At 41.0% G+C, this 72,089-nt stretch overlaps 2 protein-coding genes across 2 annotated transcripts; both read right to left on the minus strand.

Annotated features, from left to right (window-relative positions):
* Positions 1-15,886: 15,886 nt before the first annotated feature.
* Positions 15,887-17,224, minus strand: LOC309830337 (4-hydroxybenzoate polyprenyltransferase, mitochondrial-like; the record flags this gene model as incomplete). The annotated part of the gene is given in 5 exon segments (XM_082666815.1): positions 15,887-15,922; positions 15,926-15,967; positions 15,971-16,582; positions 16,797-17,137; positions 17,140-17,224. Coding segments are annotated over 5 exon segments (1,107 nt in total). The 5' UTR covers positions 17,216-17,224.
* Positions 17,225-28,464: 11,240 nt separating this feature from the next.
* Positions 28,465-42,958, minus strand: SLC38A2 (solute carrier family 38 member 2). The gene is made up of 16 exons (XM_082665448.1): positions 42,688-42,958; positions 41,358-41,555; positions 40,989-41,070; positions 40,728-40,843; positions 37,732-37,805; positions 37,537-37,629; positions 37,325-37,406; positions 35,820-35,902; positions 35,363-35,421; positions 35,104-35,271; positions 34,616-34,695; positions 34,399-34,499; positions 33,706-33,830; positions 32,989-33,133; positions 32,787-32,884; positions 28,465-31,483 (listed from the first exon to the last, which is right to left on the minus strand). Exons 2-16 carry the CDS (start codon positions 41,471-41,473, stop codon positions 31,385-31,387), a joined length of 1,521 nt encoding a protein of 506 aa, XP_082521574.1. The 5' UTR covers positions 41,474-41,555; positions 42,688-42,958; the 3' UTR covers positions 28,465-31,384.
* Positions 42,959-72,089: the final 29,131 nt, after the last annotated feature.

A 72,089-nucleotide genomic window follows, 5' to 3' on the forward strand; every position in this document is an offset into this window, starting at 1 on the left:
TGTGCTGAATTTCCCTGGGAAAGGGACCTGACTTCTGTAACAGAATCTAAGGTCAAGATAAGACGAGAGGAACGTGCAGCTCGTGGTACAGCCAGCACAGGCCAGAGAGTAACCCTAGTGTCCTCTTCACCTTCCTTATCGGCCTGCTTGCCTTCCTTCCATCACTCCCACCCGCCATTGTTCCCCTGGGGCCTCTCCTGTGCCCAGTCCCTGGTTTCAGTGAATTTCAGCAATGAACCTTCGCTTAAGTATGAACTCTAATTAAAGTATTTGCTGATAACTTCAGGTGGGAAACCTCCCAGGGGGGCCTTCTTATTTTTTACAGGAGGAAAAGTCAATGCCTGCTTCGTTGCTTCTGCCTCTCCAGCCCTCCCCGTTTCTCCTTAATTTCTGTCCTGTCGTGGGACGAGCTCGCAGCAAGTGGAGCAGTGGGACATGTAGTTTTATTCTCGGTGCTGTTCCTCTGGAGGTGCCGGGTTACACGTGCAAGGTTTGCCAGGACACAACCCACATCAGCTGTACTGCTCCCTTCCCAGGTGATGGGGCAAAGCAGGGCTGCTATGTTCGTTTAGAAAAAAGTTATCACCAGGTATCTAGTACGTCTCTTTGGCTTTTCTCTTATAAGACACTTTCACATCTTTAACAGGGGAAAGAAGTGAGCCAGAGGACACATTAAAAAGAGGAAGGAGACATAGGTTTAGGTGAGGGGTCTTTATTTTCCTAGATAAATGTTTGCCTTTTGTAGATTATATTTCATTCCCTATCTCTTTATAAGCTAATATTTTTCTGTGGTCCTCAATTAATTGTTCAACTTCTTCCTTAAAAATATCTACTGAACCCTTGCTACTCAAGAACCAACATCACAGGCATCACCTGGGAGCTTGTTAGAAATGCAGGATCTCAGACCTATGGGATCAGAACCTGCATTTTAACCAGATCCTTAAGTGATCCTTATGCCCACTGAAGTCTGAGAAGCACTGTATTAACCCATCACAGCCACCTGCAAACACTCTATGCTTCCTTGTCAGTGGCTGAAAAAATCTTAAAATCGTGTTCCAAAATTGCACCAACATATACTGATCGTTTATCCTTGACTGCGTGCATTGATTTTTCTCTTAAAGTTGTGTATAGTCAGGGACACTCAAGACAGGGGTGATGTAAGTACTCTACCCTCCAAGAAGTAGAGGGGTAGAGTAACTTACTGTACTTCTAGGAGAAGATGGAGATTTAAATCTTTGTCTTAGGGTAAAAATGGTGATGAGGAAAGGAAGAGGCATGAGCAGAATCTAAAGTAACCTCAGGACTGGAGCTGAAAGGGTGGACTTGGAATGGCCATATTGGGTAGCAGTGAGAATAAGTTACCAGGCACTAATCTAATACCCATGGTTGGAAAGCAGAAGCAATGTAGGGGCAGCTAAGAGACTATCTTGTTGACATTTAGCAAAGAAACAACATGTCTATAAAGGATGTTGCAATTTCTTAAAGAAGTTGTAAAAGGTGGACTGGTACTTTTCCAAGCCTCAGTTTTTCCATCTGTCAAATGGAGGGTAATTTCCAGTGTGCTGATTGTTGTAAGGAATAAAAAAAACCACGCAAAGAGCTTAGACCAGGGTCGGCACATAGGAAGCAGTGAACTGGCACAGAGGTAGCTAGAGTTATGCTATCACTACTCTTGAGAGACTGAAAGCAGAGAACATATCTAGGAAGCTCTTCTAGTGGTAATAATAATAGCAACAGCGATTAAGTGCTCACTGTGAGCTGGGCACTTTTCTAAGAGTGCTTTACAGAAAGTAGCACATATGTGCCTCACCACAGTCCTCTGAGATAGGTACTGTTATCCCCATTTGTCAGATTGAAAACTGAAGGACAGAGGGGATCAGCGATTTGCATAATTTCTCCACCACCACGCTATTCCACTACACGTGTTCCAGTGAAGACAAGGAAGAGGGGTATGGAGGGAGAAATAGAAAAGAAAGGGATGAGCAAAAACCCACCAGGGAGGAAGAGTGGCAGTGAGTGAGCAAACAGCCCTGGCTGAAGAGACAAGGGTCCAAAATAACTCTGAACTGCTGAGCAGAGCTGGGAGAAAAATGGTACCCACGCCAGAGATGGAGGTTTGTTTTGGTTTTGGTTTACCATACTCGAAATGTTTAAGGTTTGATCAAAATCTCTGGGATCATTTTGAAGCCATAAATAATTATTTTTGAAAACTAAGATTGCTTTTGCTTTTTTGGACAAAGAATACTCAGAACCAGCCATCCACCTGAAGCCTGTGTGTTCAGTGATTAGTTCTGTACATAGGTGAGCATTTCTCTCAAGTAGCACATATTTAAAGAGCATAAGTGGCTTTTTTTCACACCCCATTTAATTTACACTGGTTTTACCTTCCTGCACAGATGGCCTGCTTTTCCTCTTCCTGTGCTTAATTCTCACTGAAGCCGAAGAGTGTTAAATGCCCATGAGGATTCAGTGGCGTTAAAGGATACAGGAAGAGGAGTCAGATGGCGCCAGTATTACAACAAACCTGCAAGGAATGGTTCCTAAAGTTATGATATTATGCACAAAGCATTAAAAAGGTATTTTGCAGCATCGTTAATAAAATGGGAAGATGCAAGAAATGCTAACTGAAAATAAAGGAGGAAACTAAATAGTATATGCAGTGTAATTCTCAAATGGTGAAAGTAAAATGTATATAAATGTATGTTTATATTTATCACATATTTTTAAAAGGCTGAGTAGTCATTTTATAATCAGAAAAATCCCATGCTTTTAAAAAAGAAAAGCAACATTTAGAGTCTCTGTGTTTCCTGTTAGGTGTTTAAATCTGAATGAAAGCAGCAGTTTCTGCTGAATTTGCCTGGTCTGTTTGGGAGAGCCTTAAGTTCAGGGAAGAAGAGAGGAGCTCATCATCATCACCAGCTGTCAATTGTTGAGCGACACTAAGTAGAATTGCTCTTCCTATTAAGTGGAAAAGTCAGCCCAGAGGGACAGGAAGAGAGGGTGGTGAGAAGGAAGAACCTTCAGAAGAGCCTTCCTCTTCAGCATTTTTCAGTGATGATTACACCAGGGACTCCGCCAGCTGCAGCCTGCAGCTGTGTTTCCAGCTGTGCCTGGATAGGGCTGGAGCATGTGTATGTCAAGTGCCCTAGCGGCCCTTTTCGGGAGCATGCAGACTAGTCAGTACATGCAGTGGAGCTGTGGCTGCACTGAAACTCTAGGAAGGGGTTTTCTGGACAACTTTCAGAAGGCTGAAGTTCTACCTTTCAGATGTCAGAAAGATCAAGTGAGTCCATGTACATAAAAAACTGAAACTTAAAAAGCACTATATTGATTCACTTGTTGAGATGATTTCTGTGCTTAAGCTCTAAAACTTTAAAGCTTAATCACGGTGACTTTCATAAATGCAGCAGACAAAATCTTTTTATTGCTTAGCATATTTTAAAATTCTGAAAACAGCATTACAGTGACCATAAAGAATGCTTTATAGCAAGAAAATTATGATCCATCACTCTCAAGAACCAAATTATTTCCATTTGGGGGGCTTTAAAGTGTTTATGCTTATAGTATAAGAGAGTTACATTACATTACAGAAATTCTGAAGAAAAAATATCATCCCTCTAAAATTCCATGACCCTAAGGCAACTGTCGTCAATTATGTGTAGCCTCTTCCAAGTTTTTTCCTAGAGGCAACATCTTTAAAATTTAAATTGTAGTGGATATAATAAATTTGTAATCTGATTTTCTTTTGCTCTTCTGTTTGACACCATATTAAGTAGGAGTCAGTTTAGGATAATGGTTAAAAAATTTCATGCTCTGGAGTCAGGTAAGAGCTTCTTTAAGGAGTTCTCCTCCTATTAACTGGAAAGGGGAAGTCACTCAGAGAGATCACTGAAAGAGGGCAGGGGAAATGAAAGAAGAATCTTCAAAAGAGACTTCAAAGGGGGGTAATACCCACTTCACAGAATTATTGTGAGACAGATATGAAGTAATATCCTCAACATTGCTAATTTATGGCCTGGGACATAGAAAGCATTCAGTATATGGTAGTTATTGTATCATACATATGTTGTTACATAGACTTTATGCTAATTATTTTAATATCAATATAAGATTCCATAGATAAATGTACTATAATATCTCTATTGTTGACCATTAATTTTCTTATAATTTTTCAGTATTATAAATAATGCAGGACATGGCTTTTCTTACATTTTAGATTATCTCTTGAGACCATACACAATTTAATGGAATTACTATGTCAATGAACATTTTCTTGGTTCTTGATACATTTTGCTATATTGATTTCCAAACATGTTCCAACTTATAATGTCATTATCAATATTTGAAAGCAATATTTTTACTGCACCATTGCCAGGATTAAATATTAAAGTTAATTTGTGTGTGTGTGTGTGTGTGCGTGTGCACACATACATGTGTTTGTGTATGCTCACTAATTTGGTAAGAAGCTAATGATGATGTATGAGGATTTTTGCTAAGCCAGGGCAAAACCTCTGATAAGCTGGCATGTGGAATTAGGAAGCAATGCTCCCTAGAGAGGTACTCTTCATGATATGGACAGACTAAGTTTCTAACTATTGTAGAAAGTTCCAGAAATTTAACTCCCATGGTATATGCAGAACAGATGCCCAACTGTATCTCCTGACTTGCATTTGTCCAAGAACTCAGTGGGAACGAAATAGTGTTCAGCTCATGAATGGGGGTCATCAGGTGTAAGAAGTTTTAATGGTAAAAGAGAGAACCTCCAAAAAAGAAAGGAAGGAAAGAAGGAAGGGAAGGAGGGAGGGAGGGAGGAAGAAAAGAAGGAAGAAAAACTAAACTTCAGGAAGAGACAGTTGAGCCTTTGAGGAAAAAATTCTCTTTGAATAAAAGTATATTCTGACAGAGTAGCTCAACAGCAAGGTCTCACTGCTGAAAAGAGTTGGTGCTTTCTGAGCACTTAGAAAGAGAAGATGATAATAAAAAAAGGAAAAACATATCACATGTCTGCTGTAGCAATCTTTCTCTGAAACAACTGGTCAGGAAAAGTGAATATTTCCAACCAGGTAGAGAGTGAAAAAAGCCCTAGAGTCGGTGGGCCAGACAGTAGCCTGTGGGCAACAGAACATTAGCCATTGGGGGAACAGGGATGGCTGAGACAGGGACAGCAATGCTCTGGGCACCACTTTGATGACATGTGAGGCAGTGGGCCTACCTGTAGCTGCTTGCTGTCCTCTTTCTGAATTTCTGCTTCTGATCTACTATGGTCTTGGAAAGTAGATACCAAATCTTGTCAGACTTAGTGGTAAAATAACAATAAAAAGTCTCTAGGAGGAGGATCCTGGGAAGGTAGTGGAGTAGGAAGCACCAGAAATGTCTTCCCACCTAGAAAAAATTGGACTGGCAGAATCTGTCTGATGTAACCATTTTGGAACTTTGGAATTTGTTGAAGGCTTGAAACTTCCAGAGGAAGGTGTGGATGTTAAATTGCAGTTAATTTTGGTTAATTAACCTCACAGCACAGTAGCAGCTGTGTCCACCCCCCAGACCCTTGGCAGGCAGCCATGCACACATTCCAGGAGAAGGTTGTATGCAGCTTGTAGGAGCCAGAGTGGGCAGTACGGGTCCTGTCTTACAAATACTGGAGATCTGTACTATGATGACTGATTACTGCTTCTGAGCACAGAGGTACAAAGAGGTGGGTGGCCATTGTTGTTGCATCTCTCTCCATTGTTATAAGTTCCTCCCCCTATTGCTGAAGTTACTTACAAGGGATTTAAGTGCCAATGTCTTTTTATCTAATCATTTTTTCTTTTTTCTTCCCTTCTGGTAGCCAGACATTAAAGACTAAGATATTCAAAGGTAACTGCAAAAGTGGGGGACATTGGAAAGTTATTGCACATGCCCAGGGAAAGGCATACACTCAGAAGAGATGTGAGAAGATCTAAGTTTACTCCTCATGCCAATCCTTGGCACAGAGACATCCCACAACAATCAACCAATAAAGAAAAACAAAAACAAAATCCATCAAACTCTAGGGAAAGGGAAGAATCTGATTTCCAGAGTTACTATATTATTAGATTCAAATGTCCAGTTTTCAACAACAAAAACAAAAAATCACAAAGCATACAAAGAAACAGGAAAGTAAGGCCCATTCAAAAGGAAAAAATAAGCAAAGAGAAACTGTTCCTGAGAAAGACCTTATGGCAGACCTATTAGACAAAGTCTTTAAAACAACTGTCTTTGACATAGATTCATCCACCAGAGGGCAGACAGCCGAAGCAAGAAGAACTACAGTCCTGCAGCCTGTGGAACAAAAACCACATCACAGAAAGATAGACAAGATGAAAAGGCAGAGGGCTATGTACCAGAATAAGGAACAAGATAAAACCCCAGAAAAACAACTAAATGAAGTGGAGATAGGCAACCTTCCAGAAAAAGAATTCAGAATAATGATAGTGAAGATGATCCAGGACCTCGGAAAAAGAATGGAGGCAAAGATCGAGAAGATGCAAGAAATGTTTAACAAAGACCTAGAAGAATTAAAGAACAAAGAAACAGAGATGAACAATACAATAACTGAAATGAAAAATACACTAGAAGGAATCAATAGCAGAATAACTGAGGCAGAACAGGTAAGTGACCTGTAAGGCAGAATGGTGGAATTACCTGCTGTGGAACAGAATAAAGAAAAAAGAATGAAATGAAATGAAGACAGCCTAAGAGACCTCTGGGACAATATTAAATGCAACAACATTCACATTATAGGGCTCCCAGAGGGAGAAGAGAGAGAGAAAGGACCCAAGAAAATATTTGAAGAGATTGTAGTCGAAAAATTACCTAACATGGGAAAGGAAATAGTGCCTCAAGTCCAGGAAGCGCAGAGAGTCTCAGGCAGGATAAACCCAAGGAGAAACACACCGAGACACATAGAAATCAAACTGACAAAAATTAAAGACAAAGAAAAAATATTGAAAGCAGCAAGGGAAAAAAGACAAATAATATACAAGGGAACTCCCATAAGATTAATAGCTGATTTCGCAGCAGAAACTCTGCAAGCAACTCTATGCCAATAAAATGGACAACCTGGAAGAAAGGGACAAATTCTTAGAAAGGTATAAACTTCCATGACTGAACCAGGAAGAAATAGAAAATATGAACAGACCAATCACAATTAATGAAATTGAAACTGTGATTAAAAATCTTCCAACAAACAAAAGTCCAGGACCAGATAGCTTCACAGGTGAATTCTATCAAACATTTAGAGAAGAGCAAACACCCATTCTTCTCAAACTCTTCCAAAAAATTGCAGAAGAAGGAACACTCCCAAACTCATTCTATGAGGTCACCATCACCCTAATACCAAAAGCAGACAAACATACTACAAGAAAAGAAAATTACAGACCAATATCACTGATGACTATAGATGCAAAAATCCTCAACAAAATATGAGCAAACAGAATCCAGCAACATATTTAAAGAATGATACACCATGGTCAAGTGGGATTTATCCCAGGGATGCAAGGATTTTTCAATATATGCAAATCAATCAATGTGATACACCATATTAAAAAATTGAAGAGGAAAAACCATATGATCATCTCAATAGATGCAGAAAAAGCTTTTGACAAAATTCAACACCCATTTATGATAAAAGTTCTCCAGAAAGTGGGCATAGAGGAAACCTACCTCAACATAATAAAGGCCATATACAACAAACCCACAGCAAACATCATTCTCAATAGTGAAAAACTGAAAGCATTTCCTCTAAGATCAGGAACGAGACACCACTCTCACCACTATTATTCAACATAGTTATGGAAGTCCTAGCCAAAGCAATCAGAGAAGAAAAAGGAATACAAATTGGAAAAGAAGAAGTAAAACTGTCACTGTTTGCCGATGACATGATACTATACATAGAGAATCCTAAAGATGCCACCAGAAAACTATGAGAGCTAATCAATGAATTTGGTAAGGTTGCAGGATACAAAATTAATGCACAGAAATCTCTGGCATTCCTATACACTAATGATGAAAAATCTGAAAGACAAATTAAGGAAACACTCGCATTTACCACTTCAACAAAAAGAATCAAATACCTAGGAATAAACCTACCTAGGGAGGCAAAAAGCCTGTATGCAGAATACTATAAGATACTGATGGGGCTTCCTTGGTGGTGCAGTGGTTGGGAGTCCGCCTGCCGATGCAGGGGACGTGGGTTCGTGCCCCAGTCCGGGAAGATCCCACATGCCGCGGAGTGGCTGGACCCGTGAGCCATGGCCACTGAGCCTGCGCGTCCAGAGCCTGTGCTCTGCAACGGGAGAGGCCACAACAGTGAGAGGCCCACGTACCGCAAAAAAAATTAAAAATAAAAATAAAAAAGATACTGATGAAAGAAATTACAGATGATACAAATAGATGGAGAGATATACCATGTTCTTGGATTGGAAGAATCAATATTGTGAAAATAACTATACTACCCAAAGCAATCTACAGATTCAATGCAATCCCTATCAAATTACCAATGGCATTTTTTACAGAACTAGAACAAAAAAATCTTAAAATTTGCATGGAGACACAAAAGACCCCAAATAGCCAAAGCAGTCTTGAGGGAAAATAACAGAGCTGGAGGAATCAGACTCCCTGACTTCTGGCTATACTACAAAACTACAGTAATCAAGACAATATGGTACTGGCACAAAAACAGAGATATAGATCAATGCAACAGGAAAGAAAGTCCAGAAATAAACCCATGCACCTATGGTCAACTAATCTATGACAAAGGAAGCAAGGATATACAATGGAGAAAAGACAGTCACTTCAATAAGTGGTGCTGGGAACACTGGACAGCTACATGTAAAAGAATGAAATTAGAACACTCCTTAACACCATACACAAAAATAAACTCAAAATGGATTAGAGACCTAAATGTAAGACCGGAAACTATAAAACTCCTAGAGGAAAACATAGGAAGAACACTCTTTGACATAAATCATGGCAAGATCTTTTTTGATCCACCTCCTAGAGTAATGGAAATAAAAACAAAAATAAACAAATGGGACCTACTGAAACTTAAAAGCTTTTTCAAAGCAAAGGAAACTACAAACAAGATGAAAAGACAACCCTCAGAATGGGAGAAAATATTTGCAAATGAAGAAATAGACAAAGGATTAATCTCCAAAATATATAAACAGCTCATGCAGCTCAATATTAAAAAAACAAACCACCAAATCCAAAAATGAGCAGAAGACCTAAATAGACGTTTCTTCAAAGAAGACATACAGATGACCAAGAAGCACATGAAAAGCTGCTCAACATCACTAATCATTAGAGAAATGCAAATCAAAACTACAAAGAGGTATCACCTCACACCAGTTAGAATGGGCATCATCAGAAAATCTACAAACAACAAATGCTGGAGATGGTGTGGAGAAAAGGGAACCCTCTTGCACTGTTGATGGGAATGTAAATTGATACAGCCACTATGGAGAACAGTAAGGAGGTTCCTTAAAAATCTAAAAATAGAATTACCATATGACCCAGCAATCCCACTACTTGGCATATACCCAGAGAAAACCATAATTCCAAAAGAGACATGCACCCCAGTGTTCATTGCAGCACTATTTACAATAGTCAGGGCATGGAAGCCACCTAAATGCCCATTGACAGACAAATGGATAAAGAAGATGTGGTACATATATACAATGGAATATTACTCGGCCATAAAAAGGAAAGAAATTGGGTCATTTGTAGAGACGTGGATGGACATAGAGACTGTCATACAGAGTGAAGTAAGTCAGAAAGAGAAAAACAAATCTCATATATTAACACATATATGTGGAACCTAGAAAAGTGGTACAGATGAACCAGTTTGCAGGGCAGAAATTGAGACACAGATGTGGAGAACAAACGTATGGACACCAAGGGGGGAAAATGGTGGTGGCGGTGGTGGTGGTGGTGCAGTGGTTAATTGGGAGATTGAGATTGACATATATACACTAATATGTATAAAATGGATAACTAAGAAGAACCTGCTGTATAAAAAAATAAATAAAAAAAAAGAAAAAACAACTGTCTTCAAGATGCTGAAAGAACTAAAGTCCAGAAATGTGGAGAAAGTCAAGAAAACAGATATGAAAAAATGAAAATATTAATAAAGAGATAGAAATCCTAAAAAAAATTCTGAAGCTGGAAAGTACAATAACAGAAATTTAAAATTCACCAGAAGGATTCAAAGGTAGATTTGAGCAGACAGAAGAAAGAATCACTGAACTTGAAGATAGGAAAATGGAAATTTTCAAGTCTGAGGAACAGAAAGAAAAAAGATTGAAGAAAAGTCAACAGAGAGAGCCTAAAGAACTTGTAAGACACTGTCAAGCAGACCAACATACATATTGTGGGAGTCCCAGAGGGAGGAGGAGGAGAGAGGCAGAGAGAATATGTGAAGACATAAAAGCCCAAAACTTCCCATATTTAATGAAGACATGAGTATAAACATAGAAGCTCAATGGCTCCAAGTAGAATAAACTCAAAGAGACTCACACCAAGACACATTATAATCAAACTATCAAAAGACAAAGGGAATCCTGAAAGCAGCTAGAGAGAAGTGACTTTTCACATACAAGGGATTCAATAAAATAATCACCAAGTTTCTCATCAGAAACTTTGGAGGCCAGAAGGCAGAGGGCTGATGTATTCAAAGTGCTAAAAGGAATAAACAAAACAAAACTGTTAACCAATAATCTTATATCCAGCAAAACTTTGTCAAAAGTGAGGGGGAAATTAAATCATTCCCAGATAAGCAAAATCAGAGGGAGTTTGTTATTATTAGACCTGTCCTGCAAGAAATGAATAAGTTAGTTCACAAGTTGAAATGAAAGGACAATAAACAGTAACTGAAAGCCATATGAATAGATAAAGAGCTCAATAAAGATAAATACATGGGCAATTATAAAATCTAGTGTTACTGTAAAAGTGGTTTGTAACTCCACTTTTTGATTTGTACATGATTTAAGAGACATAAAATTTTTTAAAGAATTATTTGTCTAAAAGCTAGTATTGATATTATTTGCAGCTTTGGTTTATAACTTCACATTTTGTTTTCTATATAATTTAAGAGACTAGTTTATGTTTTTGAACATACAATATATTAGGATGTAATTTTATGATAACAACTGAAAAAGAGGGGCAGAGTTTTTGTATGTTATTAAACTGGTATATATCCAAATTAGAGTGTTATAACTTTAGGATGTTGAAAGTAATCCCCATGGTAACCACAAAAGAAAGAACAACCCAATTCAAAAATGGTCAAAGGACTTGAATAGACATTTCTCCAGAGAAGATACACAAATGACCAACAAGCATATGAAAAGATGCTCAACATCACTAATCACTAGGAAACTGCAAATCAAAATCACAATGAGATAAGACCTCACACTCATTAGGATGGCTACTATTAAAATAAAACAGAAAATAACAAGTGTTGGCAAGGATATGAAAAATTGGAAATTTTGTGCACTGTTGGTGAGAACACAAAATGGTACAGCTGCTGTGGAAAATAGTATGGCAGCTCCTCAAAAAATTAAAAATAGAATTTCAGTATGATCCAGCAAACACCATTTCTGAGTATATACACAAAATTGAAAGCAAGATCTTGGAGAGGTATTTCTACACCCATGTTCATAACAGCATTATTCACAATAGCTACAACATGGAAGCAAGACAGGTGTCTGTCCATTGACAGATGAATGGAAAAACAGAATGTGATAATACATACAATGGAATATTATTCAGTCTTAAAAAGGAAGGAAATTCTCCAATATGTCACAACATAGATAAACATTGAAGACATTATGCTAAGTTAAATAAGTCAGTCACAAAAAGACAAATACTCCACTTTGTATGACTCCATAAGTATGACTCCACTTATATGAGGCACATAGAGTTGTCAAATCATAGAAACAGAAAGTAGAGTGGTGGTTGCCTGAGGCTGGGGAATGGAGGGAGTGGGGAGTTATTGTGTAATAGGTATAGAGTGTCAGTATTTAAGATGAAAATAGTTCTGGAGATGGATGGTGGTAATTGTTGTACAGAAATATGAAGGTACTTAGTAACACTAAACTGTACACTTAAATGGTTAAGATGGTAAATTTCATGTATTTCGTTATGTATATTTTAGAAAAATGAAAAAAGGCTCTGAGAGAGAGCCTGAGGGATTATCCTATAAGCAATGTGTATATATTTTAGTGTATGGGGTTTATAAACTCTATTTTGACCACATATTGGTCCTTTTAGTTTCTTTCCCAACCCTTAGTTCTGTTCTATTCAAAGGAGTTTGTCTAATAGCTGAGTTCTAAACAGGTGAGGTCATTTGGTAAATGTTTTTATAGGTTTATTTGCCCTCATCCAGGTTCATTACATATAAAGGCACTATAAAGGAGTGGGTAAAAAAGTAGACTCTGGAGTCAGAAAGACCTGGGTTTGAATTTGAGCTCCAGAAGCAACTACCTATGTGACTCTGGGGACTTTTGCAACCTCTCAGTTTACTCATCTGTGAAATGGAGATAATAAGGTACCATTGGAGTATTTTGTGATAACTAAACAAAATGCATATGAAATGATATGATGATGGTGCCTGGCACCAATAAGAGCCGATGCTTGTTATCATTATACTGAGAAGTCCCAGCAGGAGGTGAGAGCATTCACTCTCTCTCATTCTGCTTGCTATTGAGATGACCATGTCAGCATAACACAGCCAGTTCACTTTGCAATTGGAATTACACACAGATCATTGCTTAATTATCAGATGATATCAATAAAATGAGGATTGGTAATGGATTTTATAAAAGAAAGAATGATTTTTCAATTAAATTTAGAAAAGATGCAAGCAGGGGAAAAAACCTTATTTCCCTTGAGTTTACCCTATAATCACAAACTGGGCCTGAGTAAGCATATTGCTTCTTAGAACAAGGGTAAAATAAAGTCATTCAAGACCTAGTTGTGCAAAATTGGATTTCCCAAAAAGAACTGGAGATCAGATATTCAAAAGAGATACTCTTAAAAACAACATTGAGGGGCTTCCCGGGCTTCCCTTGTGGCGCAGTGGTTAAGAATCCTCTTGCCAATGCAGGGGACACAGGTTCGAGCCCTGGTCCGGGAAGATACCACATGCCGCGGAGCAACTAAGTCTGTGCGCCACAACTACTGAGCCTGTGCTCTAGAGCCCGCGAGCCACAACTACTGAGCCTGTGTGTCCCAACTACTGAAGCCCGCATGCCTAGAGCCCGTGCTCCGCAACAAGAGAAGACACCGCAATGAGAAGCCCGTGCGCCTCAACGAAGAGTAGCCCCTGCTCGCCGCAACTGGAGAAAGCCTGCGCACAGCAACAGAGACCCAGTGCAGCCAAAAATAAACAAATAAAAATAAATTTATTTAAAAAAAACCCAAAACATTGATATTTACATTTGAAACTAATCTTTCTTTCTTTTTCTTTTTCTTTTTTTTTTTGCGGTACGCGGGCCTCTCACTGTTGTGGCCTCTTCCGTTGCGGAGCACAGGCTCCGGACGCGCAGGCTCAGCGGCCATGGCTCACGGGCCCAGCCGCTCCGCGGCATGTGGGATTTTCCCGGACCGGGGCACGACCCCGTGTCCCCTGCATTAGAAGGCAGATTCTCAACCACTGCGCCACCAGGGAAGCCCAAAACTAATCTTTCTTAATTACTTTTTATTTATCTTTTGGATGAAGCCTTTACACACACACACACACACACACACACACACACAAACACATATTCATAGGTTTATGCATATGTGTGTGTGTATATTCTTAGTTTGCCTACTTACATTTTTTTCACATAAAAAAAAAGAAACATGCAATTGGAAGATAGCCGTGGTGAATTTACCCCTTCATTTCGTATCACGAAAAGAGTGTTTTGGGGCCCTGGGTGACCCTCCCTTTTACCTCCCTCAGCTTCTCTCTTCCTCACTTAGGCTTAAAGAAAGAGACAGTGTAAATGAGTATATAGTATCTTTGTCTCAGAAGAAAGCACACAGTAGAAAAAAGCACGTCAATAACCGATACAAATGCGTATTTAAAATGATTGGGATTGAAAACATATGTCCAAAGACTTGTACATGAACATTGATAGCAGCATTATTCATAATAGCCCCGTATTGACCCCAGCCTAAATGTCCATCCCCTGAGGAAAAGATAAACAAAATGTGTTATATCCATACAATAGAATGTATTTATATTTTTATGTAATTAATTATTTATATTTATATATAAAAATATGCAAATTTGTAGTTAGTATATTTAACTCTGTGAATATACTTAAAACCCACTGAGTTGTACCCTTTAAGAGGGTAAATTTTATCGTGTGAATTTAATAGTACGTGAACTATATTTCAATAAAGCTGTTTTTAAAAAAGGAAAAGAAGAGCCGACTAGGTTCTAACGGAACTGTTGTAATTTTCTTTGTTATCACGTCTATAAATAATTTCACCATAGAAGTGTTATAGTATTTTCATAAAGCACCTGAAGGTTATTTACATAAAGCCAACTTTTTCTGAAATCATCTTCACCTTAGAAATAGGAGTTTCCCGGGAGAAGCAGGGAGCATTAACAGCAAATTGGCTCAAACCCTCTTGGAGGATTATGGAAATGTTTGCATTCTCTATTCACACTCACCAGTTGAAAATTCTGAGGCAATGTTTGTTTTCAGAACATTTAAAGCTTCCTGGAGAGATTGAATAATTCTTAAGAGTAATGCCAAAACAGCATTATGCATTTGACATGAAGAATTAAAGAGAATGACTAATGAAGTTCTAGCAAAGCTCCTTCCAAATTCTACCTCTGTTCTCTACCAGGGTATATGAGTCATTTTCCATGCCCAATTCATTTAAACAATGAATTCTTCCAGAAATTGAGAAACTAGCAAGCAATGACAAAGTCCACTCGAAAAACAAATTTGAGTTTTTGATTGTATTTCCATTTGATCCTCTCTAAGGATTAAAATGAACAGTGTCATCAATATGCTACAGGAAGGGGCTCCCCTGGTGCTGGTGGCGCAGTGGTTGAGAGTCCACCTGCCAATGCAGGGGACGCGGGTTCGTGTTCTGGTCTGGGAGGATTCCACATGTCGCGGAGTGGCTGGGCCCGTGAGCCATGGCCGCTGAGCCTGCGCGTCCGGAGCCTGTGCTCTGCAACAGGAGAGGCCACAACAGCGAGAGGCCCGCGTACCACAAAAAAAAAAAAAAAAAAAAAAAAAAATGCTACAGGAAGAAGTTAGATTGAAATAATATTGCAAGTTTTAAGTTATGCAATGTTTTTAATCTTATAAGTGTGGCAACTGATATGTGGGGCTAATTATCATTCTTTTTTTTTTTTAACAGGTAAAAAATTTTATTTACTGATTTAAATTCTCCTAAAATATAAAAAACAGAACGGTTTCCTGAATTACAGCTTTTGGCAGTAAGTAAAGTTCAGTGCAAAGAACAATAAGCCTCAACTTCCTGTAGCAGCCTTTACTTTGCCCTAAAAAGAGAGACCATTTTCCTACAGAGACAGTCATTTAGATGAGACACACATCAAGTTTTTTTCTAAAGTGCCAAAACTCATATAATTCCTGTAACTGCAGATGAGAATTATAACTTAAATACTCCAGGTGATCGCAAATCCTGAAGAGTTCCTGGTTTCTGTGACGGGGAAGAATTTGACTAGTACATAGTTGAACTAAAATCCAGGCAAAAATGCTCTACAACTTCATCTACTGGTTTGTAATTCATTAACATATTGTAAGACTGTTATTCAAATCTAGTTATGTGGTAATAAGACCTGAGAGCATTTTGTAAAAGTTTGTTTTAAAAATCCCCAGTTAAACTTAATTTGCTAATTTTCTATTCTATTATCTATATTTTTCTTTGTTTAATCTGTCTCCTTTTCTTTCCACAAATTCCCAAGGACAATTCCTTAAAAAATTATTAGTGCTATTGTTCGGTTGGAGGTGAATTTATCCCAACAATCCTCAGGTCTGTGGATGTCCAGAGTGTAAATCTGGTGAGCCAGATGGGCTCCTACAACAACCACAGCAGTGTAGTAGGGCACAGTTTGACCGATGTTCACTCCCAGCAGGCTCAGTGGCCCCAGCATCGCCACAGTGAAGCCACTGAGCCACTGCTTGGTATCTTCACGGAACAGCAGTGCCGTGGACTTAAACCCGATCCGAGCATCATCTCTCTTGTCCTGATGAGCATAGATAGTATCGTATATTAGAGTCCACATAATTCCAGAAAAATAAAGAGGAAGGCAAACAGATGGATCACAGGAGCCCTTGACAGCAGACCATCCAAGTAATGCTCCCCAATTAAAAGTCAACCCCAAGGCTAATTGAGGCCAGTATGTAATTCTCTTCATTAGCGGGTAGGTGATGACAAGAAGTAGGGATGCTGGTCCAAGAGCTATACTGTAGTAATTCAGACACAGAAGAACACGCAGTGCCAAGGTCAGCTGTCCCCCAAGAAAAACAAAGGATTGAAAAGTTGAAATGTCTCCAGCAGCTACTGGGCGACTTGCTGTTCTTGTAACCTTGCCCCCATGGCCGCTCCTCTGTGGAGAAAGGAAGCACACTGCACTTTGCAACACCAGCTATTCAACTGATACAGGCGCTTCTCACGCTGGGTTTCAGTGAGGACACTAAATGATCCTGTTGCTTTATGTGGCATTCAAAAGTGATGCCACCATCTTACTCTGCAGAATTGAGAGGAGCCTCTCTGTTCCTTTCTGGGACGAATCTACTTTTTTTTTTATCGTAGTCCTGGTCCCACATGTCATTAATAGTACAGCCTGCTCCAGGCATCAGAACAGCTCCAGTGCCAAAGAGGGATAACATGTACCAATCTGGAAAACAACCTGTTTCAGCTGCCAGACCAATGCTCCAAGTACATGGCAGATACAGTAGCCAGGTTCCTATGGGCTTGTCCAAACGCATGAGGCGCAGGTAGGGCTGCAGAGGGCGGGGCGCCGAGTTCACGATCGCCGCCGCAGGCAGGCTCGGCCGCCGCCCGAGCGGCCCCCGCCCGGCTGAGGGCCGCCAGTCTCCCGCGTGGAGCCCACTGGCAGCGTGCGGTAAGGTGAGGGAGCGCCGCGCGAGCCCCACAGCCACACCTGCGTCCCTGCCCGTAGGCGCCGCACGAGCCCCGCGCCTGCCGCGCCCAGCATGGCGCTCCGGAGAGCGCCGATCATTCTTAATTATAGAAAAATTTCTACACAGAAAAAATCATGGGATTAGATTCAGAGCTTATTTGGATCATACATTTAATTATACTTATTGAGAAAAACAAATTCTAATCCATAAAACAGATTAGAAATAACAACACAAATCTCCTTAGCCTGCCAACGAGGCTTAATAACTGATTATTAACTTATAATATCAGTTATTATCAGAAATTACCTGTAATATTCAGTGAGCTAATTCACTGCTAGCTCTTCTAAGAACATAGGCTCCAGAGTAAAACAAAAATAAATTAAAAGAGAGATAGAGACAGAGTCAATCCTTTGCAATCTCTTTAAAGTCAAATGAAATGATTCCTTCCTGGGTCCAAACAACCTTAGGGCTATGGTGGAAGTGAAGGGAAAGAAGATCCTCATTTCCAGGGACAGCTACCTGTCCTTCCTGATTAGAGATATCTGAACCCAGAACTGCCCCCCAACAAGCCTTTCTGACGTATTTGGGAACTTCGGAAGCCACTTCTGATGGCCCCACTCTTGATATGACCCAATGACTAGGTACCCACGACATCTGGTCATTGTAGACCCCGTAGGGACTATTGCACCCACTTCAGATACCTTGGGACTCACTACATTAGACCTCATTTTTCACCAGTGCCTGTTCCAAACCATTCTAACACCTGTGATTCACCAAAGTGATGCACTACTCTTCTACATAGCAACCCTATTTGCTTTTATTCTCACTCGCTCTACTCTGCTTGTCAAGGCATACTTTTTCTCTCCATAGACTCAGTCTCTCCATTACTCCTTTCGCATGCCAATTTTGGGAAAAAGAATTTCAAATCACTCCAGTAACCCCCTGCCACCCACAGACCGAGGGAGCATATTAACCTGGGCCTAGCAGAGTAGATCAATCTGTTGCCAGACATTCTACAGACAGTTGGGCTAGCCTAAGAACCAAATAACCTGGTGTTTGCAAACAGGATACTACTTCTCCCACGATACATCCACTTCCACATCAATTATCTGTTTGTCCGCCATGATTTCTCTGAACTTCTCAGCATCACAATTTCTCCAGCACCTGGGTAGTTCCAAAGAACAGAAAGCAAAAAAACAACTGACTGAGACTATCAAAATGGGAGACACCATTAGGCTCTGCTCCCAACACATATATCCCCTGCATGTATCCCGAATTGGAAGACCAAAGCATAGAAGTCATCAACTTCATCACCTTCCTAAGTCAACTACACAATTCTCTGTGTAAAGACCCTGACTCTAACCCCTCTCTGATGCATTTACCCCGTGAAGACCTCTATTCCTATCATGTGTGTAAAGACCAAGAGATGTCACTTCATTTTTGTCATTAAAAAGCAAGTTATGATTGTTGAGGAGCTCATTGTGATTAAATATCCAGTAAACCAGTAGAAGGCCTGGGTTTCTGGCTGCTGGTGTTGTAGTATCTCTGACATAGGACTCAGTGCTAACATTGCACAATTTCCCGGGTGCACACGGTAAAGTCTGAAGCTCAGAATGCTTTTAAGCTGCATGTTTTACTGGAGAGGAAGGGTTGGCTGTGCAAGGGGTTAAGTATTTCTGTAAGAACTGTGGGCTGAATCATAAGTCCTTGCTGTTATTGCAGTATACTGAGAATCCCTTTTTTTTTTCTGAAATCATTCTAAAAGAGGCCCTTCACACAGGGAACCTGAAGAATTTCATATGTGAATATTAAAACTTTTACTCTGACAATATCAAGAACTTTGTTTAGTATGTGACAGGCAGCTAAAACTATTATGCCCACTGTGTTCAATGAGGAGCAGAATTTAGTTTAAAGTTATTTTTCTACCTTGAAACACTTTACAAATACAAATGTCTATGAAAAGATGCTTTGTTCGTGACTATGCTTTTTCTCCGAAAACTCAAATGTATGTTCGTATGTATGTGTGAGTGTATACAAATGCACACGTATAATATATGCAAAAGAAAAGAAGACCCTGGCTCTAACCCCTCTCTGATGCATTTACCCCACCAAGACCTCTATTCCTATCGTATCCCAGAGGCTGACTCAATAATCTGGTAAAAGAAACCCAAGCACATTATCAAATGGATATTAGAAGAATGGCAATAATCAAAAACACGGACAAAAAAACATTTTTGAGGATATGGAGAAATTAGAACTGTGCTAGTGGAAATGCAAAATGGTATAGCCACTTTGGAAAACAGTTTAGCAGTTCCTCAAAAGGTAAAAAATAGAATTATGTATAACCTGACAATTTCACTCCTAGGTATACACTACAAAGGACTGAAAACATAGGGCCACAGAAAAACTTGTATACAAATGTTTACAGCAGCATTATTCACAATAGCCAAAAAGTGGGAACAACCCAAATGCCCATCAGCTGGTGAATGGACGAACAAAATGTAGTATAATCCATACAATGGAATATTATTCAGTCATGAAAAGGAATGAAGTACCAAGGTAAACTACAAGATGGATGGACTTTGAAACATTATGCCAAGTGAAAGAAACCAGTCACAAAAGACCATGTATTGTAGGATTCCATTTATATGAAATGTCTAGAATAGGCAAATTCGTAGAGACAGAAGCTATGTTAGTGGTTGCTCAGGGCTGGGGCTGTAGGGGAGGAAGGAATGAGAAGTGACTGATGATGGACTTGCAGTTTGTTGGCTCTTAATAGGCTCTACGTTTCCCTCCTGTTGCCTTTTCAGACAAGTGGTGATAAAGGTTCCCTGCTATTGCTTGTCCCAGATTCTTCATCTTCCCTTATTAATTCTTTTTATCCTGTCCACATCTGTTTCTTGTTGGGACAATGGCTGGTGTCCAACCCCTTTCTCTGTGTATGTCCCTGATTTCTAACTCTGAGGCTTCTTGGTGCAGTTCCCAATATCGACTTCCTTATTCTTTAGGGAGAACCGCACTGATGGATAGAGAGTGGAGAAAAGATTGCATATTTACAACTCTTCCCTTCTCTTTTATTCTACACGTATTACTGAGAGATGTCAACTACCCAGGACACAGTGCAGGGCTTCCCTCTATCTAGGGAATTAGTGTCTTAGAGAGACAGAGATAGAAATGGGCTCAGTGGCAGCCTGGCTGTGCTCCAATGGAATTTTAAGAGATGGCCTGGTACTCAAATTGCCCTGAAGTTTTAGGACTTTAGCTATTGTTATTTCTAAACCTAATGGCTTTTGTGAGTGAGGGCTTGTGTTATATAGACCAATTGGCTTCATTTTTCCAGGAAAGGAGTAACTCATCTTCAGAAAACTAAGACAATTTAGGGCCAAGGCAGAGCCTGACAAGAACCTGTATTTATTTCATTATACAAAATACAGATCTTCCATTGTCAAAAGTTTACAATGAGTTGAATCCCTTGTCTTAGCCCAGTCAACCCCAAACCACCAAAAACAAACCCTTTGTTAGGCAAAATCAAATTTATCGGCCCATTGCTATGAAGGAGATCACCAATTAGAGAAACTGTGGTGCATCTCACCAACCAAAGCGAAAGATGGAACTAGGATAGAGAGAATTCTGGGTCAGGGTAGCGTCTGAGTTAAATTTAAATAAATCACTGTTTTGATAGGCTCCAAGCAAAGTAAGGCAGTGTAAAGTGGTCAACATACACTCAGACTGCAAAGTAGACCCAGGGTCTTGTTTCCCTGGAAAAAAGAAAGCTAAGATAGATGTGGGACACTGTGTGCAGAAACCCCTTATCTGAAACTCTGCATCTGGGCTGCAAATGCAGATGGCTCTCTGCATCAGAGTAACTTAGACACCCCCCCCCCCAACCCGGCCCAGCAAGAGTAGGTTGTTCCTCTCTTACTGATATCTTTTCAAACAACAATTTAAATCAAATTACTTACATTTCTGATAGTCTCCGATTTTAGAGAACCGTTTCTCAGCGAGGAAGAAAGTGGTAGTCACTTAACGAAGGGGATTGTTATGACACTTTCCAGCTGCTGTGTGTCCTTGGGGGAAATATTGTTTCCTGTTAACTTATGCGGCTTGCTTTATCTGTGTCTTTTATTCCAATCTGATGAATGGTAGGACAGATTTTTACTGTCCAAGCTATTTTTACTTTCTCATTGCCTTGGTGAGCTGCACTGAGCACGTAGCATAAGCAAGAACTAAATTTTGTAAATTAAGCTGCTGAGATTCTGGGGGTTTGGTTTGGTTTTTTTTTTTTTACCAGAGCATCACCTAGTCTAGCCTGGATGTCATAGAGAGTTCTGTTTTAATTAAATTCCCATACAATGAGGTACTGGCTTAGGGGCTGCTAGCAGGTGGCAGAAAACTATTATTGGAGGACGAATGGATGTATATCCACATTATGCAGTGGCAAAACATTTGATAAAATTGTCATCTGAGGTAATTTGGTGGGCACATCAAGTCCTTAATAATTTGTAACCTTAGAAGAAGAGATTGGAAAATAGAATGTTTATAGCCTGTGTTGGTTGTTAATGACGATGTTTGGCAAGGTATAAGAAATAGATGAGCTCAGAAAACAATTGGCCAGTTTGCGAGCAGGAAAGGGAATAGAGAGTGTCTACAAATTTGGGAATTAATAGGGTTGCAAAATGCAACCATTTCTGATCCACAAACAGTAAAAAGTAGCATTGAGCAATGCTCTGATAACAAAGTCTGATTAAAATAGCCCTGGAGCAAGGATCAAATCAAGATACAACCATAAGGTATATTGTTAAAATCTGTATGGGTTAAGGTGACACCTGCTATATCTTTTCAGTTGGACAAGATAGGGTGAATGAATTAAGGTGTGTCTTTCCCAACCAAATAGGGTGAATGAATTAAGGTGTGTCTTTCTCACCAAAGATAGGCCCACGGTAATTGCAGTTGAGAAAGAAAGAGACAGAGATAGAGAGAGAGGCAATAAAGCAAAGACATGTAGAAAATTCAAGATGTATGAGTAAAGAGAAATGAAAACTTATGTCCTTTCAAAAACTTGTACATAAATGTTTGTGGCAGCATTATACATAATAGAAAGAACGTGGAAACAATTCAAATGTCTATTGCTTGATGGATAAATAAAATACTGTATATCCATACAGTGAAATACTATTCATCAATAAAAGGAAATTAAGTGCAGATACGTGCTACAATGTGGATGAACCTTGGAAATATTATGCTAAGTAAAAGAAGCCAGGCACAAAGGACCGTATATTATATGATCCAGTTTATACGAAATGTCCAGGATAGGCAAATTCATAGAGACAGAAAGTATATTTTTGCCTCTTGCTGGGAGTAGAGTGAGCTGGGGTGGGAGAAGGTTGGGGAAATCGGGAGTGACTGCTAACGGGTGTGGGGTTTCTTTCTGAGATGATGAAAACGTTTTGTAAGTACTGGCAAAGTTTGCACAACTCTGTGAAGATACGAAAAACCATTGAATCTTATACTTTAAATGGGTGAATTGTATGATATATTAATTTTATCTCAAAATAAGCTCGAATTTAAAAAGGAAGTATATCTCACAAAGAACTGTGGGTATGGCTATTGGCATATGAAATTCACTGGAATCAGACGAGAATAGGACTAAATTTTTCGAGTGAGTTCAAATGCTAAAGGGACCACTAGCCTGGAGAAGAGAAATTGACTGCTCAGGATTTAAAACAACCCTTGGGCCTAACCTTCTCTGAGTAGAAAATGGGCTGGAAAAACTGCCTCACACCTAAGGAAGAGCTATTCACTCATTCCCACTTCTGATAAGGCTAAACAGGATATCATAAAAGGAAGAATCCAGTTCTTAAGGGCAGAACTGGAACTTAATTAAATAACTTATCCTATCCCAGGGTAGGAAGCCCTCCTCAGGTTGGCCCAACAGTATTTTATTTTATTTTATTTTTTTTGCGGTACACGGGCCTCTCACTGCTGTGGCCTCTCCCGTCGCGGAGCACAGGCTCCGGACGCGCAGGCTCAGCGGCCATGGCTCACGGGCCCAGCCGCTCCGCGGCATGTGGAATCTTCCCGGACCGGGGCACGAACTCACGTCCCCTGCATCGGCAGGCGGACTCTCAACCACTGCGCCACCAGGGAAGCCCGGCCCAGCAGTATTTTAGAATTGCTACAGACCTGGACTTCCAGGAGTATTTAGCTCATTTATCCTGCCTCTGACCCTCAGTGCATAGTATATTGAGGGCTGATAACTTATCTTTTTGGTTCATAAGACTTGGAGCAAGAAGAATCACATCCAGACCTAATGTAGACATAACAGGGCATCAGCCCCAATGAAGAAACCACTGTACATTGCCCAGAAGTCCTGGACTTGAAGGTTGCTGCTGTGGATAAGGCTTTTGGCTCATCTCCCTCAGGACCGCCTCTAGTGACTACGCTCAGCACAGTACCTGGCGTGTGCTAAGCACTACCTGATGGGAGTTATGCTAAATTCTATTAAAAGGTTAGCCAAATGAGGCATGGGCAGGTTAAGGAACTTGTTGGAGATCACACAGCTGGTAATGGCAAATCAGATCTTGAACCCAACTTTGCACAGCTACAAGGTCATGCTTTTCCACCTAGACCAGGAGAGCTTTCCATGAGCTGTGGCATAGTGACAACCAGTGTGGAGCAACTCCTGGCATCGTTGATTATTAACTCTTCTTCAATAAGTACCACGGTGAAATCTGTGCTGGCCTTGTAAGTATTATTGCTTGTGTGTAGTGTGTGTGTGTGTGTGTGTGTGTGTGTGTGTGTGTGTGTGTGTGTGTGTGTGTGAAGAAAGAGTCTTGTTTCACTAGCTTCTCCCCCACAAGCAAGAAAGAGCGGTCTCTTGCTTGCTTCATTGCCTCCAATGCAGGTGGTAAGTACTAAATATTTCTTTTTGGAACAGTTTATGAGGGAAGAACATTTTCAAATTTATGAGGCTCTCATGCATTTTGAGAAGAGATTTTCATATTTCACATATTTCCTTCTTTGGATCTTTCTATTTAGGGATCAGTTTAAAAATACAATCCCTCTATCTGGAGCAGAAGTGTTGTGAACCATGAGTTCCACATCTCTTGAGACTTTGAGTCACTTTCAAGGCAAAATACAACGAAAATGAAAGGAAATTTAAAAGAAATATAGCTTGGTTTCGGCTTGGAACACACCCTGATTCCATGATAGGTTACAGTAGATTGGAGACACTGGAAGAAAATGCATCATTTACCAAAACTTAAGGTGTGCCCTTCCCCTCAAGAAAACTAAACTGCTGCTTGCTAGAATTGTATCCTTAAAGTGGCATCTTCAATATATTTGGGTATTTTATTGCTTATTTAGACCAGATACCTCACTCTTAAAAACTATGTCGATGTGTGATTTTGCCACATTTTCAGTAAGCATGTATATAACTTTGGAAGCTTAACGTTATACACTTAGGACCTAGGAATAATTCCCCAAATCTCTGAGAAACAGATGGTTCAGAAGATTGGTTTATGATATCTTGTCCTTTTAAAATTAAAGACCTCCAGAACTAGATGTAACCAAAGGTCAACATTTTTTTTAAGGTTTCTTACCCTACCTATTTAGAGAGACTACAATTTCGGCAACCTGAAAGCAATTCTTGGCGATGGCATCATTCTTGAGTAGGGGACAGGAAATGGATTAGTTGACATTGTGTCTCGTTTCCACTTTGATTTCTTCACCTGCTCCACCTTAGATATACCTGGAAGGACTTGAGGATCCCCTCAGCAACACATTCACAGTCAAGGAGACTGGAACTCTGTGAACTTCGTGTCCATCTTGAGGCTCTTGGATTGTACTGAGACAAAGACGATTGAGTTGTAGACAGGAAGCCAAGGCCACCATCCTGACAATAAGGAGAGAAAGAGGGGACTCAGCAGCTGAGCTTCAGGCTGGCAGGATTCCTCTTATCTTGGGGTCTCATACTCCTGAAAGAATTTACAGTCATGTTTTTCGAACCCCGTTGCATAAAGCCCTAGGTTAAGGCTTCGTCTTGTGGATCACTATGGAGGGATGAAGCAGGTGCAAAGAGGTTGGGAGGCAGAGCACTTAGGCTCCAGACTTCACCTCTGACTGTTTCAACCAGCCCAGCTTTGTTCTTATCTACTTTACAGGTTGGGCTCTATGTCACGTAGTTTTAAAAAATAATCAGATGAAAGAGTTAAACTTACCAGAACTCCATTCAGGGAAAATAATATACGTGGTTAGAAAGAGTACTAAGGTAAGTCATTTAGGAAGGGAGGGAGCAGAAGTGAGATCTTCAAAAGCAGACTGGAAATAAAAAGATATGACCAGTAAACTGCTATCTCAGGAGGGTGGGTCCTGATGACTCCAAACTTTTGTTCCTCTGAGATGAACTGGCAGATTTGAGGACAGAGCTGAACTACTCATGAGAATAGAGGACAGGCTGAGTATTGGTGTGGGAGGAAGGGCAGACAGAGAAAATCTCTAGTTCACAGCACAGCCAGGCCGACTTGGGGGAAAAATATGTCAAATGGGATTTTCTGAAGTTGCACACGGTGGCATGTGCAGTGTCAAAAGTCCCTTTACTGTCTAACCCTCCAACACCCCACACCCCAGGTAATATTTAGTAAAACTTGCTTTGGGGCTTTCATTGTGAATAGGTTCTTCCTGGAGAAGGCAAGAGATGCTGATGAGGTTTGACAACTGATGATGTAGAGAGAAAAGACGCCGTAAGTGTTTCATTTGGTGATTCACCAGAAGGGCTCGATAGCAGTTAATAGTCAATGCTAAGGTTTATTACAATAAAGGATACAGAACAAAAGCAACAGGAAAAAATATGCAACAGGGGGGTCCAGAGAGGTTTGTCACGGGCTTCCAAGACCTTCCTTGTCCGAGGCCACACAAGAATGCTCTTTTCCCAGCACTGAACTATAGGGACGTGTGCGGAATGTCCTTGCCTGGGGAAGCCCTAATGTGCCTCAAGGTCCATGGCTTTTATAGGCCAGGGGGCAGGAGGCGGAGGGGGGCGGTACTCCTGGTCCCATAGGCCTATTCTGCTCTGCAACCAGACTTGGCAACCAAGACTCAGAACCCCAACGATGAAATCAGGTGCACATCAGCAATCTTGGTGTTGGTAAAGCAACCTGAAAAGCCAGTAGAGGATGATACGTTGCTTCAAGTGTATATAACAAAATCGTCAGTCACTCACATAACGAACATTCTGAGGGCAGCATTCCCAGGAGCTGGCCAGCGGTCACTCATGATTCCCTCGAAGACATAAGTAGTGAGCAATCAGGCTTGCTGTGTTAGTGTTTCCCTCACACTGCGTGGGGGGACTACCAAATTTGGCTGGGGTTTGGAAAAGGATGTCACAGCCACAGACTCACTTATATGTGGTAGAGGTTAAAGATGGCTTCTGGTACCTGGAGAGATCATAGGCTAGGCAAGAAAGGCTTCCGGTTGGAGCCCTCTTGTTAAAGACGACTGAACTTCACCTTTGAAGTCTGAGTGTTTGATTTCATGGTACTAGCTGTATTTATTTTGCAAGCATTTAGTACATTTTTGCTGAAATTTTGAGCCTCACCAAAACTATGCTGTGAAGGGCATATTTATTCATGCGACAGTTATATTGGAAAAAGGAAATTCAAAGAAACAGTTTATCAGTATCTCTGGGCTGTTTTATTAGACCAACCATCCCAGTTTGCCTGCAACTGTGGTGTTTCCCAGGATACAGGACTCTTCCTGTGAGAACTGTTTTCCCAAACTTAGGGGTGGGTCTCACAGCCGTGCTGTGCTGTATCACCTGCTCACCTGACTAGAGAGCAGGACCCATCATTAGCCAATGTTTATCTCGAGAGGCTGGCTGAAGAAAGTGCTCGGAATCTAACTGTAGAGCCCCACAGTGAAGTCTCCACACCTGTCACTGAGGTCTCTAGAATAAATCTAGCCTGTTTATCTAACTTCTAATTTTCTGAGGTACCCCAATCTCCTCCTAAGCTCTCTCCCTCAGCCACCATTTTTGCTGAAGCTAATTTAAGTGCATCTTCTTTACTTTGTTACCAGAAACGTAACTAAGCCAATTCTCTAGGTAAGAGCACTTCCAAGTTGAGAATCAGCCCTGGTTCTTCCGAGATGTTCCTCGGCTATTCCTCAGGCTTACTGGAAATATCTGGCTCTCTGGTGGTAGGACTGAATTTTTATCCCAAGGGACCCATCCGCCAAATGTGTATTTTAAATTTCAGATCAATAACTTGGCATCCTGGGTTCACTTCAGTATTTTTTAAAAAATGGCTTAACTGAGAACTGTATGGATTCTGTGAAAACCTGAGTCTGACACATTACCCCAGCGTCTTTCCCATGGGCACGTTAGTTGCACACAGGTGTTCAATTAAAGCTTCTCAGATGAATGACTAAAAACTCTACTAGTCTTTTGTTCTTGAGATTTGTTGCAAACTGCTGTACTTTCTAGTCACAAATAATTCTTTCCCTTTCGAACATTGTTAGTAAATGGATATAAATTTCTTGCATTAAGGTTCCCTTGCCTTTGGAACCACTCCCCAGCACACCTGTTCTAACTTCCTCTCTGTTTCAGCTTTGGATATTTCACTTTTTAAGCCCTAAGTTTTTAAGACTACCAGCAGGCCATACCTGAGAAACCCTGTGTATCTTAGTAACCTTCCTCCCAAGTGTCCATCTCTCAGGTAACCCTCAGCTGGTCTGATTCCTCTCCAGCCATAGCACTTCCTCTCCTTTGCTGGGACTACTCCACAAAGGCTGAACTCACCCGACTTCTTCCCAGGCCTGTTTCTTACTTTATTTGTGCATCAGAAATCACTTGAGTAGCTTTCTGGGAGAAAAGGTGCTCTCCAAACCTATGGAATCAGACTACATACACACATGCTCCCGAAAACTGCCTTTTTTTTTTCTTTGGCCGAGCCCAGCAGCACGCGGGATCTTATTTCCACAACCGAGGATCAAACTCGTGTTCCCTGCAGTGGAAGCATAGAGTCTTAACCACTGGACCGCCAGAGAAGTCCCCAGCAAGCTGCATTTTAAAAAAGCTCCCCAGATGTGATTTTGACGCACTGCTTAGAGCAGGCCCAAGCCTGGGTCTTCCAGATGCTAAGCATTTTTTTCATTCCTCCTCACACTTGGTTATCATCATTAGGAACTTAAAAGCAACTTAAACTTCCTGACCATTCTCTTCATTATAATCACTAACATTATATGGAACCCTACTAAGTGCTAGGTTGCTGTGCTTACAAAATACACCAGACACGACTTATCATTACTTTAAATAAAACACCGCTACTCAGGATTAAGCATGTATTTATTTTAGTTCAGTTAAAACAAACATAGGATGTTTCATTGAAACGGTGTAGCACTCTTTGCCAACAAGTCATACTGGAATTGTTGGCCTCTAACAGTACAGTGGGGATATTTACATTATATACAGAAAGCTTAACACACCCAGGTTCTCAAAGGTCTTAAATCACACTAGATCATATTTGATTTTATTACACTAGATCATTTTGTTAACTACTGCATTTTGAAAATTTAGACCTTATTTAAAATTTAAATAAGAGATCTGAACTTGCACCAAGTTTTCATGAAAAAAATGTGATGTTCAGCCAGTCTGTTTATTGCAAATACAATTTACACAGTATTTTAAATTTTTAGTGTTTACACAATTTGTTTATTGAAATCTCTGTACAGGTACTTTTGGGACCATTCTTATAGATACATAATGTGAATTCATCAAAATGCAGTTAAGAAACTTATAGGAATATATACATTTGAACCCAAGACCCAAACCTGACATTATATACAACCTATTTACAAATACATATGGACAATGTATGTACATAAGATTATCATAAATATTGAAAAATAGGTTAGCTTTAATGGATTAATGCTGTTCTATAAATAACATTACAGTTATAACTGAAACATCCACGGAAGACAGTAATGCAAAATGAGGTGACACGACAGTGGTTTTAATACTGAAGACTGCTCATTACTGGGAATTCACTGTTTAGGAACCTCCAGGTAGACGAGATAGCTCCAAGAAAATCATGCAATGGAATTTACCCGTGGCAGTTGATTCTGAACCTCAAACAGCCAGGAGATTGGAGGAGCCTCCCACATCGATTTGCCGTGAGAAGAATTTCTTTTTTTCATTTCTTCCTGGTTGCCATGGTATTTTCTCCCATAAGAAAGGATGTAAACTATAGAGAACAACTCTTTACTTGGTATTCCCTGGTCAAGTCTTAAGATACACAACGAGCAATTCTTTCCAGGAATCCAACCAGAAGTGCCAATTCTTGGTCTGAGCTAGAGGTGAGGTTCTGGAGTCGAATAGAGTGCCAAGAGCCCAACTGAATGAAAGCAGTGCTGTGGAATCTGTCTTCTCACTGCCTTTCGAGATGGTCCCCACTTTAATTTTCGTAGAAACAAACAAAAACGGACCATTGGTTTCACCCAATGTAGCACTACAAGACGTCTTCCAGTTCCACAAGGGTCTTTGATTACAGACACATCTTGTCTGTAATTTAGTCACATATAATACAAGAATGCGTAACAAAAATCATGTCTGCCACATTTCTGGCCCTTGCCTAAAACTAGAAATGTTTAGTTCAAGAGAACAACCTTATAGCCAGGTGACCAATGAATGATTCCATTATTTGCTTCCCCCAACCACTAATGGAATTATGTATATTAGATTTTAGACATTATGCCTGATGAGCAAAGTACCACATTATTTAATAATATATTCACCATACACCATGACGTACAATAAATGTGCTCTTAAAGCCAAATAATTTTTTCACTTCTAACTGGGATTAAAATAGGAAGGGTGGTCATGCAGTCGGACCAATAGTTACACTCAGGTTGCACTGTTTTCCCTAGCTAACCATTTGTTGGATGTAAACAAGTAATTCTATGTTGTACGAGAATGAGATGACAAGCCAGTGCACATGAGTTTTTTAAAAAGCTTACTGCATGAGAAACCCAGTGGCCTATACGAAGAGAACTTATATTGTACCAAATATTGGTGTAACCTATGGATTAGACCTCTACTGTAGACAAAACATGAACACAACTAAACCATACATTGTCAAGTAATTCACACTTCCAGGAGCAGATGAGCATTTTGAAGAGTTGTACTCTCTGGGTAGAATAGTTTTGGCCTACAGCCATCAAATGCCCATTTTCCACTGCTGGAAGCAATGCCAAAAAAGGGCTGGCCCAAAAAAAAATCCAGAGCTGTTAACACAACTCTGGAGGCAGATGCAACTGAATAAACCCTGTTTTACCCAATTGCACTATTTGGTACCTCAAAATTAGTTATTTTATTTCCCATAGAAATATCTGCATTATCTTCCATTCTAATAGATTGAAGCCATAAATACTTCAGAGTCTAAATGAACCAAATTATTTGGGGACAGAGAAGAAAGGTGATGATGAGAGAGTTCATCTGATTTGGTATAGCCACAATCAACCAATTATCCTTTCATGGTGAAGTCTGAATGGAAATAAAAACTATGCTCCTATTCATGGTACAATGTTTCATTACATCATTTTCTCTAAAAATTATTTTGGGTAAAAAAAGTATTTGGCTTAGTATGCCTAAAAAAAGGCAAATCATTTCATAATACTAGTATTTGTTTTTAAATAACAATGAATTATTTTTTAACAGAATTCACTGACAACTGCTTTTGGATAAAGTTCAAAAAAAGCAATTTTTAAAGAATAGTGCTTCTGAGGTCTTTAAATATTTTTGGTACAAAAAAATAATAGTATTTTTCCCAATGGTTATTTCAATACTTTGCTGTAAATTAAGAAGAATTGTTTCTCACATCGAATGGTTCCATTAGGCACATTCAAGTAAAATCATAAAATATCCAAGTTAAACAATGACACAGCCAAACATGTGGCTTGATTAAAGTTAAGAGTTCGTCCATTCTCTGGAATGGAATAAAATTGTCACTTCCCTTAACCCGAGACTCGTGGTTTTGTTGTCAATATCCATTTCTATCATACAGAATAGTTTCTTTAAAAACAAAACAAAACAAACAAAGAGTTCACTTATTCTGCACTCAGAAGAACCAGCGAGGAATCTGCACTTCAAAAGGAAGTGAAACTGAAAAATTAGGTGAAATTTCATAGTAGCTGAGAGTTGACTCAACACTGGCATCAAATGGACTATCGAGTTTTAGTGGTGCTGCTGGTTAATGGCCACCTCCGGAGGCATTGTGGACCCAATCCAACACAATCAAGGTCATGCTTCCGGTCATCACCACTACGCCACTTAACAGGAAGAACAGAGCCTGCAATGAGCACACAGAGAAAACGGATCAGCAAGCAACAAAACATATGCTAAATATTCCTTTTTTTTTGCGGTACACGGGTGTCTCACTGTTGTGGCCTCTCCCGTTGCAGAGCACAGGCTCCGGACGCGCAGGCTCAGCGGCCATGGCTCACTGGCCCAGCTGCTCCGTTACATGTGGGATCCTCCCGGACCGGGGCACGAACCCGCGTCCCCTGCATCGGCAGGAAGACTCTCAACCATTGCGCCACCAGGGAAGCCCCCTCCTTCTACTTTTAAAAATGGGCTTATAATTACTAAAAGCATGTCCATAATACTTCACAGAGCTACAGTTTTACCTTGCTAAAGATAGTTAAACTGTCTTAAGTGAGTGATCAAGGGGTTATCTATAGAGTACTAAGTAACTGTATCTTTGAAACCTTCTCAAACTTTCCCTTTTCATTCCTTTGTATGAAATGAAAGGGTAAACAATTTTCTTTGCTAAATAAATTATTTCATATAATAGAACTGGACTGGGATTTTTACATTTTTTAGAAGGAAAAAAATTTAACTTACAAAATCAAATCCAAGTCATCTTAAAAATGCAGCCTGGGTCGAAGCTGGAGGTTTTTCTAAGAGACATGAGCAGGTCTACTCCTAATCCTACCCCCTTCAGTTACTGCACTACATATTTTAGGTGAAATAAGATGACAGTTGTTGGTTCACAAACAATTCTAGTAGTTTACTCAGACTACAATAGTAGTGGCGAATAAGGACTGAAAAGCAGTCTTTCTCCTAAATATCCCCACCAGGATCATTTGTGGTTAACATACCATATATTCTTTGTAAAATCAGTCGTTATTATACTTTAAAGTCTAATAGTAGCCCCCTCCCTAACCCCCAAGCTTTGCTTTGAAAATGGTTAGTCTCATTTGACTAAATACCCCATTATTTCTCTTTTATATACTCCAGGCCCATTTAAGTGCTGGTCATACAGTAGTAGGCAGTCCAACAAATACTGGTTAAACAACGTTGAAAGTTGAGTCTGTATTATTTTTACTTTACACTCTATCTGTATCTCTATTCCTAAAATATCTAATAACTTTCTTGCAGTTAACTTAAGCATACATATTAGATGGCAAACCATCTCTCACCTCCTCTCCCAATCTTCCATCTGTGAAGTACACAGTTACAGATATATTTGTTTACTAGAAACTTAAAATGAAACTACAATAAACGACATTTAGGAGACTAAAATTAAAATCAGTTGAGGAACTTCTGGCATTAGATTATTATTATTTCTCCAGTCATAATCTCTCACTCACCCCAATCTTTTGTACAGACTTCATAGGTTCTTTCTTCACTAACTTGATATAAAAGGCAGATGGAAGAATAAAAATTAACATAGCAGCTGCAGATGCACCTGTAAAAGAACATTTACCAGTTCTTAAGAATCACTTGTTATTCATTTTATAAACATTAAAATCCCTGATATTTCAAGCAACTTTGATACTTCCTAAAACTTACCAATGAAACCAAAGATATCCCTAATAGTTGGTACAAAGATGACAAGTAAATTGGTAAATGCCAAGATAGACATTGTAATGATACTATGACGCCACCAACTGAAATCTTTGGTTGCACACAGCAAGTGAGTTATGGAACTCCGGATCTGCAAAAATAAGTGGATAAATAAAAACTGCAGATTTAATTAATGAAAAAAACAAACCCCAAACAACAGGATATATATATCAACTAGCAGCTATTTAAATACTAAAATTGTACCCCTCCTCAATTGCTGTTTTCTAAATATCTGAACACTAGAAAGATCACTGTGTCTTCAATTATGGAAAAAAGTGTCCCAGGATATGTTTTTTTTTTTTTTTTTTTGCGGTACGCGGGCCTCTCGCTGCTGTGGCCTCTCCCGTTACGGAGCACAGGCTCCGGACGCGCAGGCCCAGCGGCCACGGCTCACGGGCCCAGCCGCTCCGCGGCACGCGGGATCCCCCCGGACCGGGGCACGAACCCGCGTCCCCTGCATCGGCAGGCGGACTCCCAACCACTGCGCCACCAGGGAAGCCCCCAGGATATGTTTTAAAGATGTATGAAACATTTAAAAAAAAAAAACCTTCAAAAACCCGCATCAACTCGATACTGCTGTAGCAGTGTTTCCCTTCTCCCAAAACATAGAAATCACACAAATCTTCATGTTTCACAATTCATTCCTACTGAAAGGTTACTTACTGGGAAAATAACTACAGGTACTGTCAGGGTGACAGCCACCAACACAGCCAAACGGACGACGAGAAGCAGAACATCAGCTCCCATGACGGAAGAGTAGGTATGAAGCAATTCTGACTCAACGTGTTCTACAGAGAAAGGCCAAGAAAAGAAAAAGCTTCAAGTGTGCTGTCCTCTTTGGAGATTAGTTAGAAAATCTAACTTAACGGGAAAATCTGCACCAAAGTTATTAGCTACTCACAAAACGACCACAAACTAAGAGGTTAATAAGATTAATTTGGAATTAGGGTTAATGCAATTAAAATAACATTGAAAAAAAGTTTCGAAATACCAAGGAGAGATTTAGCCACATGACCCCCATTAAAAACAACAGGAGCTAAATAGCTAAATCCCATGGTCTGGCTTACAGTGTGTGTGTGTGTGCTGTATTAATCTGAAGGGGGTGGGAGAACCTAAATGCAAGCACATCACGTAAAAAATGCCCTCGAATGGCTAATGGTAGATTTGGGAACGTGGATTCTAGAAGTCACTGACTCAACATACGCTACAGGAAATTCTAAGCTCTAAATGCAATCGTTCATCACAAATATGAAATATACCAAAACAGACCGAGTTTTTAAAGTGACAGAAGTATACATATAAAAGTATCAATTCCATTTCGTTAACTATCCTTTTTGTAAACTAGACATTATTTACCATAAAACGTCAGGTATCCAAAGAGGGCAGCAAGCAGGTACATGAGAAACATAGCAAAAAATGAGATCTTGGACACGTTCATCATTCTTCTACGGCTGCGGCTATACAAATTCAAAGGAAAATACAGATGCATACTTTAGCAGCAGTTATAGCAGTAATTGAAAATTTTTCTAGTTTTTCCAATAAATGTATATAAAAGTAGGTAAAAAGCACTCACCCTTTAAGCTCTTCATAAATGGGAAGAACAGCAGGATGACAGACAAATGAAAAGGTCAGAATTGGCACAGCATAGACAGTCTGCAAAAAACGTAAATACTTTCTTAATATCCTGATATAACAAACTCATGTTATCACAGTTCTGCAGCTTGTATTTATATTTATTAATCTTAGAATCAAAGCCTAAAATGATGTTTTCTGGCACAATTAGCTCCCACTCTTCTAATTTTTTCACTAAGTGTGATCGATATCCTCCATTTCCCAATGTATCAGTTATGAACATCAGATGATCATTTCATCTCTCAATCTATTTTAAGCTACAAACCAACACTTTCTTCTCAGTCCTCAATAATGAGCTAATCATGTTTCCTAAAGGGCAGCTATTACCTGATCTTCCTTTACCTTGGGAGTGTTTTAAAATTTCTAGTGGGTATTTTCCCTGTTTTCTTCCCTAAAATCTTCCTCTGAGGACACAAAGATTATAGTTACCTGTGAGTTGAAGATAAAATAATGTGGTTGGCAAGAATCACCTTCAGTCATATTAAAAGCCACATCAGGTACAAAAGCTGTTGGCTGTGCTAAGGTGCTGTTTACGGTTTCATTAATAAGAAAAGCAACTTCTGCAGGACAAGAAATCTGAAATTTCTTGCAAACCACCTGAAAATACATTATTTTGCATTTGTTAGACTGAATAATGTGACAGGGCTTAGAAAAAGAATCTCTAGCTTTAAAGAAAAATTATACCTACCACAATCAGAAAGAACATCATACACAACAAGGAAAGGCCACTGGTGTACCCCAAATATCCTATAAGGAGAAAAAAAAAATTGGTATTCGTTTACTAAAACAGGTTTAGGGCAAATATAACTCAATTCTGCTTGCAAGACTTCAGTGTGGACACATCAAATTTCTAATGCTTATACAGTAAGATGTAGAATAACTTAAAAATACTTGTTAATAACTAAATCAATAACAACTATCCTTTTTTATTTTTATAAAGCACAAGATGTTGTAAATGTCAACAGAATATTTGGGCCCTTTGGTAACCATCCTGCTAGAATTTTTCAAAGACCTACAAGTTCTGAATGCTGAAATTCACAAAGGTATGTTTTCGGGGCTCTTTAGCTCTTATTAATTTCTATGAAAAGGAAGCCAACCAGCTGGTGAGGCTCATTTCAATTTTCTTTAGAGATGGGTGTGCTCACCTAAATTCCTCAGCAGGGACAAGGGAAGAATGAGCACCAGTGAGACCAACAGAACCAAATAGTCACCGTTCAGATACCACAATCTGAATTAAAGAAAAGAAAAACAAGGTCACAACCAGCCACAAATATACTCAGAATAACATACATTTCTTTTCACAAGACTCGTTTTATACTTTAAAAAAAGACAGGTTTGGAAAGAGTATCGCTTATTCAAAAAGCCCACATAGACAGAATAGATTTCTAACTTTGAGCGCTCAATGAATATTCACTCAGGTTAGAGATGGGATCTCAAACAGTGTAACTTTTGTCCCACTGTTTGCTCTGGGAAGGCTGCCAGCTGATTCATAACATAAAATGCTTCTTAAAGGCTTGATACTATTGTAGGGAACAAAGTGGCATTGTTAAGCCAGTAATCTTATCTTTAAGCATTTTTAGAAAACTGTGTGCCAACTTCATCATAGCTTTAGCTCACTTTTTTTGATGCTGGAAACAAGGAAATTTTATAACAAGTTTCTTTCAGACATTTGTTAGCAAATGTACTTACTAAACATTTCAACAAGGAATTTCTCACGCTTCGATAAAATACATAGGCAAAAACAAAACAACAAAACCCAGTCCCCTAAAACAAGAACTTATTCCAGGTTGCCAAGAGTATGTTGTGACACCTTGACCCACCTTGACTCCAACAGTAAAAAGATCCCTTCTGAACTCAAGAGAAAATGTTATGCATCTCTCCTAAGCATTCTAGCAATGCCTTTTCCTTTTTAGGTAATCAACTACACCATTTAAAATCACTTATTTTCAAATTCTAATTGCCCTGTCAATTGTACTCTGCTCCCTTCAGCAATAAAGACCCCCCCTCCCAGAAAACTAATATTTAAAGATCAGCTTACTAAACTAAATTTCAAATGCCACAGAGATAACCAAACCTCTCTATTTTGAGATAATGAGCTGCATGTAAGCTGTGAAGTACATTATCCCTCCTCATGTGTACTTTAGATAAAAACCTGTTAGTCCACTCGGATGAATAACTTCGCTAGAAGGACAAGGTTTGTACAGCATAGCCATACATTTTCTGGTATGCTGCACTTTAAATATATGAAATTTCAAATTCACAAAAATCAGACAGGAATTGATTTTTAATGTAATTCAAAATGTTAATCCTAACTTAGGTTGGGGTATGAGTTATTCAACTATAATTTCTTGGGACAGTAAATATAAAGAGAAAAGGGAAGTAGTTCCAGAAAACCTGTTTTCACACGCAGGTTAGAAATTTGTTATTCAGAGTTATAGAACTAGTATAACTTGTCCTATAACTACTGTCTTTGGCCTTTCATTCTCAAAGTTTCAAATCAGTTTCCGGCAGAACTTCTTGGTCAGTTTCAACAGGAGCATTTACAAAAAATAATTTACTGATAATCATTTTGTATCCAACTTTGATAAAAATGTATCTAACCATTTTAGACTGTAATTGTTTCTTAGGAGTAACCTTACTTAGCACCTACCCAGTTGTATCTTCAATGTTCATTAATGCCTGGATCACCAAAGGTAACTCATATTTCACTATGAAGAGGTAGCTTGACATAGCTGGAGGAAAACAAAATTATACCATTACAAGTGCAAAATGTGGCATGTGACACCAAAAGTAACGTGTCACCACTCTCCGCTACATAAAGAGCAAAAAAGTCTACCCAAACTGTCCTTTAAAAATTCTTACCTCCAATGTTCTGCATTGTAATGGATCCAGAAGCTGCAAGCTTTCCAACCATTCCAAATGCCTTATGTCCCAGTTGTTCATATAATAAAGACCCTGTAATTTAAGGAACACAGAAGCATGAAGCAAGTATTTTATAAGAGGAAGAAAATCATGACAGGCATAACTGTTTTAGAAATATCAAAAATGCCACCATACCTCCTTCATTGGCAGTCTTCAAAAGGAGATGAACAGAATACAGGGAAAATATTGACACAAATGTCAACAGGATTCTGATGAGAGAAGGAAAAGGCACAGGGTTATAAATAAGCACGTCTATATTTAAAAACAATTCTTTTTGGCTTTATTTAAACATTAAATATGGAACTTGTCCTAATATTTTGTGTACTAGACAGAATGCCCCCCAAGGACAGGTGTTCACTCTCCTGACTAGAGTGTCAACAAGTTCTCTTACCTGGCACTAAACATGACTGCATCATGTCTCAGGTAATAACTCTACAGTACTGGTTAAGAACAGGGTTCACCCACTGAACCAAAGGTGCTGGGAGACACTGGAAAACCTAACTTTTCAGTGGGAGAGTTACAAGACTTATATTTTGATCCTGGCACCATGATAATTAGCTGTGTACTTGCCACTTCTCTGCATTGTATAGTTCCTTTTATCTATAAAATGGTTTTAACACCTGCCAGTTACTTGTGAAATACAAATGAGACAGATTCAGGAAAGGTCTTGAGACTACTTGGACCACGTAGATAAGCAAAGGAATGGGACTATAAAGGAAGTGGAGGGAAAGATACTGACATGTTAAGTGTCAGGCACAGCTTTACAGACAAATGGGCACAAATCAGAGAAGTAACTACTGGAACCATATACTACATTGCACACCATGGTATGGAAGACAGGCCCAGCATTGTCAGTTAAACAATGCCTGCGCTAGAACAAGCAGGCTATCAGTCCGACTGGGCTGTCTCCTCCCTCAGTACTTTCGCTTGGATGGAACAGGAGAAAAAAAAAAAAAAGAATAGAGAGGAACCAAAAGTTCTCTACTAAGTCACTACGCTTTCCTTTAGGGCACACGTCCTCTCTCATTCCAGCTTTACTTTCTTCCCCCCACGCAAGCCAAGAAGAATATAAATTTCTTTTTATTAAAAGGAACAACAACAAATCAAAATCAGGGAAACTCATAGAAAACTCTGCAAATAAGAAGACAGTCACATTTTCCAAATTCTTTACTGGCAAACTGAATACAGTACCTTATATGGTACTGGCAAAGAAACTGATGTCTCTTAGTTAAACATAGGTGGTAGCATTAAGCTGCCATTCTAATGCCCCAAGTTTCATGGGGTCTAATCTGCAGTGGAAATGACACAATCAGCCTCATCTCTAACTGGACAAAGCATGGCTTAATCAAAGACAATGTTCAAAGTGTGCTGACAAATTCAGTCCTTTCTTTTACACAGAAAGGACAATGAGGAATGAACAGACTTCATAACCCTTGAGGTCACTTTCAACCTCAAGTTGAGTCTACGTTATAGGGTAAGCTACAAGAGTTGTTTAACCAGATGATAGCAGCCATGTGGCTTTTGAATCATTTACGTCTATACCTCCAAATATACGTTGTAAAATACTGATGGATTTAAAAACTCACTTTAGCACTCTTAATATTATTTAACCATTTATTAAATGGTTGATCATCAAATTTATACAGACCCTATTAGAGTATAAATAATTTCAAAAGTGCAAGGGTAACATATCAGAATTTTGCTTTCTCTTACGAAACAAAGGTGCCATGTCATCTCATGTAAATTCTGCACCATAACCACACTGGGAGCATTTAAAAACTGCCTCCAGTTTTTATATTAAGAGTTAGGAAGGGTTTCAAATATTTAACAATGATGCCATTCAAGTACCCCACTAAAAACTTTGAAACTCTAGGGTCCTTTCTACAAAAATTCCTGGCTCTTGGTCTTAGATGTCAAAAAGCCTCATGCTCATGAAGCAAGCTAAGTGAATCCTAGCTTCCAAAGCTCAAAGCCATGCTTAACTTCAGCGTGGAATTTCACCACGAAGCAGAGCTTTGCGAAGGTCTGCTTTTCTTTTCATGAACATTCTATTCTGCTAGAAAAAAATAACTTGAGTAGAAGGCACCAGTCAGTTAACTAAAACATATCTGTAGCAAAGAGACAATTCCATGCTACGTACATATGTGGTTTCTTTGCCTGATAGTAAATCACACTATCTTCCACTGGAAGTTCCTTAGCCAGGAGCCCACAGAAGCCCAATCTTAGTTGCTATGATACAAACATCACTGAAAACGCATACTAAACTTCACATGTATTTTTCTTTTATGCTTGTTTTTTCCTGGGAATAAGGTCCATACTTTTACATTCTCCAAAGGTCAGTGACCCCCCCCAAATGGTTAAAAACTGCTGTTCTAAAGTCTTCTACAGCTCCAAAATTCTATTCTAGGTATTTACGCTGGAAAGCACAGGAGTAACTAATTCTAACTGGACAACTAGGGGGAAAAAAAAGGGAATTCAAAGCAGGTACTTATTAAAATATTCATCTTTTGCTGTGGCAATCACATAGACCTGGAAGAGATAAATATTAAAAAGAAAACAAAAAATAAATTAAAAAATCACATATGGGTTGCTTTTCAGGGTCCAGAAAATTGACTCACTTTTCTTAAAAACATGTTCTAGGTTAGACAAATACCACCACACCCTATATATTAAAAAAAAAAAAAAGTTGTTTTCTTTCTGTACAAAAGGAGCCACAGGTCCTTGGGGAGGCTGTCAATTTACCAAACTGACTTGAAGGATACCATGCTTTTTAATATTTCTTGCTTCAGAGTTTGCCAGAATAAAAATTCTACCCTGGATTTATCAACAGTTCTTTTTAAATATTCAAGCCCTATTCAACTGTAACTATCCCCTTTGACTTTAAAGACTTTTTGGTTTAATTATCGGTTTTAAGAGTTGTGCTAATTTTTCCTACCTAATTGGCTTTTTTGATATCATGCAGTTACGTAGCAGAATAAAGAGATTTTCAGATTTCTCATATTTTAACTTTTAAGCAAATGATTTTTAAGCCAACTACTTCAACTGTAAATTCAGTCTCTGGAGCCAAAATATATGTTGTATCATCATATTTACTGCCCTGCATGGCAGACTCACTACTTACACATACTTACATAAAAAGAGCAATTCCAGTATTAGCCATGGCATAAGAAAGCCCAAGGATTCCACTGCCCACAATCGCATTGCTCAGATTAAATACTGACATTCCAAAGGAAGTAGTACCTGGATGCTACATAGAGGGAAAACGATAACCAAACATATAACAATAATTAAATGGAGAAAACCAGCTTTGGGCAAGTTAGATTTGAAATCTAAAAGTAAAACTATTCTTTTACTCCATAAAGCCACAGAAACGTAAATTATTTTTAACTTACAAAGTCTGTTTCATACTTCTTCTTCCCCAAATTCGACTCAAGTAAAAAGTTCTGGTTTTCAGGATCTACATCTGCATAATGGCTACAAAAAAAGAAAAAAAAATCCTAAATTGGATTGAAATATACAAAGGAATGCTTCAACACAAAACGGTCCCCGCGTTTAGCTGTCACACATCTTTACTTAAATGCGTATTAAGTAGTAGTCGACTTTCACACGACACCATGTCATGGCAACCACCGGATAATCTTCCAGAGATTACACGCTCTCTCCAAACGCTACAGTAATTTAAAGCAACAGAAGAAGAGTTCCAGGTAAAGAACCTCCGATGCACACAGGCCGTTTTTTAAAAAGCACACAACTTCTCCCACCTTTTCAGAGCAGCTTGTTTGGTGGGGTAGGAGTAGTTGAAGTCACTGTTGGAACTGTAGCTGCTGCTGTCCTCATCTGGGGAAATACTGAACCTTCCCATTTCGGCTTTCTTCATGCTGGTCGGCAGGAGGAATCAGGCGCAGCGAGTAACGCTCGGCTCCTTTTGTCCTTGGAGATGCACTGGCCCGCGCGGCTGCCTGTGAAGGTAGAGGCGGCGCGTCAGGACTGCAGAGCCCGCCCTGGTCACGTGACGCCGCCGGGCGGCGCTGCTAGGCTGATTCATCCCCGGCCAGGCGAGTGGAAAAGTACCAGCCGAGCGCGAAGGGCGGGGGCGCGCGCCGAGGGGCGGAAAAGTACAGACCGCGGAGCCGCGGAGAACAAAGATGGTCCCCCTGCAGCGCTGCGCCTGCGGAGGCCCACGCCCCCCCGGACCCCGATGACCCTCTCCAACGGAATTTAGTGTTTCTCCCTCTCCATTCTCTCAAGTTTCACGGGAGGGGTGCGGGGGCTCTGTTTTGCTTTTCCCGCAGCCTCCTAGGTCGTGCACAGGCACGCAGGTCAAACATCCCACCCAGGCATTGGCTAGGTGTGCACTGCATGTAGCCCAGGCGCACAGCTCCCCCTTTCTAACATTTACAATAGCAATGCCGCGTAATTCGTCCTTTCACACCTGGAGCCCCCAGATGGCGAAATGCCTCAGCAGCAGACAGACTCGAAGGGGGCGGAAAGGGCGAACATGAGTCCTCTCCCGAGAAAGGGAGCAGAGGGCGCGCAGAGGCGTCAAGGGTTTGTTTACACGCGCACGCCCGTGCCCTCGAGCACACCAGTCCACAGGCATTTGGCTAGCGAGCGCTTCACCCGGCCGGCCCCTCCTCTGCCCGAAAAGGAAACTGATGCAATATCGATCGCCGATTGTCAAACGTTCCCGCTTGTCTTCCCCAATCCTGGCCTCCGCTACACTAAAAGCCCGAACCCACTCCCGTCGCCCCCAAATTCCAAGACCCGTTTATGTAATTATTTTTATTAATTCAATTCAGTCACAAGACTTGTCGCAACGGAGCCTCGGGGCCCGGCTGGCTCCCCTCCCCCTAACAGGAGGATGCGGCTCCGCTCCGGGCGGGCACGCGGCCCCCGCGCCCCTCCCTCGCCCGGAGGAGGGCCGCGACCTCGGTGCGGACCGGGATCGAAGGCTGGCTAGCACACCGAAAAAGCCCTCCCCAGGAGTAAACGACCGCGGCAGCTGCCTTCCCGCCGCGGCCCCTCCCGGACGCCCCTCCCCCACTCCCGCCCGGGCCCCGAGCCCTTTGCAGACGCCCCCGCGCGCATTACCTCCGTAGGCTCGACTCCTGTATCCCGGAAACAACACGCAAACGCCTTCGGTGAGTTTTTCTCAAACAAAAATTGTAAAAAAAAGAAAAACAAAACGGAAAATCCAACTAGAGGCAGGAAAGCAATTTTAACTAAACAAGGAAATGGCAAGTTGCCTCTCCAATCGTCCGGCGTCCGCCGTCTGAAGGGAAAGGAGCGAGTGTGCGGGAACGCGTGGTCGGGCAGCTGGCGGTTCTGCAGGAAAAGCGCTCCAGCTCGGCAGCCTCGCGCGGCTCTGGAGCCAGCGGCGCGAGCGGCGGGTTATAGCGGCCGCCTTGGAGGACGCGTCAGTGGGCGGGGCCCCAGCCGCCGGGTGCCTGCTCTTTGTGTATCAACACCACCTGGGCTCCGCCCCCCGCCCGCCCGGGCCCGCAAGGCCCCACCCCGCCCCACCCGCGTCCGTCCCCGGCGGCTGACTCGGGCCGCCTAGCCCCGCCCGCTGGCGCCCCCCTCCTCCCGGGCCAACCCCGCTCTGCTGTCTCCTGGTCAGCCTTGGAAAGACGCCCCCCGTGCTTCCCCCGGTCTGTCCCTTTCAGCCCGGACTGGTGCCCAAGACATGCGGTTGTCTTTCAGGAACCTTCTCCTTCAAATACCCTTTTGTCCGAGTTTCCAGCAGGCTTTGCTTTCTCCTTGAGGCTTTTTGGGGACACATCTCACCCACCCAATCCTTTCCTGCCGGTTATTTTTGTGATTTACATGGGGGGGTTTCTCTAGCAAAGTTGGGCCAACGCAGCAACGTTGTCTCCATGGTAGGTTTCTGTTCTCGTTCTTTCTTCTCCTCCTAGACCTGCTTTCACTCTTCAAAACTAGCCTGATTAGGTCGGTTGACAGCTCCATTTCGGGAGATCCTTTCTATACGGACACGGAAAACCCTATTAAGGGTAAAGCTACGTCCTGCCCAATAAGCCAGACTCCTTGAAAGGGGTCCTTGGTTGGGGGCTTCGCTCTTCCGATGAAGTGTAGGAGTCCCACTTTCCTTCGCAAACACATTGCAGTCATCCCACCACCCCACCCCAATTGGAGAGCTCTCCTCGCCTCTCTCTCCTTGTATTTACATAAGCGCTGCCTCGGTTGGAATGCTGGTCCTCCCCTTCCAGTGTTGATGTGGTCTTGCTGAGCCAGGCAACTAGGGGGCCCCTTCGCTGTGGAATACTCGGTGCTGCCGGAAAGGCTGGAAACAAAGGCCTCTTAGGAGAGAGAATTGTTGGTTGAATGAATGAATAAACAAACGATCTGACTTACTGCTCTCTTCCTTTTGAGGACGTGGGAGAGATTGGGCAGGGTTGGGTGTGATCACAATTTTTGCTTTCAATGTTTTCCTGAGGAAATCTGTACAACTGTCTATTTCCGTGGCACGTGAGGCTGCGGGTGCCCTCGGCCTGCACCAGTGTTCATGATTGACGTGGGGGGACGCGATTTCCCCTTTATACAGCTTTCTTCCCCCACCCCTTCGACTGGTCAGACCAGTCTCACCTAAACAATACTCTTGCTTGCTTTAGTGCCCAGCTTTTCACCATCACTCAAGGCTTAGTCACTGAGCCTCGGGAAAGCCTCCCTCCTCACCCCTCTTATTGCAGGGACTGTTTTCTAACCCATGTGGCGAGGACTTTTTAAAACCTATGCTGTCTTGTACTCAAAATTGTTCAAGTTTGTAGTCTTACCAGGGAGACTGTGAGCTCCCCAGGGCAAGTTTGGCACTTGATACACATTTGGGGCTGAAAAAACTTACCTTTCTTCCATGCACATTCCCTAATAACACCGATCAACTCTTGTCTGGAAAGCAATCTTAGTAGTGGGTTAGAGAGGACTCGCTGGAAGTTCCTTTCTATCAGGTTTCAACTGATGAAAATCAAAAGATCTTAAATCAGTTCTTCATCCAGGTTAGTCCCCTGCATAGTCAGAGGTGGTTATGGTTGGCAAATCCTACTCTCAGACTAGTTCTCTTGTCCATTGGATGTTTTGGTGGTTTGGATTGCAGTGCAGGCTTAAGGAAACCCATAAAATTGAGGGGGTGTGTGCGTGTGTGTTGGGGGGAGGCCTGTAATCCTGTTCTGACTTCTCTATGACAAGAACCTGAACAGTAAATGACAAAAAAGAGGGGGAGGTATTGAAACATTGATTTTTCGTTTGCAAATTTGATTCATGTTTTCAAAGGCCACTTGAGGCATATCTGGTTACTCAAGTGGCTTCCAAGTGAGGCCTGATGTGCTTGAGTTTTTGCCCTTATGCCCTGGGCTAGAGTGCATGGGACACAGTACCCTGACCCAATTTCTAGGAAATTATACCGCCAAATTCTTGTTGGTCAGAAGTGCTATGACTTTGCTCTATTCCTAAGCAAATGTTTTAGCAGAACAGTGTCTTTCAGACCTGCAGAATGGGACCCAGGAAAGGACAGTGATGAATTCAGTGGATTACTACACGCTTTTTTTTTTCTTTAATTCAATAGAACAAAATAGAATTTAAAATATCAGTATGCCATATATAGTAATGCTAGCACTATTCTATAAAACTAATTTGGATTATGTACAAATATGTATATATTCTGAGTTATGAAGTAAAATCTATTTCTTACTGTGGGCTGGGATCAAAGAATTTTGAAAGCTACTAAGAGTAAACCTATCCTAAGACAGGAAAATAATCACAAATACTAGTTGCCAACTCTGGATTTTCAGGAATGCACTGCATTGTCAAGATAGGTCGGTAGAAGTTTTTAGGGAGGGTAGATAGCTCTCTTCTGTAGAATTATTTGACCATTATCACCTAATAAAATAGAGTGGGTCTGTTTCTGGGGGCTCTAGCTGTTTCCCAACCTGTGGTTGAACAAGATCGTCTTCAGGATGGTCCTCAAAATTCTATTTATCCAGCATTTCAGTTTGCCCGAAGTGGGCTCCCACATTATATTTGCTTGTCTCTACCCTTCATGTCCAGCCGAGTAGTTTCATTCTCAGGTTGGCTTTCGTGGCTTCCCTTGAAGTGGCACTAGCCTATATTTCCATCCTAATCCCCCACTGTTCCTTGTGGTAGGCAGCTTCTGAGATGAAGCTCAATGAACCTCACCTGATATTCATACTCATTTGTAATCCCCTTTCCTTGAATATGGGTTGGACCTACTGATGTGCTTCTATTCAGCAAAAGTGATGGTATGTTACTTCTAAGATTAGGTTACAAAAAGTCTCTGGCTTCCGTCTTGTTCTCTCTTGCTCTCTCCCTCATTTGCTTTGAGGGAAACCAGCTGCCATCTTGTGAACTGTCCTACAGAGATGCCCACAGGGCAAGGAACTAACGTCTCTGTCAACAGCCCAGGGAGGCCTGCCAAGAGTCACAAGAGTAAGCATTGAAGCTGGTCATGGCCAGCTGAACCTTGAGATGACTGCAGTCCCAGCTAATACGTTAGTGAGAGGACCCAGCTAAGCCCAGCCTGGATTCCTGACCCACAGAAATAAGTGATAATAAATGTTTGTTGTTTTATGCCACTAAGTTTTGCAGTAGTTTATTACTCGGCCATTGATAACTAATACATTCCCCTTCTTCTACCCTGTGCGTTTGCCACTGTTCTCGAACCCTTTCCCATATCCCATTCAAACTTTACCCACCGCTTGGAATATTCTTCATACCTCCTCTTCCCTGCTATCACCATGTATCTAAACTCTTATCTTTCCTTTGAGGCCCACCTTAAATGCCAGACCTTTCATTAATTTCTCTTTATTTGATGCTCCCATTTGCAACTGATCTCATTCTATTCAATACTTTGAACGTAGTGCTTTGTAAGTATCTTTTTGTGCCACTTCTTTTCGTGTTGTCTATGTACGACATTTTCTGTTAATATCTTTTAGGGTAGAATCTGGCTGATCACAACTGACCTAGTCACTTGTAAAAAGAAGGTACTTTTTGAGTATTTGGATGAATGAAATACACTGAGGTACCTATTTAAGTACCTACCACTACCCGAATTATATTTATTTATCTGTTTACTGTTGGTCTCCCTCACTAGAATATAAGTTCCATGAAGGCAGAGGTTTAATCTGCTTTGATCACTGTTAGCTCCAGTACCTAGAACAGTACCTGGTAATACATTTTTGTTGAATGAATAAATGTAGGAGTACACAGTAGAAAGCATATTATCTAATATGTCTAAACAGCATCTATCTCATTCCTTACTGGTCAAAGCAGAACTCTTTTTTTTTTTTTTGCGGTACGCGGGCCTCTCACTGCTGTGGCCTCTCCTGTTGCGGAGCACAGGCTCCGCACGCACAGGCTCAGCGGCCATGGCTCACGGGCCCAGCCGCTCCACGGCATGTGGGACCTTCCTGGACCGGGGCACGAACCCGTGTCCCCTGCATCGGCAGGCAGACTCTCAACCACTGCGCCACCAGGGAAGCCCAAAGCAGAACTCTTGACTTCCCTAGCAAAACTGTTCCTCTCCTAATTCTTTACAATTTAGAAGTATAATGCTACCATTCATGAGGGAGCCCTCCTTTTCCTCAAATACCCAATCCATCAGCAAGTCTTGAGGGTTCTGCCTCCAAATATATTCAGAATCTTGCCATCTCCACTACTCGGATCCTAGTCCAAGCGGCCATCGCCTCTCTCCTGGATCACTGCAAACACCACAGCCTAACTCATCTCTGGGCTTCCGTTCTTGGTGTTCATTGTCTGCTCTCCACCTGGCAGAAAGTAAGATCTTCTCAGAACGTAAATGAAATCCCTTGCTTAAAAGAATAAATTGTGAAAGCCCTCAGTGGTTTCTAATTGCAACCAGAATGAAGTCCATATTCCTCACTCACCATGGCCTTACCTGGTTGTGCCCTTGCCTACCTCCTCAGCCTTGTCTCCTGCCACTCTTTTCCTTTTCTTTTCTTTTCCTTTTTTTTTGTTGCATCATTCTATCTTCTTTTAAAATTATTTTTTATTGGAGTACAGTTGATTTATACTGTTCCTTTTCACTATGTATTAGCCACAATGATTTTCTTTTTGTCCCTGAAATACTCTTAAGTTATTCCCTTTTCAGGGCACTGTACTTGCTGTTTCTTCCACCTGGAAATCTCCTTGTCTCTATGTTTGGGTAGCATCACTTAGGTCTGTTTAAATATCACTCCTGAAAAAAAAAAAGTCTTCTGGACTTGCCTGGTGGCGCAGTGGCTAAGAATCAGCCTGCCAACGGCGGGGACACGGGTTCGAGCCCTGGTTCGGGAAGATCTCACATCCGTGGAGCAACTAAGCCCATGTGCCACAACTACTGAGCCTGCGCTCTAGAGCCCGCAAGCCACAACTACTGAAGTCTGCGAGCCACAACTACTGAAGCCCGTGTGCCTAGAGCCCATGCTCCACAACAAGAGAAGCCACCGGAATGAGAAGCCCGCGCACTGCAATGAAGAGTAGCCCCCGCTCGCCGCGACTAGAGAAAGCCCACACGCAGCAACCAAGACCCAACGCAGCCAAAAATAAATAAATACATTTATTTAAAAATTAAAAATAAATTATTCTAACTTATAAAAAAAGTCTTCCTTGGCCATCCTAGCAAAAGTTGCCCCTTGCATGCAATCTCCATTTCCTCATTGTCGTATTTTAGTTTTTGTATTTTTTCATGGTATAAGAACAGATTATTTCATTATTTGTTTATTTGCCTATGATTTCTTCCCCCTTCCTGCATTTTCCCTCTCAAACTCCTTTCTGGAGACAAGGATAAGTAAGGATAAGTCTTTTGGTTTGCTCATTGTTGAATCATCAGTGCCTAGAACAGTGCCTCATACACTGAAGGAGTTCAACAGTGTTGATTGAATTAGCACATTTAACTTTATCCATCAGTGCCTAGCACATAATAAACGTCTGTTGCAATGACTTGATGGTAGAAAAGGACAGATTTTTCCTTGAGGCCAGTCTTCTGTAAGCCACAAGCATGAGAACTGATTTCAAGAATTGCTTTCTAATGGCTTCATTTTACCTAATTAATATGACTTTTTGCAATGTACACATTTTGACATTCTTGTCCAGACAGTGTTATTGAAAATTCAAGTATGGACACTGGCATTATGGAGGAATAGTGAACTCCCACCCCCGCCCCCCATTTCCCTTCAGCTCAGATGCCTCCCTTTATTCCAATGACTTCCATATTTTCTTAGCATTAATCTCTCCCAGGTTCCTCAATAAATTCCTTTCTTTTTTTTCTTATCATATTTTATATTTTATTCTTGAGATTATGCTTAGTAGGGGCCCAACAAATGAAGGGCTATATTTTATCTTTGTTAAGACAGCTCCTAAGCCCCAAGCAATAGTAGTAAGTCTGAGCACCCAGGTGACTTTGGTGTGTTTTTCTGGTATTGAAGGATACTCTACTAGGTAGCAGTTGCTGTGTAAAAATTATTCCAAAACTCTGTGGCTGAAACTCTCAAAGTTTGTATGAATCAGAAATTCGAGAGCAATTCAATTGTGTGTTTTAGCTTGGAGTCTTTTATGAGGTTGTAGCCATATGATAACTATTTCTGTAGTTATCTGATGGCCTAAGGTTGGATGATCTGTTTCTAAGGTCACTTACTCACATGCTGGCAAGTTGGTACTGGCCAGTTGATTTTTCTCCAAGAAGGTTTCTCCACAAGCCTGACTGAGCATCCTCATGACATGGTACGTGGCTGATTCCAAAGCAAGTGATCCAAGAGAGATCAAGGCAATGCCTTTATAAACTAGACTTGGAAATCACATTTTATATTTCCGCCATATTCTACTAGTCACAAAAGCAAGCCCCGATCCAATGTACAAGGGGATTATACAAAGATGTGACTACCAGAAGGTAAGGATCGTTGGGGCCTTCTGGAGGCTAGCTACCACAGAGAGGTTGTCAGTAGCAGAAGAGTTTTTATTGCAAGAAACACAATATGCAATTATAAGTGGCTTAAATAATGACACTTACTATCTCGTATAATCGGAAGTCTACAGATAGGGCAGTCCTAAGGGTAATTCTTTTAGGCCTCTAGTCCTAGCCCTTTTAATCTCCTCAAAGATTAAGAGCTCACCGTCTTTTCATTCTGCCATCTTCAGCATGCTGGAGCTATTGCCTGTCATGGTCACGCGTTGGCTGCAGTGGTTTCAGGGCTCATGTGCAGACAGGGCCACATCCACTGAAAAAGAAAGAAGTACCAATTCTGTGAGTCAATTTTATTAAGAGAGATGATATTTCCGGGAAGTACTGCTGTGGATGTCTCTGATCCTACTGGCATGGTAACATAGTCACGCAAAAAAACCACTTTTTATTATGAATCCATACGTTCACAAGCATTAACGTTTTGTGAGTGCATACCTCACCACTCATTGAAAAGGAAAATTATGGTGTGCACAGAAACTCAACCTTAAAAAAATTTAGCAATATTTAGATAGCTTTACAGACATTTTAGTATAAACATATTTATGTCAGGACTGTAGAACTTCCTAGAGTATCAGTACTCTGTTTATCTCATCTCCTCACCAAATAAAGGGGGAAGAAATGACTTGATTAAAGACCTTTTTGTGGTTTTTACCCAATGGCATTTTCCTATGACCTTGGAATGGTCCATCTTGGTAGGTGTGGTATATACTAATGAATATGAATGAAAACAGTGTCAGAAAGATGATGGATTGTTTTAAATTGACCATGGTTCTTTCACTGGGTAAACTTGACACCTGCTAATGAGCAGTAAGCGACTTTAAAATTTCAGACTCATAATTTTCCAAAATAGAGCGATTTAAAAATACTTTTATTTTTACGCTTAATTGTTAACAGTCTGTTTTCTTGTCCAGAGAAAAATGACAGCGACTGAATGATGTGTTCTACTCAAAACATTCTTAAGCCACCATGGACTTATATTCCTGGCCTTCAGTCAGTTTCCGTATCTTTCTTTGCCCAGAGCTAAGATACTGAAATAAGAATTTATTAAAATTAACATACCTGCAATTCTGGTTCTTAGCTGGAAAGCATTTTAATATCTGGGCTTGGTTCCGGGATCTTTATTCAGGTAAAACTCCCACTGTTTTGGACGAAATCTTTGGTACCTGGTGTCCGATTAAGACGCCTGCGTCCACCTCTAACTAACCTCATCGTGAGACACCTGGTGCCGACGCCACTTCTCAACCCCCCTCCCCATTCAGCGACACCCATCCGAAAGGACAGTCCAAGAGTCCACCAGTCGAGGAAACTGTGAAATGTTTGCTTTCTTGAAGTGATCCACGCACATTAACACACCCCTTTTGAGTGAAATATCGTCATTGTGTAACCATTTGTCACCCCTGGGTGGGTGAGGCCAACGAACTCCCCAAAGTTGCTGTCTCAGGAATACATTTTATTCGTGGCTGGAAAAACGAAGTGGGGAATGTTACGGGGTAGGGAAAACAACTTGTTTATTTTCCTGGTGGTAAGCGGGGGTCAGTAAACTATTTACAATAGGGCCGAGTACACGATGTGTTCGAACGACGAGGCAATGCAGGGCGTTAAATGAGTAGAAGGCAAGACGCCCACTGGAACCATCTCCTTCCTTTGTCTTCCACCCCCCCCCCAAGAGGTATGGGGGGGACCCGTGTCACGCGGATCGGAGGTGGCGGGGCCGAGGGGGCTGCGGCGCCCCAGAGGCGAAGGCGAAGGCGCCAGGACGCCGCTCCCCGCCTCTCAGGATGCCAGCCGGGTACACACAAGGTCGGGGGCAAGACCGCACGGCGGCTCGGAGCTCCAACAAGGGTCGCTAAGGAAGTGAGGGCTGCCGGCCGGAGGGCTAGCGGCGCGGGCGGCGCCAGCCTAGGAGAAGGCGGCGGGCGGGGCGTGCGCAGCGCCGCTCCCGGGGAGAAAGGAACCTCCACAGCGGCGCGCCGGGCTGCGGCCGGAAGGCCGGGGACCGCGAAGGGGGTGGGGGTGGGGGTGGGGGTGGGGCAGAGGGGAGAGAGGCGGGGCCTCGGGCGCGCAGCCCCAGTAGGTTTCCGAAAATTTTCCACTAGGGCTCCGAGCGCCAGTGCCGCCGAGGCGCAGCCCGCCCCTGCGCACCCGGGGCCACGTGACGGTGACTCAGCAGGCGCCGCCTCCCGGACCCCGGGTGGGGTAGCGGAGGGGAGAGGAGGGGAACCGGGGAGGGGAAGGCGGGGGGGAGGAGAAGAGTGAAGTGATGGGGGAGGCCGGGGAGTCCAGGAGAGAGGAGACTAGTGGTGCGGAGACGCGAGCCTTTATCTCGGCCCCCGCAATGCCCCCTTGGTCCAGCTCCGTCAGCTGGGAGGCTGCCAAGTGCACGCCAGCCGGGCTCGCACCGGGCGCGCCCAGCCCGCGCCTGCGACCTGCAAAACCTACACTGCTCTAAACATCAGGGCTCTTCTCGGGGTCCTTTGAGGAAAGCCGCAGGGGGCCTCGAGGCCCTGCGGAGTTTTCACGGACTCGCCTGGCCGCGTGGGAATGCCCTGCTGGGGAGATTGCAGTCTGGGAAGCGATCACGCCCTGTTGGCAGCTGTCGGTGCCTGTGTACGTGGCTCTTGCCGTAGGGTACTGTGGCTGTGAAAGCGTGCACCGGAGGGAGGGACGAAAGGGTGAGAGGCCTTGACCCATCCCTTGTACCCGGGGAGTCCCAGAGACACTGGTATTTGTCAGATGAAACTCCCGGACCCACGAGGAAATCCTCGAGGATTCGGTGAACGTGGGATTTGTTGTGCAGCAGGTTCCAGATGGTTCCCCGTTAAGACTTTTGGAAATCGAAATCGGCGAAGATTTCCTCTGATTCTTCTATTGCGTTGAGTAGACATTACACAGACACCCCGCCCCTATCTCTGCTCTTACAAGGAAACATTTGTTCCAGAAGTATTCCAACTGCTTCATCTCCAGTGTTTTTTTAAGTTCTTTCTAGTAATTGTGACCGTTTCCTTTTCCTCAAGTCGCTCCATCAAAGTCTTGGAAGCAAATTAAAAATATATATATACTAGCCCGAATTAGGAAGTTAAGATCTTTGTTTACCGACTGCTTTGCCTGGGAAGACAGCGTTATGGATTTGCTCTTTTCAGGTTTCCTCACAGTCTGTTCTGGGGGCTTTTTTCTCTCACTCCCACCTTGAGGCAAAAGTACAGACTGGGGACTTGCCGGATGTCCCTTTTTTTCCACACCAGTTTTAACTTTCCCACCAGAACTGTGTGTATTGTTTTCTCGTAGGTTTCTGCAATTAGAATTATTGTAATTAATAAGAATAGCTGATGTCCTTGTAGTCCTTGGGGCGGGCACTATTTTCAGTTGTTTATAAATATGCGATTATTTAATTCATCCACTGTGTGAAGTAGGAGCTGTTATTGTCCCATTAACCAGCTTAACTTCATTCCTTAGAGATAAGAAGTTGAGGCACAGTCGAGTTAGATAACAAGTCCCCTCCAGCTTGTAAGTGAAAGAACTGTAATTTGAACCCAAACTGTCCGAGGTAAATCCCACGTTGTGCTCACAATGCTATAGAAATTCCCTACTAACAAGCATAATTGCATTGAAATATTAAATTTACATTTCGTTGGGGATTTTTTTCCTTTTACTTATTTAGCCTTCCTAAAGTTTATTTCGGAGAAATGTCTAAATTTAGTTTGGATAGAAAATCACACATAATTTAAAAAAGAAACTCGTAAGAAGAAACCATGCATCCCAGGGCAGTATTACATTTTTCTTGCATGGAAGATTATTGAAATATTTGACCTGGGAACTTATTTTCCTTCGGAGAAATGTCTCCACATATACCTTTAGCGCCTAGGACATGGTAAGCCCTCCAGGAAAATGATGAAGCTGTTCAATCATCAGTTTGAATAATATATATCGATTGAAATGTACTCAAGAAGTGAACACCCTTGAAATGGTCGATGACATAATGCCCAATGAAAAGGAAATTTCCACAAAGAAATATAAATATTAGGTGGATTCAATAGGGAAGATACTCCAGGTTTTTTTTTTTTTCTTCCTGGAACTTTCTTTTCTGCTCTTGAAGCCTTCCCTGAGCCTCCAAGACTGGGTTAGAAGCCTCTTCTGTGTGCTCCTGGGGCACCTAGAATCTATGCCTGCAGTGGTACATTGTATTCTCATTGCTTGCTCACCTGACTCTACTTCCTAGAAGATTCTTAAGTTTCCGGAAGGGCATCCTGTCTTTCTCAGCAGTGTGTCACCAGAGCTCAGCACAGTTGTTTGTCCTAAAATAGGAGCTTAGTAAGCAATACTAGTTAAAAGGATGAGTTTACTGGTCAGCCTTGTCTTGTTAGGATGTACTGAGTTGGGATTTAACAGAAACTGTGAGACCAGTGTACCCACTGGGACATAGTCTCTGTCCAAACTCCTCCCACTTTCCTCCTTTCTTATATTTCCTTGTTTTCTTTCTCTTTCTTCCTATCTATCTATCTATCTATCTATCTATCTATCTATCTATCTATCTATCTTTCTTTCTTTCTTTCTTTACCACTAGATATAAACTACCCGGTCAGGGATATATATTTTGAGCATGGGTATATATCCCATTGTCCAACTTGTTATTTTGCACATAATAGTTTTTTGATGTTTATTAAATAAGAGCAAAAACAACCTCTGAAAAATTTTGTCAGGTTAGCTTACTTTATTTCTGCACCCAATTAATAAATAACCCCAGTCTTAATCCTGACCTCACAATTTGGGGTCTTTAGAATGATAGAATCATAGGATTTTTTTTTACAGCTGAGGGGAACCTGATAACTCTCTAAGACAGCCAGTAGCCACAAGAGGCTATTTAAATTTAAATTGATTAAAATTAAATTAAAAATTTAGTTACTCAGTAGCATTAGGTACATTTCAGGGGCTCAACAGCCACATGTGACGAGTGGCTCCTCTATTGGGCAGAGATTTTCATTATTGCAGAAAGTACTATTGGACAGAGCTGATAGTTACCAAAAATAGGTAAAAGGGCATAGTTTTATTAACTTAAATATATTTCTATTACTAAAAAATATTTCAGATTGCATAGCAGTTCTTTTACATACAAAGAACAACACATTCCTGTTTCAGATGTGTGTTATTTCACATAAACATTTTTTTCTTAACAGTTGTATTTAACGCACATTTAAACATATTCAGAAGAACGGATGGTTCAAAAGGATTCCTCTTTGTATTCCCCTAACATGACTATTCACCCCAATTGATCCTTTGTGACTCTTAATTTTTTTCTGCTTAAAAATACTTTAATCGACTTGAGTCACTGCACAAGTTTGACATTCATTAGATTCGGCTGTGCAGTTTAAGCTCGCATGACTGAGAAACTAAAATACTCAGTAATGTTGGTAAAGGACAAATGCCAGATACTTTTGGACTGACCGAATATATATTTAATGACATCACACATGCCATACGGACAGTTCTCAATTTACAAACACTCTATTCTGAAGCAGCACAAATATAAAACATACGGGTGTACCTTCCTTAAACTCCTCCTTAGAACAGTATCGCCAAGGTAGCCATTGTACAAAAAATTTGTCAAATAAATAAATAAACAAACAAATAAATAAATAAATCTTGGAATTTTTAGAGAATGGATAGCTTGAGTTGTGGAGGCAATAAAGACGCTGTGAAAAACCCTGGGGAATTAATAGAGGTTAATTCCACAGTAAAGCAGATTTGCTTAAGTGGTAACCCCCTAACAAAAATAGCCTAGCTCCACCTTTCTCCATCAGGCCCCGCCCCTCCTGGCCAAGTCTCTCTCCCCCTCCCCGAGTCTTTCACAGTTCTCCAATTTCATTTGTAATCCAGTTTCGGTTCTGTGAGTTCAAAGTTTTGTGGCCTCACTTCTCTGAGCCTCAGTTTCCAGAACTATAAAATAGGAATAATCACATGCTGATTGTCAAGAATTAAAGGAATATTTATGTGAAAATACTTTATAGATTAGAAAATTAATACAGAAACAAGGGACTGTGATTGTATACTTAATAAAACTCAACGCTGACCCCCACCCCAAGGTTAAAGGGCCCTCAGAACGTGCTCATGATCGGCCTCTGATCGGAATCTGATCAGTTCATCAGAATGTTGAGGCCAGTTGATGGCTTGAAGGTTCTAGGAGTTGGGGGGTGGCGTTTTGGGAAGTGGAAGAAAGATTTAAGAAAGGAGATGGAAGGCTGTGAAAGAAAATAGTTCAAATTTGGCAAGAGTTTGCATCAATATCACCTTTTCCTTTAAGGAATGAATGTAATTGCCTGCATTTTCTCTCTACTTCCTTCTGTTTCATTGATTATTCCTGAGGCTAAAGTTTCTACTTTACATTCTACTTCATCTGACATAGCGTGTTTTTAAAAACTTAGCGTTGCTTACTTTGATTTTCCAGTTGTCTTTTGCTGATGGAGCGTCTGTGAAGGGCAAATTCAAAGTATAACTGGCTGCCACAGCACAGGGGGTAGGAAAGCGGTAATTGTGGTCCTTGGGGAAGGTCTCGGCAGCTAAGCCTTTAACTCTTGGAGAAGCAGCGCCAGTCACAGCTACTTGCTGGCCTAGGGCAGAAGCAGCAGTAGTTAGAGCAGAGCAAATCAAACCAAACCCAGCAAAACCAAACAAGTAAAAATGGTGGTGGGGGGAGAGCGAGGGCCGGAGAGCGAGAGAGCGAGAGAGCGAGAGCGAGCGAGCGAGAGAGAGAGAGAGAGAGAGAGAGAGAGAGAGAGAGAGAGAGAGAGAGAATGAATGAATGAGAATGAGAATAAAAGAGAATGAACTGTGGAGTGGAGAAGAGGAAGGGAAAGACACCAAAGAGAATGATGGATAACGTACAGCACGTATCAACTCATTTAAGCCTCATGACAAGGTAATGAGGTAAGCACTATTATTATTACCCCCATTTGATAGATGAGGAAATTGAGGCACAGAGATGTTGAGCAACTGTTCTCAATGTCACACAAATCCTAAGTGGTAGAAGTGGGACCTGACCTCAGACAGTCTGGCTCTGGAGTTTGTGATCTTAACCACTACACAAGGCGTTCTCAAACTTTCTGGTCTTAGAACTGCTCCCCCCTGCCCAAATGCACACACTTTCAAAAATTATTGAGGACCACGAAGAGTTTTCTTCAGGTGTCTTATTCTATTGATATTTACCATATTAGAAATTAAAACATTTAATTCATTAAAAAAATGAACCCATAAAATGCCTGCATAAATAACATTTTTTAAAGTGAAAATAACTATATTTCTTAGAATAAAAAAATTTAGGGAGAAGCATGGCATCGTTTCACAGGTTTGCAAATTTCTGCCCTATACTATACATCTTCTGGAGGCAGGGTGGTTAAGAAGAGAGAAGGAAATGAGAGAGGCTGAAAGGTATAAATGGTGAGCACTCAAGGCCTGTCTGGGTGAACACCCATATGGCCTGCACGAGGAGGAGATGACAATCAAACAGTTGTTCCTGGACTGTATAGAGGATCCTTTGGATTTTCATGCCTACTCGAATTCTCAATAGGTTGTTTGGGTTCTTTCTCTCTCTCTCCCCGTGTGTGTGTGTGTGTGTGTGTGTGTGTACACACATACATATACATACACACACACATTTATATACACATATATTTACACACACAGACATGCACAAATGTATTTGAGGTTCATTAAAAAACTGTGAATCTAGGAGAGCTTCTGAATTGGGAGGGATTTTAGAGATTATCTGCCTAGTCTTATTTTATGGAGGGAAACAGCTGAGGCCAGGCAGGAAGATGACTTACCGCTGGTTGAACTGCTGGTTAGCAGCAAGACTGGTGGCAGAACCCAGGTCTCCCGTGACCTCATGCACTTCAGAGTGTCATGTCATGGGAATTAATAAATCGTATTATTCAGCCGTTAGATAAATCTCTTTCTACCAGAAAACTTGTGAATTGACAACCTATGGTACATACTATGGTGCGTAGATCTAGATCTATGGTACATTCACAGTCTTCATCATTGCCATTGTGAAAAATTGCCCTTCTCCTCCCAAAATTGCCTCTCCCCAAATATCTTGGTCTAGTTGATATTTTGTTAGGACTCTTTATCACTTCTTGCTTATTGCCTTTTGTTTTACAAGTAGTGCTGAAGAGAACATGGGCTTGGTATTGGGAAGAGGGTAAGAATCTGTGAGAACCAGAAGTTCTGAGACATCTGAGAACACTGACTGACCAGCCCCTGTTATCTGCAGGACCTGCTTTTCTTGAGGATGAGCATATTTTGGTCCATAGGTTTCCAAGACAAGCACATTCCTGCCAACATGATCCCTGGACAAGCTGTTCTGGAATTTGAACTCGCTACTGAAAAGGGGTTAAGTCCAGGACACACACACTTGTTTCGGTGGGGGGCGAGCCATAGTTGGCTATGTTAGCACCTCATTATACAACAGTTCCAGATAAAGTGATTCCAGATGTGCTCTCAGCAAGTACCTAGCACTTATGTTTTTAACCCATCAGGCTAAAATCCACTTTCTCAATTTTGGAAAACCAGAAGTTAGTTAATTAATTAGTAATTTCTAGTTACTTTGTAAAGTTGATTCTAAATTGGATTTAATTTGCATTATGCTTCAAGTTAGCTGATTATAACGGGATAAAACATATCTATTTACATATACATGCATGTATTCATGCATACATATATCTCTGATCACAATTAGAAGTTCATTTTTTTTTTTTTTTTTTGGCTATGCCATGCGGCATTCAGGATCTTAGTTCCCTGACCAGGGATGGGACCCACATCCCCTGCAGTGGAAGCACAGAGTCTTAACCACTGGACCACCAGGGAAGCCCAAAGTTCATTTTGAGTACTGGTTTATGATTACTAAGTTCCTTTGTCCTGGAAATTTCATTTAGAAAAGTTAAGAGAACATGTATCTGAGAAGTAGTATTCTAGTTTCCTTCTTCAAGCTGCTTATGATTCTGAAATTTCATGAGAAGTCCTGGTTAGAGACACCCCTTCCCCAGCCCCTTATGTTTTTTAACACAATTTGAAATTTTTCTCTTCATAAACTTTGTAACCTAAATTTACAAAGAATTGAAGAGCAAAGGTGCTGAATGCCTTCTGTGACAAGTCAGATGATTATTAAGAATATGGGATTTTTGCATCCCTTGGTCCTGGAAAGAGGGGATCTGAGGGCAAGCATTTCATCTTGCTTTAAAATATTTCAGATGTTCTGCAGAAATTATGTTTTCTGTTGAATATGAAGCAAATCTTCTTAGCTGGTCTTTGCTTACTTAAGTTGAGAACATTGCATCCTAATATACTCTTTTGATAAGATATTTTAAATATTTTTTAAAAATTTAGGTATTATATCTGGCTTCAAGGACCACAGCATTTATTTGCCAAAGACTTTAACCTAGGGCATTATTCACAGCGTGGAAGGATTGGAAAATATATTCTTCAGAGGTGACTGTTTTGTTGCAAATACAGTGGCAACTACAGTAAGGCAATCTAGGGAGCATGGACTCTGGGCCCAGATGGCCTACCTTGATTTCTGCTTCTGCTTTTTACTAGCTGTGAACTTCAGTTTTCACAAATGTAAAGTGTGAATAATAACTGGTGAGGATTTAATGAGTTTGTACTCATAAAGAAAGCACTTAGAACCATGCCTAGTGCCTATTAAGCATTATGCTAGTGTTAGTTTAAACAAATAAAAAATCTTGAATTTTGTCTTTGCCATGTCAGAGATGCTAATATCAAATGGCAGTTTAAGCAATATATCACTAGTTCAAGTTAAAAGAAAAATGATCCTTGGGATTTATCCCCTCTTGTGAAACATCTTCTAGGTGCTTCTATCCAACTGGGGCTAAAGTTGGAGAACAAGATGGTGAGGAAAGTATAGGAGAGTATGAATGTCATTACTTAAAGCCCCAGGCGGGGGCCTTGCTACATACTGATTTGTTTATATTTTTCCCATTGGAGATAAAGACCCTCGGTGGTACCCTTCAGTGGGAGATGGGCTGTAGTCAGTGTGTGGATTGTCAAGCAGTTGTAGTTTGATAATGTGAAAGGCTTACTCTGGAGGAAATGGAAAAGTCACGGTTTTCCCTAAGTCATTTAGGGACTCACTACTGAATCAGCCAGGTAGGGTCCACTAGTCTTTATGACGGTTTTGTGACAGCTAGCCTTGCAGCCCTTCAGACTCATGGGCTTTTGATTTGAAGAAGGCTCATCTTCTTCCTGGCTGATGCAGTCCCATTCCAGGGTGCAGGGCTTGAAAAGTGTAATACAGGCTGGATTTCAGCCCCCGCCCTTCCTCCACCCAGGATTTGGTGTGGTACCCAAACTGCACACTGAATGTGGTAGCCTTGAAAGCGGGTGTTTGGGTATCACCTCCTATGCTTCAGCTCAGGAGAAGTGCTGTTCATTTTGTTCAGTCTTAGTCTACTTAAATAGTCGGAGTTGGGGAAGAGATGGTTGAGTGGTTTTTGTCATTGAATCCATTGGGCAGCTGCTAATTACTACTTAAGATAATCCACAAGCATCTTGCTGACAGTCAGTCCAAGACTGTTTTCTATCAGAGGTTTTATTAAGGCACTTAATTTAGGGTTAAGGTCCTGCCAAACCTTATACACATCTAAAAATGAGGAGAAAGGCACCAGAATATTAGACCCTTTTAGCCAGAAATCATTTCTGCAATGTCATTGGTCTTTTTTTATCTACATGCACTTATAGTTTAAGATGATGCATTTTATTCTATTTCCAATGATTTACAAGCTGAAAGACTGAGTACTTGGAAAAGGCCCTGGCTAAAAACCAGTCAGTCTATTGACATAAAATCATGTCAGGAGTGGCCTCACAGGATTTGTGGGTTTTGGCCTCTCTTGTTTCTCAGCCAGTATTTCTTTTCAGTATTATCCTCAGTTAAATTCCTCATTGGACATACAAGAGATTAAAATCACATTAAAGTTTGGACTTCAACCAAACATAGCGGAAAGTCTTGACTCTTTGACGTTACCTCCACAGATTCTTCTATTGAGAGTTTCAGTGGTTCTGAACTTTGGAATCGGTAATATCTTTACTATCCTGTCAAAGAGGGTGCCACCTGTAAAAAGGCACTTCACAGTTCTATTGTTCCAAATATGTTTACTCTCATTCTTAGGAAAACTTGAAATAACTTCTATTGGTTCTATTCTTATCCCTTTTTCATTTAGAAACGTTTCATTTCCATTCCCATCTCTTGCCCTATGTTTTTTTCCATTCTGAAATGAGGAAAACTCTGCTTTTTCTCTCACTTGTAGTATAAACATAACTCTAGAGGCAATTGTTTCTATTATCGAACTTCTATCTAATAATAAGTAACATGTACTCAACACAGTAGAGTTTCAAAAGTACTTTTCAATGCATTACCACATTTAATCAACCTGAGCTTTCGAGATGGCTATTATGATTTCCTCCATTTTTACAAACTGTACTATGCTACCCAAAGGATATAGGGAGAGAACCAGGCTCTTTACCTTTTATTGATTAAAAAAAGAGAGTTGTCCCCATATTTTCCATTAACCAGTACTACAATTTAAAAACATCTTTTGCTTGCTTAATTATGTGTTGCATAGTTCATGTGGTGGGAAATATCTACCTTGGTATCTGGCCTGTGAATTTGTCCCAATTTATTTCGAGAATCTTTTGGAATGATTTAAAATTCTTGGGGTTTTCAACTCAGACTAGACAAAAGGACAATAAACAACTCTGGGGCAAAATTTATAGTAGTTAGTATATCTGTAGCCTTTCCAAGTAATCAGTCAGAGAACCTTGAATTTCTGTTTTGTTTTGCGTATTATATGCCCCAGCTAATTTGACATTTTCACTTTTTCTAACTATTTTCAGGGTGTGTTGACACGCAGGTTAATTCTCAGCTGCTTTTAAGGACTGCCAGTGCCTAGCATGTTATAGGCATTTAATGCATTTTAAGTAAGTGATTGAATTGTTTATCGTATGGGCAAATGGCAATTTGTAAATAAGTATCCTTAAATGTAAATAGTCACATTATGTTTATTGTTTTAAACTTGATGCTTTTGACATGGTCTGAAGTGGTGTAGGAAGGAGCAAGGACTTTGGAATCTGAAAAGATCTGAGTTTGAATCTTCACTGCTAGTTATTACACTTTCCTTAGTCAATAACTTCTCTGATCTTCAGCCTCCGTACCTGCAAATTTGGGATTATATTACCTACTTTGCAAGATTGCTGTAAGGATAATCTGAAACAATATGTACAAAGTATCTAGCACTACGCTTGATGCATAAAATGTGCTCAGAGTTCATGGCCAGCACTTGATGAAGACAGAGCTATTGTGTCTCTAGTTATTGCAATTTAATAAAGGTATTTCTGAGTGCCACTAGGCATTAAACATGTGATAGGAATGTGAAGATACACATAACATTCTCCTAGCTCTGCAAGATTCCTACATTTGCTATGGAGCCAGTGACAAGCCTGAAGTTTCCAAAGATGTACAGACTAATTTATATCCTATCCCAGAAGTGTGATTAATGTTGAGGACTCTGAGGGGCAAGCAGCTTGGAGGTGCCAGGGAGCAGCGTGGATGAGGTGGGACATATTCCGGTCTCACCTCGCACACCGGCCAGTGAGCCAGTGCTGGGACCTCCTCCTGTGTCATCATGAACTGTAGAAACTTCTACCAGCTACTGACACTAATCAGGAGGAGAAAGAATTATTGGCCACTGATTGCTGATGGTAGCATCATACAAAGCGGAGTGAGATGGCCAAGGCTCTTACCGACGAAAGACCCAATGTCTGTCAATATCCATAATCAACCAAAGTTACACAGTAATCATTTTTTGATATGATTTGGGGATATGGCACTTTTCTAATTTGTATATATAACTTACTTAGTAGTGGAGCTCCCACTCATCAGATTGTATATATCTATTTAACCTTTGTATGTAAAAATCAGCTGTGCAATCCATAGCATAAAATACTCATGACGACAGTAGCAGTTCAACAAATTATTCTAAATTATACATACGAGAGCAAAGAGCCAGAAAATAGTTCAGATAATTTTGAAGAAGAATAGAATTTTACTTTCAAAGAAGTGCAGAATTTTACTTTAATAGATATGAAAACTTATCATGAAGCTGTAGTAATCAAGGCGGAATAGTAATAGCAAAGGCTTAGATATACATGCTGATGACACAGAATGGAAAGTTTAGAACCTGATCTACACATATATGAAAACTTGGTATATATGAGAGGTCATTCTGGGGAAAAGTTTGATGGCTTAGTAATGGATTTTATTATAACAGGAAAAAAAGTAACATTAGATTCCTATATCATACTATACACAAAAATCAATTAGAGATTAAAGGCTTAAATATGAGAATCATATATTTAAACATGTAAAAGAAAATATTTTATGAACTTGGGATAGGTAGGGATTTCTTAAACAATATACAAAGAAAAATATGGATAAATAAACTTGACGATGTTAAAATTAGATACTTCTGTGATGAAAAGACACAAACAAGTGAAAGACAAATGTGCAAGTACGAAAGAGATTTAAACATATAAAAAAAATCATGGGCTTCCCTGGTGGCGCAGTGGTTGAGAGTCCGCCTGCCAATGCAGGGGACACGGGTTCGTGCCCCAGTCCGGGAGGATCCCACATGCCGCAGAGCGGCTGGGCCCGTGAGCCATGGCCGCTGAGCCTGCGCGTCCGGAGCCTGTGCTCCGCAACGGGAGAGGCCACAACAGTGAGAGGCCTGCGTACCACAAAAAAAAAAAAAAAAAAAAAAAAAAAAAAATTCATGCCCAGAATATATAAATAATCTCAATAGATCGATAAGAAGACAACCCAATAGAAAAATCGGGAAATGATACGACCAGGCAGTGCACAGAAAAGAAATCTCACACAGCCAGTAATCACGAGAGCATAGTGATCAGGGCAAAATGCAATATGAAAACTGTCAGAAGGTAGGATTTTACATCCACCAGAGACCAAGTGTTTGTGAGGACGTAGAACAAAGAGAATTCCTATGCATTGCTCGTGGGAGAATTTCACTGGCATTACTACTTTAGAAAACAATTTGACAAAATCTAGTACAGTTGAAGATGAACCTAACATACTACCTGTACCTCCATTGCTGGGTTTAATCCCTAGAGAAAGTCTCACAGCACCTGCCACAGTCCTAGTATGAAGTAGGAGCTCAGTACACAGAACTCAAAGGAGGGAAGGAAGGGAGGGAGGGAGGAAGGAAGGAAGGAGGGAAATTTGTGTTATTGGCTTCTTTTTCGTTTGTTCTGTGTGTTACGGGACTGCTTCTTCCTTGCCAGGGTGGTCCCAAACTGCCCTACAGGTCTGTCAACTCCAGTGCAAGTTTGAGGAGCTCAGAGGATTAGCCTCTATATCTCTGAGATTCTACTGTGAATGGAAATAATGATTTTCATAACTGATGAATTGAATACATTCTGTAAATATATTTTCTTATAGAATTCACAGTGGTATGAATACTAAGCTCTAATTTCATATTTAAAATGAATCCATCTAATGTGTAAAATGAGATGCACAAGTACGTTATGGGTAACATAAAATACGAGTTATTACTGGATCCTTACAATTCTATTGGCAAAGAAAGAGGAGACCTAATGCCCTGCAAAGATAAAATCTTTTTTTCAGGCATATGAAAAAATATTCTGCTGGTTTATGAAGAAATGCATGTTCTTTTAAAATAGTAAATATTCCTATGCACTAAGCCAATCCTTTTATAACATATATTCCTAAGAGCACAGAAAACATGGCAGCTCTTCCCATCACTGGAAGAATGTGTGGTTACCCTGGCAACAGCATCTTACTTCCTGCTTCCAAGTACCACCTGGTGATTTCAAGTCTAACAGCTGTACAGCATCCTCATTTCCATTGAGGAAATAAAATGTGTTCATGCATCATCTCATGGCGCATTTAAGAAGAAATGAGCTTGCAAGTTTGGGGGAGGAGGGAAAGAAATAGCACTACATAGTGGCAGAACCAATGGACGTTTTAAAGGCCTAACTGCAGTCTTGGAAGTATGCCCGAAGGAGCCAAGACCACCACATTAGGGCTGTAGGACAGCAAGGCAGAGTTTCCATCAAAGCTCTAACATTCACTTAGGCCCAGCAGCCCCAGAACATTTTTTCACCCCTTACTCAGAATGTGTACGTTTAAGTGGAATTGGCACTCTCCATCCTAACAGGCATTTAAACAAAATGGTTGTGTACCCATCCCCGTGACAGGCAGAGGATTATGAAATAAAGTGTTCCCAGTTTCATGATTTCTCAGTGCTCCTAATCTTACCCAAAGTATTGGAACCTTCCTGAGATTAGTCATATTAAAAAAGCCAAATCCTACAGTAATTACTACTAGAATGAATTTCATGGTCTCTTCTGAATTAGGTAGTTGAGTGCCAGGGGGAAAGAATTGCATTACTAGGCTGCATGGGCACAGTCAGCTAGGGAATAATTTCCTGCTCTCTCAAAAAACCCAAAGACTGTGAAAAAATAATTTAAGATATATGTATTTATTTTTTCCCTTTCCCTTTTTTTGATATTATAATTCTACACATAAGTTATGGAAAATTTAGGAATAGGAAAAAGTATATAGAAGTGAGAAAAAAATCATTGAAGATCCTAACATTGTTAATATATTGGAAAATGTCTTTTATTCTTGTTTATGCATTTTTTCCCCACCTATGTGCTGCATTTCAGAAGAGCTACTCAAGCTATCCATCCACACTACAGGTGATTTTCTGCAGGACCAATTAGAATCATTATTGATTCAAAGGAAGACTTTCATTCTGATACGGCATCTTGAATTTCCTTGCATGTTTTCTTCTTATTCCAGTGGCTTCATTCTCTTTTCTCCTTTCATCATAGCCTATTCATTCTTGAATGTCCGTCCTCTGATTTCATGGAGATCGTGTTTTCATACACCTCTATTTAGGACACCAAACAGGACATCAAGATTTTCCCTGGTACGGGAGAATCTTTTCAAAGGCATCAGGTTGCTTTTGTCCTGTCTCACCCTTGGACAGGGAGAGCTCCATCCAGCCCAATATAAGTAGGGTGGACAGAACATCCCTAGTTCTGTCCACTTCTATTCTGACAACTTTCCCTCTCTCACTAAATACTGAAGGCTGCCTATGTGCACAGCCTCTGTCTAGTTTCCAGGGCTTAGAATTCCTTCACTCAATCATTTTATAAATACCCAGATCCCTACTATGGGCAGACAGTGTTGTAGGTGCTGGGGATAGGGCAGTGGGCAAAACCAGTTTATATAAAATAAGTAAACCTGTAATTGTATAATTTATACAATATATCTTACAAGGGCAATTGTAATATTAATCTTCTGGCAAGGGAATGAGGGCATTAGGGAGGCCGTTATTTTACCTAGGGTGCCAGGGAGAGACCCCCAGGCTGATAAGCTAACGTTTGAACTGATGGAATTGAGGGAAGAAGTTCTGTGGTTATCTAGAAGAAAAACATTTCCAGGACTCAAAAACGGCCTTTAAAGCCATTCTAAGGCTTCTGGCTTTTATTCCAAGTGGGTTGGAATACTGTTCTAGGATTCTGGGCAGAATGAAGTCCCAGAAACTGAGTGAATCAAGGGTTTTCAGAAAGAGGGAGGAATCCAGCGTGTCAGGTATGGCTGACAGAGTGGGCTAGAGGAGGGCTGGGAGCTGACCTTGGGGACAGCAACGTGGAAGTCATTGGTGACTTCGACAGGAACTATTTTGATGAAGTAATGAGGCTGAGAGCTGTTTGGAATGGATTCCAGAAGGAATGGGAGGAGGTGGACAGGAGGCAGGCTCTAGGGTCCTCTTTAGAGGAGTTTTCCTCTCAAAAGGAAGAGAAATAGGGTGGTAGCTGGAGGACGATGTCGGACCAGGAAAGTTTTAAAATGTTTTTAAGTGGGAGAAATTACGGCAGCACGGTTGTGTGCTGGGAATGATCCAGTAGAGAATAACAGCTCAGTGAAGCAAGAGCCAGCGGACTGTTTGGAGCACTGTCTTGGAGGAGGTGAGAGGGGCTGGGCTCCAGTGCACAAGCGGCAGAGGCAGGAAGCGGTCAGTCCTAGCTGCAGGAGGGAGGCAGGGCTGTGGGACAGAGGGCCCTGTGCGGGCGGAGGCCCAGATGTCCACTCAGTGTGGCTTAGCTGGACTCTGGCCGGCAGGTGAGATATTTGACAGACTGAGGTGCTATTTGCTGTTCCCTGTCCCCTGTGCACTAGTGCAGTCCGTGAAAGGCCACCCCTTTGCCCCTCCCTCACAGGCACACAAGTACAGGAGCTGTTCCCTCACCACTTTGTTTTGGTAAACACTACACTTATGTCCATTTTGCAGTTTAAAAAGACTTGGGCTCACATAGGACCCAGCAGTCCCACTCCTGGGCATATATCCGGACAAAACTATAATTTGAAAAGATTCATGCACCCCTATGTTCATAGCAGCACTATTTACAATAGCCAAGACATGGAAGCAACCCAAGTGCCCATCAACAGATGAATGCGTAAAGAAGATGTGGCACATATATACAATGGAATATTACTCGGCCGTAAAAAACAATAAAATAATGCCACTTGCAGCAACATGGATGGACCTGGAGATTATATACTAAACGAAGTGTTGCCATATTCCATTGTATATATGTACCGCATCTTCTTTCTGAGGAAAGAGAAAAGACAAATACCCTATGATATCACTTATATGTGGAATCTAAAATATGACACAAATGAACGTATCTATGAAACAGAAACAGACTTACAGACATAGAGAGGAGACGTGGTTGCCAAGGGGAAGTAAGGGTGAGGGAGGGTTGAATTGGGAGTTTGGGATTAGCAGATGCAAACTATTATATATAGAATGGATAAACAACAAGGTCCTACTGTACAGCACAGGAAACTATATTCAATATCCTGTAATAAACCATAATGGAAAAGAATTAAAAAAAAAAAGACTTGGGCTGGGACCAGTTTAGTCACTTACATAAGGTCATATGCAAGTAAACGGTAGAGCAGAGAACAGACCCAGACATTTTGACTGTTTCTCGGTTCTTCCACACCATTATCCGCGTGGATGGAGGAGTCAGGGAAAGGAGATTTTACTTCAAAGACTCAGATTCCATGTCTTTCTCCTGCTCTTGTCTGCACCGCAGCCCACCCCAGGGGTGTTTGTGTGAGTGCACAGTCCATCCAGGCGCACGGGGTGTCTTCACCAGGTGGAGGGGAGCTCCAGGTGTGCTCAGGGGACGGATGGCCTCGCTGTCCCATCCACTGAGTGGAGAGGCTCAAAGCACCCCGGAGCCTCCCCCTCCGTCCACAGCTTCTGAGGCACTGGGCTTGGATGGCGCCTCCCTGCCTGTTCATCCTCCCACCACCTTTCAGTAAACACTCCACTTTTTCCTTTAGCTCTTTAGATCTGGGGAGAAGCAGGTTTTTATGCTCATTCAATTGCCCCTAATCAGAGAAGAGTAGACTTTTGAACTTGGAGGGAAACATTCCAGGACTTCTGGTTTAACCCTGTCCTTATGGACCCTGCTTTATTCAGCTGCTTCGTTGGCATCTCAGGCACCTAACATCTACTTCTAGAACTTTCTACCTCAACTCAGGAACACACACACACGCACACACGTCTGTTTTGTTCCCTTCTGGAAGAAGCTCTAAGAGAAAAGGTGTGAGGATTGAGCGTGAAAACAACTCTCCTAAAAAAAAAAGAAAGAAAGAAAGAAAGAAAACAACTCTCCTTCTCTTCCAAGGGCTGTCGTTGCAATCATTGTGTGGGTCCCGCCTTGCCTCTGGCGCTTACTCTATTTATGCTGCATTCTCCTCAAAATCTGCTATTTTGTATCAGGTGAACTGTACATTACAAGCGGCAGGTGTTTTCTATTACACATATTAATACACACATGTGTTCATCTCTGCAAGTGATTGTGTCATGTCATGGCTAGTCTGTTCAAACTCCTAATTATAATGAGGTGTAATTAAAAAGGTTCAGAGCTACAGAGGAATGAAAAGGGAGTTTCAAGTACTGGAATAGGACACATGGAACTAAGGAGTGTATTTAGACAATACTTAGTCCTTAAAAATTAAAGTTTAGGTTAAAAAGTATTTAGAAAAAAAGGTAAAGTTTAGAGTTTTTGTGTATCTGTGTATATATGCATATGCCTATATAATTATATACATAAATAAAATATTTTCAGAGCCATACACCAGTGCTTCTATGGCTCAGAAGCACACCCCCAGAAAATTTCTTGGAAAGAAAGATGTTTAGTTCGCTCCCTTCACAGAAGGTTTTGCAGGGGTGCTCACTTTGATTTGTTGCCCTTTGCAACCTCTTGCCCCGAAGGTCCCCTTCTTTTGTGGAAAAGTTCAGGCATGGGTATGAGGAGAATCCATCATTTCGAGGGAATGAAATGATGGCTTTGCTAAGATTTCCGTATATGTTGATCGTTTTATGGGGGTGGGGCAGAGGATTGGGCAAAAGCTAGAATTAGTCATATGAATTATGTGCTTGTTTGGACACTGGGCCACTCCTGCCCCAATCAGTGCCAGCAACCCTGCAGACGGCTTCAACACCACCTCTCTGTTTCCGTCCTGCTCGTATAAAATTCCATGCCAAGGTACAAACCACAATCCTCCCTTTCTTGGGTTTTCATGCAAAAACTATTTTAGAAGAAATTTAAAGGTCAAACCTTTAAGAGCTTTGAACAGAGGAGACTTCAGCTCCCTCGCTTCACAATACGGCTAAAGAAAATTTTTTTTTAAATTCTGATGAAAGTACTAATATTTTAGAGGTCTCTATTTTTCACTGAATTTAAGTTCCAGAGAGAAACAAAATCGCTATGTTGGAGGAATGGGATAAAAGAAGAAACAGTGAGGAAAGCATACGTATTAACAGCAGCACTCTCATGCCTGGGAGAGGCCCCGAGGCCCCGTGTGTGAAGCACATCGCAATGCTGCTTTATGCAGAATGTCAGTAAACTCGGTCCCCAAACCATTTAAAATATTCAACATTGACCGAAACAGGCACAGACAGAAAATGCCCGTCCCTGCAGACATTGATGAATATACGCATAGAACACATGGCAGGAAGAACTTGGTGCTTTTCTTCCCCCCAATATTTTATTTGGCACACGTTTCAGATTAAATACCCATTCAGTATTCAGCGTCTGAGCAATAGAAAACACGTTTCAAAATCAGTCCTAGACAGCAGGAGAAACTCCCTGCAGGAGTTCTAGGAGGTGTGTTCTTCATTTAACAGATGTTTATTGATAATGGAAGGCAGGAAGTTATATGACATATCTCTAGCTTCAAAGAACTTACATTGTAGTAGAGATCTTGAGGGAAGTCTGGTGATCAGAGAATTTAAGAGAGCTTTTGTATACCTATGTGAGAAAGGTATAAAACCACGAGGAGGAAAGAGAAGGTAAGAGTTTGGATTTCAGAATTACCGACTAAAAATAAGTGTCCAGGCAATCTGGAAAAGTCTTGAGGTAGCAACAATCGAACCATTGTCTAATCCAGTGTGTCCTAAATGATAGAATGTGTCCCACTGGACTCCTTTGAGAAGCTGATGAAAGTTATGGGCCTGGAAATAGCCATCTACCCTCAAGCTCTTACATAAAATGTCAGGGATTTGGAGTTTGAGTCCATGGGCTTTCGAGTTTAAATCGAATCCAGTTACGTTTACCATGGTTAATGTGTTATAACTATTTATTTACACACCTGTCTTCTCTACTAGAATATAAGCATTTCTAGGACATGATCGCTTTAAGTTTTATCTTTTATTCAAATCCCTCTCTGTTTAGCATTGTACTGTTGTATAGCAGGCCCTAAAAATGTGGACTGTCTGTAGCTTATCTCAATGTTGAGGTGTTAGGTTAATACTGCATCTTCCAAATGTCAACCATTCGAGTAACTTCCTCACAAGGTTTGCTGTAGATGTTTACTCCCTGCATTATTACTTATTAACTATAGCAGCATGACAATGATTTTTGGTGATAGAGCACTACATGATATCCCATTTCTGAATGACCACATTACTTTCACTATATCTTCTTTCAGTCTAGCTTACACCAAGGAGAGAGTTCCAGTTTACTTCTGGGGTATCTTTAATACCTCTCTGACATTTGGAGGTCTTATTTTGAAACTAATATAGAGGCTTCTGTAGGCAGTAGTATCTGGATAGAAGTGAATAATATTGCTTTGTTTTTCTTTCATCATGTTTAGTCTTATGAAAAGTGACACTAATTTTCTATTTATAGAAGTAACAAAAATTTTAACGAAAGAGGTAAAACAAAAAGAGATGATTTAAAGAAAAGCAGATATCTATTATCTATTGCTGTGTTAACAAACTATCCCAAAACATATTGGCTTAAAGAAACAATGACTTAATTCAAAAAGAGTCATGTACCAAAATGTTCATTGCAGCTCTATTTACAATAGCCCAGAGATGGAAACAACCTAAGTGTCCATCATCGGATGAATGGATAAAGAAGATGTGGCACATATATACAATGGAATATTACTCAGCCATAAAAAGAAATGAAATTGAGCTATTTGTAATGAGGTAAATAGACCTAGAGTCTGTCATACAGAGTGAAGTAAGTCAGAAAGAGAAAGACAAATACCGTATGCTAACACATATATATGGAATTTAAGAAAAAAAATGTCATGAAGAACCTAGAGGTAAGACAGGAATAAAGACACAGACTTACTAGAGAATGGACTTGAGGATATGGGGAGGGGGAAGGGTGAGCTGTGACAAAGCGAGAGAGAGGCATGGACATATATACACTACCAAACGTAAGGTAGATAGCTAGTGGGAAGCAGCTGCATGGCACAGGGAGATCAGCTCGGTGCTTTGTGACCGCCTGGAGGGGTGGGATAGGGAGAGTGGGAGGGAGGGAGACGCAAGAGGGAAGAGATATGGGAACATATGTATATGTATAACTGATTCACTTTGTTATAAAGCAGAAACTAACAAACCATTGTAAAGCAATTATACCCCAATAAAGATGTAAAAAAAAAAAGAAAAAAAGAAACAATGACTTATTAGGATTCTATGGATTGGCTGGGCTCAGCTGTGCAATTCTTTTCCACGATGTCTGCTGGGATCATTCTTGTGGCTTGAGAGCTCGACTGGGACTGGAAGGTCCAAGATGGCTTCACTCATGTTTCTGGCAGCCCAGCTGGATTGACCAGAATGGCTGTAGCTGGCTGAGCCCCTCTCTTTCTGTGTGGTCTCTGTAGTCTTCCCTGGGCTTTTTTATATTGTGCATGATCCCAAGACAGTGAAAAAAAAAAAAAAAAAGCTGAAGAGTCTTTTAAGGCCTAGATCTGGAAGTCACAAAGCATCCCTCCTGCCCCATTTTATTGGTCAAAGCAAGTGACAGGACAAGTCTAGATTCAAGGGAAGAGAAATAGACTTTGCATCTTTTGGGGGCACTTGTG

The sequence above is a fragment of the Grampus griseus genome, assembly GCF_964374135.1.
Source record: "Grampus griseus genome assembly, chromosome: 11".
NCBI classification, from domain to species: domain Eukaryota; kingdom Metazoa; phylum Chordata; class Mammalia; order Artiodactyla; family Delphinidae; genus Grampus; species Grampus griseus.

What these genes read in the sequence shown, in the direction of transcription:
- SLC38A2 (XM_082665448.1), bottom strand. Translation starts at nt 41,473, where the DNA reads ATGAAGAAAGCCGAAATGGGAAGGTTCAGTATTTCCCCAGATGAGGAC. An exon ending in TACAATGCAGAACATTGGAG is followed by an intron (nt 37,407 to 37,536) that starts GTAAGAATTTTT and finishes GTTTTCCTCCAG; the next exon opens with CTATGTCAAGCTACCTCTTC. An exon ending in TGATGTTCTTTCTGATTGTG is followed by an intron (nt 35,272 to 35,362) that starts GTAGGTATAATT and finishes ATGTATTTTCAG; the next exon opens with GTGGTTTGCAAGAAATTTCA.